At 46.3% G+C, this 72089-nt stretch overlaps 2 protein-coding genes across 2 annotated transcripts; both read right to left on the bottom strand.

Annotated features, from left to right (window-relative positions):
• Positions 1-8725: 8725 nt before the first annotated feature.
• Positions 8726-13197, bottom strand: CAMK2N1 (calcium/calmodulin dependent protein kinase II inhibitor 1). Its single transcript, XM_064281409.1, has 3 exons — positions 13084-13197; positions 11312-11527; positions 8726-9618 (listed from the first exon to the last, which is right to left on the bottom strand). The coding sequence occupies exons 2-3, from the start codon at positions 11475-11477 to the stop codon at positions 9548-9550; spliced, it is 237 nt and encodes a 78-aa protein (XP_064137479.1). The 5' UTR covers positions 11478-11527; positions 13084-13197; the 3' UTR covers positions 8726-9547.
• Positions 13198-29768: 16571 nt separating this feature from the next.
• Positions 29769-41764, bottom strand: MUL1 (mitochondrial E3 ubiquitin protein ligase 1). The gene is made up of 4 exons (XM_003413427.4): positions 41545-41764; positions 34543-34630; positions 33679-33799; positions 29769-30498 (listed from the first exon to the last, which is right to left on the bottom strand). Exons 1-4 carry the CDS (start codon positions 41662-41664, stop codon positions 29769-29771), a joined length of 1059 nt encoding a protein of 352 aa, XP_003413475.1. The 5' UTR covers positions 41665-41764.
• Positions 41765-72089: the final 30325 nt, after the last annotated feature.

The raw sequence follows: 72089 nt of genomic DNA on the forward strand, positions 1-72089 counted from the left end.
TGAACATGTCTGTCCTTCCTGCCCCCGCCCCCTGTCCCTGACCTCCACCCCCCTACTCCAGACTTGAGGGCTATGCCTGACTCCTCACTGTGTCCCCAGCACCCAGCACTGGGCCTGGCACAGAGTAGGTGCTCATGACTATATGTAGGGGCACATCACAGATGTGACTGGAGCCCAAGCAGCCTCTTGGGTGTCTGTGAAAGGCCCTTGGCAACATGGCATTGTGCTTAAGTGTGGTCAAGAGTTAAGAGTATGAGCCAAACACACTCAGTTTCTGGCTCTGGCTCCTTCCTGGCTGAGGACAGGTTACTCAAACTCTCTGAACCTCAGTTTCTTCATACATAAAATGGGGATGATATATAGTTTCCCTGATTCACAGGATTGCTGTGAGAATTAACTAAGAAAACACACAGAACACTTGGCACTGTGGTGTATGGTAAGGCTATTTATCTAATGGAAAAAATAAAAAATATTGATAATGATAACGTTTTGCCGTCATAACGTGTTTTGTTGTTGCAGAGGTCATTCCTTCCCATTATAATTACCTCGTTGGGTCTGATGATTCCTCCTGGAGGCACACAGATGAAGATACAGAGGTTCATAGTGGGCAGCAAGCCGGGCATCAGCCCTCCTGACTCCTAACTCAGTGCTCTCTGCCGTTACAGGATAAGTATTCTCAGAAGAAGGAGGCAGGGAAGGTGGGACGCTGCTTCCCCCAAGCTCCCCTGGGGCCTCACATTTGAACTTGGTGGAGAAACAGGACTGCAGGAAACCAGGATGTGAGGAAGCATGGGGGCGGGGAGGGCGGAGACGGCCGGGGAGGCGGCCCGGGAGGCCGCCAGACGAGTAAATAATTCACACAGATGAACTGGAGATAACTGTGGCTTCGTGGGGGATTGAGTTCAGGTCGGAGGAGGCGCAGGCGACGGTAGGGGACTTGTAGTGTCCCCTGGGAGGGGAGAATTCGTGTGGCTTCGCCTGCTAGGAACAGGAACACACGGCCCCAGGTGCAGTCTCCTAGCCACTCCCCGCGAGCGACGGGAGCTCCCCGGAACCACCCTACGGGGCAACCAGCCCCCGCCCAGCCGCCCCCGCCCGGCCGTCCCCATGGCAACCGGCAGGCCTGGTGCCGGGTTCACGGGCCAACCGGATCCTCGGCCTCCCCTCCCCCGCCGGAGGATGGGCGCCTGAGACTCGGAACCCTGTGCGCTCTCTGAGCTGTCAGACGCCGCAGAAAATCCTCTTACCCGACCCTTTGCCTTGAGACCACCGCTCCTGGAGCCCTCCTGCCTGGGGTTCAGTCCCCGCTCTACTACTTCCTAGCCGTGGGACCTTAGGCCGGTGACGTCACTCTGCCTTAGTTTCCTCATCTGTAAAATGGTGATAATAATAACAGTAACTACCTCGTAGGGTGGTTGTGAAAATTAAGAGAATTAAATACAAAGAGGGTAGAAGTTACTAACCTATAGTGAGCACTGCCTCTGACTTTCTATATTGGGAAACTGAGTCCCAGAGAGGCAAAATACTTGCCCAAGATGACTATCCCACATAGTACTGGCAGATCTGGAATTGCAATGCGGATGTCAATCCCTTCTAAAACGCTAACTGTGGATGCTGGTGGCACACTGCTGAGGTTCCCCAAAGGTTCCCTGTGCTTCCTGTGCGCCATCCCCTTTTCCCCCAACCTCCTGAAGCTTCCCACTCATTGGATGGTCACTATCCAGACAGTGAGGCCCCTGAAGGCCAGAAGAGGCCTGGCTTTAACCAGTTCCGCCTCCCAGTGCCAAGCACGAACCCTCTGGCACCTGGCAGATGAGTTGTTGGATGAATATGGATTGAATTAATTAACTAGTTAATTTCCTCTATCCAGACACCCTCCCCAAGCAAGCTCTGGAAGCCCTTAGCCACTCAGCTTTCTGCCTCACATGCCACCTCCTACCCCAACAGCTTCCTGTTGTCACTGCCTGCCCCCCAATCCCAACCCACTCCCATCGTCATTCTGTTAGGATTTCCCATGACACATTTCCCCGGGGCCTCTTCTGCCTTTCGGCCTGTCCTCCTTGCCTTCCTTCCCTCCTTCCTCACCCTTTGTCCTCAAAACAGCTGTTTCTGGGTCAAGGACTCTCCTCCAGGCCCATGGGTCTGTACTTCCCGCCAACATGAGGAGCAACCAAGTAAACCAGGCCCTCATCCCAGGACCCTGGGAAAATGAATGGGCACCCAGTGCTGATGAGGTGGGTGTGTAACGGACAAGACAGCTGTCATTCTGGGACTCTTGGTCCCGCTAGAGGTGTCTGGGGCTTGCAGACACAAGCTCTCTGTCCCCAGGGCCACCCAAGCTCCAACCCAGCTACCAGGTTTCCTCGGATACGGCCTGGTGGCTGTGGATTTATTTTTGCATACAGTTTGGGAGACTCTCTATTGCTGGAATTACAATAATCTTTTTTTTTTTTTCCCTCTCTCTCTCTTCTCCTTCCCTCCAATAGGCATATTTTATAAACCAGAGCAGCTGCCTGAAGGTTTCCAAAAGGAAATTCTGCATAGTTTCTAAGCAGGGTGACAGTTCTCCGGCACAGGAAGTTGCTTTTATTAAGTTTTTTTGTTTTGTTTTTTGGTAAGGCTTCATCTGTTGGTCATCAAGCAACACCTGGGGCACTATGGGCAATTTTGCTTCTCCCCTGTTTGCCAGGAACACATGATTGCACCTAAACCACAGTGGGTTTGCCCAACACGGGGCAAAGGTGAAGCTATTGAAAAGTGGGTCCCTTAATCACCGCCACCTATGCACAAGAATCCCAAATAATTTATGGAGCATAACTCTCTAGCCCTTAAGTGTGGGCTTAGCATAGGGACTTCCTTGCAAAGAGTACAGTATATTGTTGTTGTTGTTAGCCGCTGTCAAGTCGGCCCCCAACTCTCGGCAACCCCACGCGTAACAGAATGAAATGCTGCGCAGTCTTTCACCAAGGGGTAAAAATGAGTAAACTTATACTGGAGAAACTCAGCAAACGGTACCCAGCCAAATGATCAAGGTCACCATCAGCAGTGATAGACTTATCAGTCATGTGGATAGCATGTACTCTTGGTATGATGTGATCAGAATCACACTTTACCTCTGTGGTCTTCCTCCCAAAAGCGCATAACCCCAGGAGAACCATGAGAAAAAATATCAGACAGACCCTAATTGAGGGACAGTCTACAAAATACCTGACCCGTGCCTCATGGAAGGGAGTCCCTGTATAGCGCAAACGGTTATGCGTTTGGCTACTAACTGAAAGGTTGGCAGTTTGAATCCACCCAGAGTTACCTTGGAAGACAGGACTGGCAATCTGCCACCTACTTCTGAAAGGTCACAGCCATTGAAAACCCTATGAAGCACAGTTCTACTTCGAAACACATGGGGTTGCCATGAGTCCAGATCAACTCAGCAGCAACTGGTTTTACCCCATCCAAAACAAGGGAAGTCTGAGAAACTATCACAGCCAAGAAGAGCCTAAAGAGACATGACAACTAAATGTAATGCAGTATCGTGGATGGGATCCTGGAACAGAAAAAGTATGTTAGGTAAAAACTAATGAAAGCTTATTAGTTTATTTAATAGTGGTATACCAATGTTGGCTCCTTAGTTGTAAAAAATGTACCACAGTGATGTAAGAGGTTAGCAGTAGGGGAGGCTGGATGAGAGTATATGGCAACTCCCTGCAGCATCTTTGCTACTTTTCTGTAAATCTAAAACTATTCTAAAATACAGAGGGCTTTTTTTTTTTTTAATGTGAGTCACGTGTTTGAGTTTCACACAGTCCCCAAGTCCCAGCTTTCCTTTGTTCCTCTCTTTTTGCCATCACTGAAGATCTACTGACTTTTGGTGCATCCAAGCCCCAAGCTCCCAACCTCATTTCCATGGGGCTGGTCATCATTTTCAAATCCTGAGAAAATTCCCATTTTACTCACTGTTGTATATACAGTTAGCCTAACACAGTACCTGGCACACAGTAGGGCTAAATTGATAGTAGCCAAATGAATGAAACTCCAGGAAGACTTGTCAAAAGAGATGACCCCAGCAGAGAGCCAGGCTCTTCCCTTCCTGAGGTGAGAAGTTCAGTATCTCCTGGTGTGAATGGCAGATCCAGACTTTAGGCAATCTGGTTAGAAGTGGGTAGCAGACATTTCTTTATGCCACTTTTGGAGAGCAAGCATGTGGATTTACTTAGGACTATATTTATTGAAGGGCTTTGGGGAACTGATGGAGATAATGAGACACAGGCTGACTTTCTCACACCCGTACCTCCCCCCTCCAATGCCTCCTCCACGGTCTTAAGAGCCCTTTGGATCTCAGCTATAGACTACCCAAACAGCTGCAGAGAAGCTTTGTGGCAGCAAGAACTGTCCGCTAGGTCTTGAAAGCCCATTGCCTGGCATGTAGTAGGCACTTCATATATGTTTATATTGATGGCTACCATTTGTTATGTACCAGGCCCTCTGCTGGGGAGGATGAGAGGTTCCTGTGTAGTCCTTTGTGAGGCAGGTATTATCACCATGCCCAGTTTATGGAAGAAGAAACAGAGGCCCAAAGAGTTTGAGAAACTGGTTCCAAGTCACAACCACAGATAGAGGAGAGAGGTTTCAAATCCAAGTCCTAAGTCCCAAACCCAAGCCCTGAACTCTTACACCGCCATTCACATGCCTGCCCCCTCCCTCCAGAGCCTCCTCGCTGAGCCTTAAAGAAACTCTGCCTTTGAGTCAATTCCGACTCATAGCAACCCTATAGGACAGAGTAGAACTGCCCCATAGGGTTTCCAAGGAGCTGCTGGTGGATTCGAACTGCCGACCTTGTGGTTAGCAGCCGAGCTCTTATCCACTGCACCAGCGGGGCTCCTCACTGAGCCTTAGAGCCTGCCAATCCTGCTGTCTGCTCTTTGGAGAAGCCTCCCTTGCCCACTTCTGCATCTGTGGCCTCCAGACAGCAGTCATTTTCAAGTCTCTTTCTTTTAAAACTTAATTTGCCAATTTTGCCCTTGGAGGTGCTTTTTGATATTCCTTCAAGCTGTCAGCCTGGACAAGCCCCGGAAGCAGAATCCAGGGAGATGTATGCTGATTACAAGCACTCAATTAGTTCAGTTTGAATAATGCAGCCCTGGATGTTGCTGTCGACGCTCCATGCTTGCAGGCTTAGAGACACCCTCCCCCACCTTGGACTTTTAATACCCTTTTCCATATTTATTGCTACCTAACCGGATACTTCACACAGATCCTGCACTTGGTATAATTTGATATCTGCCCAGTCACCAAAGTGCCTTCTCGAAAAATGTTTACCCGATGTTAGAGTATATTTAAAAGATTTATATTCCTTTTTGCTGAATGGAGTTCTTGGGAAAGGCACGGTCCGTCTTCCCAAGCAAAGGACCCCACATTCTCTGACAGGGCAGCCTCCAGCAGGAACAGTTTAATGTATCACTTATTAACATGGAGCTGGAGCCTTGGCCGAGGGCCACCCCACTCCCCCTTCCAGCAGAGGGCAACTCCAGGCCTCAGCTGACCACATCCAAGCCCTGCCTCCTGTCCGACCCCTTGCTCAGTTGTCTGTTGAGCAGAATAGCTGAAGACAGGCAGAGCCTCAAAACAACAAAGGACCTTTAAGGCTGAAGGACAATGGCTGCAGCTGGGATTGAGCTGGGGCCTGGGTCAGATGATTCTGCATCTTCATCCAGGAGCAAGGGCTCCAGGTTCAAGTTCTACCTGGGCGACTTACTAGCTGAGTGACCTACAAAGTTACTTAACCTCTCTGGACCTTGTTTTCTCCTGTACAGTCAATGAAATAAAAGTGCCTATTAGAAACCCTGGTGGCACAGTGGTTAAGAGCTATGGCTGCTAACCAAAATGTCGGCAATTCAAATCCACCAGGTGTTCCTTGGAAACCGTATGGGGCAGTTCTACTCTGTCCTAAATGGTTGCTATGAGTCAGAATCGACTCAATGGCAGTGGGTTTGGTTTGGTTATTTTATAAAGACGTAGTCCCTGGATGGCATAAAAGGTTAAGTGCTTGGCTACTAACCAAAAGGTTGGTGATTCGAACCCACCCACGGGCACCTCAGAAGAAAGATCTGCCTCCAAAACGTCACAGCCGTGAAAACCCTATGGAGCGCATTTCTACTCTGAAACACATGAGGTCGCCATGAGTCAGAATCGACTTGACAGCAACTGATAAGAAAATCTTAAAGGGTCAGAATATTGTACAATGTAGTGCTGGAAGATGAGCCTCTAGGTTGGAAGGCACTACTCAACGGCCACAACAGTGGAAGCAAACATGCCAACAGTCATGAAGATGGTGCAGGACTGGACAGCATTTCGGTATGTTGTCGGTAGGGTCACCATGAGTTGGAGTCAACTCAATGGCAACTGACAACAGTCACATCTTCCGGGGCTGTTGTGAGGACTGGGTGAGTGAGCCTGGCATATGTTAAGAGCTAAATTAATATGGATGTTTTCTGGTCCTTTTAGCCCCCATGGGGCCCCGATTTTCTCACCTCCTAAAGAGAAGAGAGTTCATTCCTGTGGGTTTCCAGGGTTGCTGGGAGAATGATGTGAGTAAATCGAAGGGAAAGCACTTTGTAATTGTCTGGTGCTTTGATCTCTTAAGGACACTGGGTTTTGGGTTTTTGATCTCTTGCATGGTAATTACTCCTGGGTGCAGACAGGAGCTTTGCCTTCTGAAAGAATCTTTTCACCTGGCTCCCGCCCCTCTTGGCAGGCTGATGTCGAACAGGAGGTGGGCCCTGCCCCTGACTCTAAGCATCAGCCTTCCCTGGGCCTCCTTGAAAGGACAGGGGAGAGCTGGGCTCCATGTGCCTAAAGGCCTTCCGCTCCGAAGCACTGGGATTCCCTGGGATCTGCAAGGAGGATAGCCAGGTTAGGGAAGAGGGTCATGGGCCTAGGAAAAGCTAGCTGGCAACCCCAATCATTCCATCGGCACTGCCAGCTTTGCCCGCCATTCCTGATAATGACTGATAGGATAACAAGCTCTCTGTTGGGACCTCCTGTGTGGTTCCAGCTCTGGGGCATCCACTGCCAGGGAAGGGAGATGAGACATCACTGCCCTCCACAATGGGCCCCCCGGAGTCCCTTTCTCTCCCCCCTCCTGGGGCCTGTCTTACCTGATGTCTGAGTCACATTCCGGCTCCTGTCACTGTGAGCTGTGTTGTGACTCCCGGCTGACAGTTTTACAACAAACACATTAAAAGCTGCTGGCACTGGGGCTCCTGGGTGCGTAACAGCCCAGGAGAAAAACCTCTCCCAGTCTTTCTTCAGTCAACATCTTCCACTCAACACCCCTCCTCCCCGCTGCCTGTCCCACCACCACTAACTGCCCAAAGCCTAACACAGGGCTGAGATTTTTTCATTGTGTGGCTTTCCAAGGGATGATTAGAGGAAGGCTGATGAGTGGGAAAAACTGTGACCTCCCAGGATGTGGGCCCCAGAAGAACGAGCTCATCCCACAAATCTGGCTCTCCAAAATTCCAGGGACCTGGGAGCCCTGGAAGGTGAAGGTGCTAGGGAAGGTGCATGGTCTCAGCCCTGCCTTGAGGACAGGTGGCTCTGGGTGAATTGTTATATGGGCAAATGTCGTTAGTTGCCATCAAGTTGATTCCTAATGATGGCAACCCCATGTGTGCAGAATAGAACAGCTCCATAGTTTTCAAGGCTGCCACTTTTTGGAAGCAGATCTCCAGGGTTGTCTTTTGAGGCACCTCTGGTTGGGTTCAAACCATCAACCCTTTGGCTAGTAGTCAAGGGCTTAACCATTGTGCCACCCAGGGACTTCTTTATGAGCAAATAGTGGCCTGATACTGAGTCCCACTATGTATGGGTATTATGTTACCCTTCAACAGCCCTATGAGGTAGAAGCTGTGTTATTCCTACAGATTTAGAAACTGAGGCTTAAAGAAGGGATTTGAATCCAAGCCTGCCAGCCTCCGAACGCTACTCTTAGTAAGGCTGGCTACCTCCCAAGACATCATCCCTCCCTGTCTCTCCACCCCATCAGAGGATGGATGACAGAAGTCACAGAGAAGTGGGAAGATCCAGAGCAAATCCAAAGTGGCATGAAATGGCCCTTCAGGGATGGCCTTGACAATCCAGCCCATCTTTCCACCATCTGAGCCCAGCCCACAGCACCCTCCACACCGTCTTTTTGCCCCACAGACCAAAGCCACCCATTCCCTCTCTCCTGTCTGCAATCAGCAGACAAATAGCAAGTCCCTGGAACCAAAACAGAGGAAAGAGAGGAGTGAGACACAGGAACAGTTTTTATTGTACACTGGAGAAATAGCCCTGTGTGCTGGTTAAAGGTGCAACATACAGATATTGAATTAAGAAAAGATGGAAGAAGGGTCAGCAGGGAAGGGAAACCTCTTGAAGTCCAAAATTGCAAACAAACAAAAAAAACGGTAAAAGATTTCCTCACGCAAGAGGCATTTTTGCAAATACCATGCAAAACAGGCAGCTGGTGTGCCCTAAGAGAATCCCTATAAATAACAGAAAAGACACTCCAAGCATTCCTGTACACGGACTCAGAGCACAGGGAAAAGAAAAGAAACCAAAATGCCTTTTGGCATTTCCAGATATTTGGCACTCTTGTGATTACATTTTTTTTTTTTACAGTCCATTAAAGAGAATAAACTGACACAATATTAGAGGGAAAAAAACAGGCTGCTCACACAACAGACTGCAGGGGGATTAGAAAAAGCTCAAGCATTTTTTTTTCTGGGTTTTTTTTTTTTTGACATATAAAATGTGTCCATTTGCATTTACTTGGGCAAATAGCTTGCAGCAACAAAGAAACACAAGCTTTACAATTCATTTTAAAATAAAAAAGATCCTTCCGTGTGCCAGTCCTTAGCAAAGTTTCCTTCTTTTAAACACATTCCTGATATCCTCAAAAGACGACCAAAATTAAACAATATCTATAGAGATCATGTTCTGATTTCATTTTGTACATCCAAGAATAACATAAAAAATAGAACTGGACAGCATTTCACATCCAAGTGCACAAAATCATTTTTGCAAGATTAAATAATGTAAACGTTGGGGACAGCCAAATCAGCGAAGAAATCCAACACCTCCAAACCCCTGGTGTTGTGCCTTTATTATTTAAGTGGTTCAAGATCCAGGTCTATCATTGCGCAATATTCACTGTATATAAAAAGAAATGGATATTAATTTCAACAAATAGCTGCAACTGAGACTTCTTTTGTTAATTTCTTTATATGTGTGTGTATAGAGTGATTTCTTAATTTTAATTTATTTATTTTTTATTTTTATTCTTGCAGAGGAGCCCAGAACCTCGTCCTCGTCCTCCTCCTCCTCCTCACGCCTCATCTGTCTCCCGGCCTGACGCGAGATACAGGTTGTTGATTTCATCGTGGGTAGCAAGCTAGTAATAAATTTTCCAAGTGCTTTCTCTTTTCATGCTCTTTTTTTTTTTTTTTTTTTGCCAATAATCTTTATCGCCGTTCTTATTCTCTCCCTTAACTCATTGTCTTTGGGGGAGTTAGACACCAGGAGGTGCCTTGTCTGTCATATTTTTCAGCACGTCATCAATCCTATCATCTTCAATAACAACTGTAAAAAAGGGGGAAAAAGAGAGTTGAGAGAGCTTGGGCCTCGCCAGGGGTCTCCGCCCCCCCCACCCTGCTTCTAGTTATGCCCAGTTGAGGAGGGGGGCAAGGGAGGGGGGCTCCCCACGCGCTGAAACAGCCTCACCCTCCCCAGCCTCTGCCTGGGGTCTTTTTGCTGCTTTCCTCTGAACCTCGACGCCCCCAGGCTGCTCCTGCCAGCTCAATTCTAAGGAAGCACAGAGGGTGCAAACAGCCAGCCTCAGCTGCAGCCAGGGCGCGTGTGCTGGCCGAGCTTGTCCTCAACCCACCAAACCCACTGTCGTCGAGTCTATCCAACTCATAGTGACCCCGTAGGGCAGAATAGAACTGCCCCATAGAGTTTCCAAGCCTGTAAATCTTTACAGAAGCATCTTTCTCCCGCAGAGCGGCTGTTGAGTTCGAGCCGCCGATCTTACAGTTAGCAGCCGAGCGCTTTAACCCCTGCGCCACGAGGGTTCCTGTTTATCCCCACAGGGCGCATTTATTTGGTAAAAAGGCTACATGGCAGAGAGGGTGGAAGGAAGGGGGAGCCGAGGCCTCCGGGGCTGGGACCCCCAGGGGCCACCCCGAGCGCAGCACGGGTGGCCATAGCTGGCTGCAGAGGTGCGGGAGCCAGGAGGGAACGCCAGAGCCGGTTCCCACGACGCGCAGCCGGTCGAGGGTTCGGGCTTTGCCAAGTGGGCGCCCGGCTCTGCGCCCACGGCCCCGGCCTCGTGGCTCTCCTCACCGATTCGGAGGTCAGAGCCTCCCCTGGCCAGCTGCCGGACTCTCTTACCCTCTCTACCTGGCTTCGCCTTTCTTAGTCCCTCCATCTGACTCTCGGAGCGACGGTAGCCTGTCAGAGTCTCTGGGTCTCTCTGTCTAGGGGTGTTACTCGCCCTCATTGTCTCAGCTGCCTTTCTGGCCTCCTCTGTTTCTCCCTCTTAATCTCTGTTTCTCCCTCTCTGGCTCCTGCTGGAGCTTTGTCTTGGTCTCTCTGCCTACCTCTGTCTCCCGCACCCCACCCCCCACTTTCCTCCACCTCTGCGTCTTGGTCTCCCCGGAGCGGCTGTCGGAATCCCTCATTGTCCCCGCGCCTCTGCAGCTCCCCTCCGAGCCTCTCTGCGCCTCAGTCTCTCCGGGGCTTTTCCAGCTTGCGCGCGGAGCGCCCAGGCTTAGCCACCCCTCCCTCTGCCAAGTCACAATGAAGAGCCCGCCGCGACCCAAGCGCCCCTCGTCTTCTCCACAGGAGTGGGGTCCTCCCCCAGCATTTCCCCCACACTGTCCCTGAGGGAGCCCTGGGACCAAACCCCCGCCCCCCCATTGGTTGCAGAGCGAGTGCAGCTGGACTACTCTGCGCACAAGGGAGAGGGGATGCAGAAATCAAAAAAGCAAACTTTGGCGCGGGTGGTGACTTGGTTATACCCTTCAGACCCCGCTGCAGCTAGAAACCGCCACGCCCCCGCGGTGACCCCACCGGGGACCGTCGCGCCCACCAGGCTGGGGGAGGGGTTCCCGCGGCTCGCGAGAGCTGGACCCGCAGTGCGGGATCCCCCGATTCTGCAGGATGGGATTCCATCGGGTCGGAACCGGGTTCGGGGATAGGAGACTCCCGCCAGCCTCGGCCAGGCCGCGGCGCCCCTGAGAAAGAGGGTGTCGGGGAAGGGCTGCCAACTCACCCCGCTTGCTCCGGCCAATCTGACCCAGCTTGGGCGGCCGCTTGTTCTGCCCGGCGCTGAAGAAGTTGTTGGTGTCCTGCAGGCGGCACGAGAAGATCTGGCCCACGTCGCCGCCGTCGCCGTAGGGGCTCAGCTTCTCGTCGCCGTAGGGCAGCACCTCCGACATGGTTGCGTCCGGGGGCTCCGCTGCGGCGCCTCCTCCGCCCGCGTCCCCGCCTGCGGCGGACAGGGTCAGCGGCGCTGGGGCCGGGGGCGGCCGGCCGGGGACGGCCCGCGGGCTGCGGCGGCTGTGGCGCCGACGACCGGCCGGGGGTCACAGCTGGGAAGAGAGCGCGCCGCCGCCCGAGCGACCCGGCGAGCGCCCGCGGCTGCGCTGCGCTCCGGCTCGGCGCACGAGTGGCTGTTCTCGGCCGAGGGAGCAGGACTCACATCCTCGGCGTTCTGGGCGGGGGCCGGGCGGGGCTGCGAGCGGCAGGCGGGGGTCTCCGCGAGCCCGAGGGCGAACCGGAGAGCGGCGAGGGCAACGGGCTGCTCCTGCAGCGCGGGCTTGGGGAGCTACTGGGGAGCTGCGCGCTGCGGCGGCAAGGGGCGGAGGGGGGGAGGGGAGCGTGGAGAGGGCGGGCGATAGCGGGGGACCGGAGGGCGGGAGGAAGGGGACCGGAGAGGAGCCGGGGAGAAAAAAAGAGACAGCGAGAGGGAGGCAGCGGACGACAGAGAGAGACCGAGGAGAGGGAGCGCGAAGAGAGGAAGGAGGGAAAAAGAAAGGGGAGACTGGATCTGGAGCGGAGGGAAGATGGGAGCAGAAGGGAACGTACCGAGCGGGAGAGAAGGAGGGTCGGAGAGGGCAGGGAAAGAGGGAGAGGAGAAGGAGACAGGGACCCAGCAACGGCAGAAGCGCGCTGCGAGCGAGAATGCCGGCCGGGCGCGGAGGGGGCGGGAGGAGCGGGAGGAGGGACCGGCCCTGGGGAGCGATCCCTGGAAGCCGAGCGACGTCACGGCCGCGCCGGCCGCCGGGGCCCGGCAGCTTCCTGCCCCCGCCCCCGCCCCCGGTCCCGCCCGCGCCCAGGGCCCGTGCGCCCCGCCCCGGCCTCCGGGCCTCCCCGCCCCTCCCCCGGGTGTTTACCCGGCCCGGCGCCCGACCCGCCGCCGGCTCTCCCGAGGGAAGCTGGGCGGAGACTGGAGGGGAGACGGGGAGATCGGGGGCAGTAGGGGACCACGAACGGACGGCGCGCTCGCCGGGAGGGACAGATGCCCAGCAAGAGGTCGGACGGCATCAGAGCGACCCCGCAGGCCGTGCCTCCCCCGCCTGCCGCAAACCGGGGAGCCCCTCCCTCCACCACACTTGCGCCCCACTTCAGACCCTCAGGGCCCAACCGCTCGTTCTCTACCCCACCCCCAGTCCCTTCCCGAGGCCCCGCTCCCCGGGCGGCGCTAGACAGGTTCCCACGGGGCCTCAGGGAGAAGGGGGAGGGAAGGGGCAGTCCTGCCTCCCCGAGGAGAGGAGAGCGCCTCATTACGCCCGGCTCGCCCGGTATGCCCGGCTCCCAGCTCCCGCTGAGTCCGAAAGGGACGTCCCAGGCCTGCCTCCCTCTCCCCTAGGAAGCCTCCCTGCCAGCAACAGCCACGGCCCTGGGGAGATACTGGAACCTCTGAGCTGACGAGAGGGCCCCGGATCCCGAGAGAGAGACTGGGGCAGCCCCAGAGGCCGGGAAGGCACATCTGCCTGGGCAGATAACTCCAAGAGGGCAATGTGCATGTGGAGGGCTCCTTACCTCGTCCAGAGCTAACAGCTCTTCCCCTGGAGACGGCCTGCTCTCAGCTGAGCCGCCTAACCAGCCATCCTCCAAGATCGTGCATCCTGCTGGAGGCAAGGCTAAGAAACATCCAGGTCCCCCAGGTGAGCGTTCACCTGGCTCACTCTACTTCCCTGCAAGGGGTCCCATGAAAAGTGAATGAGCACTTACAGGTTCACTCTCCCCTTAGGTCCACAACTTTGGGTGGGTGAATAGAGGCTGGTGTTGAAGGGAGAAAGGGGTGGTTTTTTTTTTGTGGCATAACATCTGGTAGAGCCCCCTCCCCAAACGGTTTTTACCTGGCCTCCAGAGACTAGACTCTTGTGTAAGGGCCCGCAGGGAGGAAGAGGGCTGAGACACAGGAGACTTAGGCAATGTGGCAGATGGAATGTGCATGACCTTTGGGCTGGGTTTGAATGCCAGCTCTGTAATTTACTAGCTGTGTGACTTTGGGCAAATCACATTTCCTCTCTGAACTTCCATGATCTCAGCTGTAAAATGGGGTATATGGTGAGGTACCTTATGAGAACAAAGCAAATTCAGATTCCCAGTGCCTGGCTCAGAATGGATGTTCAATGAACATGTGAGGAATGACTTAATGACTGAGCAGGAACAGAAGCACTTCATTTATTCACACTTCTGAGCAGTCAGCTTGAAGAATCAAGAGATGACCTAGCCAGCCCCCTCATTTCTAGATGGGGAAACTGAAGGAGAGGTCAGGGGCTCATCCCAAATCCCACAGCTTGTCAATGGCAGAAGCAGCAGGTCTCCAGACTCCCTTTGCTCCACTCTGGCAAGCCGCCTGTCTCCATTCATTAAGGCTTTTACTAAGTGTCTGCTGTGAGGTTAGCGGAGGGCCGAGTGCTGTGAGAGAAAAACAAAAGCATAACAAGCAGGATGATAAAGTTACAGCAGTAAGAAGCTCTTATATTTGAGTCATGCTTTCTGGTTCCCCCCCCCCCCCGCCTCGCCCCCAAAGCATTTTCACATCCATTACTGACCTTGCTTCTCCAAATAAATACTTTTTCAGGTAGAAAGACGAGATGATGCATCCCTGTTTAACTGATGTAGCAGAAAGAGGATAAGTGACTTGTCCAAGGTCACAGGTGAGTGATGGAGCCAGGAGAAACCACTCTGCCCAGCTATGAGTCCAAGTCCCTGTAGGGGATTCCCTGCAGTGGTGACAGTAATGAAAGGCTGGGACCACCCCCTCATCTCCCACCTCCCTGCTTCCTGGCTGTTGAGAGTTACTAAGCAATTTACAAGTTGAGCAACTACCACAGTCCTGCTGTACAGAAATAAACAGAAAGGCACGGGGAGGGTTAAGGAATTCCCCTGAACACTCGGTAAATGAGAGTAAAAAGAGAAGCCAGGCTATACACCCCACCTATTTTCATGTTTACCTTGCCTTGTCCCAAATCAGGTTCAAGGTGGTGGCATCCTACGTTTCCAACTCAGTACCCACCTCCTTACTGAACCACTCACCGTCCCAAGCGTAGAGCTCTTTAACAGTTTGAAAAACATTTCCATGACCATTACCTCCTTAGAGCCTCCCATCAACCTTCGGACTGTCAGGACCATTTTGCAGAGAAGGTACCTGAAGGTTGAGATGCCTCCAAGGTCATACAGAAGTTCTCCAAGGGAAGTATGAATCAATATGGCATTCTCTCCACCCCTGCCTGTCCCAACTACTCCATTGCATAGGCCTCAATCAACCCAAGTTCTGCCACCCTTCAGTGGGGCATACTTACACCCTGAAGCCCCATGCCTCAATCCAAATGCATGCCCTAGGGCCCCATTCCTGCCTGCCTGCAGCAGAGGGGCTGGCTGTGTGGAAGATACCAGATTCAGGTGGAGGAACGGACTAAGGCAGAGGTGGAGGCTGCCCTCCAGCCGCCCAGAAAGGAAGCTTGGCAGTACACAGTTTAGTGTAGTAACTCAGGGTGAAGAGCTCCCTGAGGCAGCTGCCAGCCTCCAAAGTCTGAAAACCCAAGTTCAAATCCCTGCTGTCATTTCCTAGCTCTGCCATCATTTTGCCTCTCTGTGCCTCAGTTTCCTCACCTGTCAAATGGGGACAATAATCATTTCTACTGCCTGGTTTTCTGTGGGGAAGGCAATCCTCTATGCATCATGTGTCTGAGACATAGTAAGTCCTCAATAACTGTAGTTAATACTGTTAGCTATTGACTCTCTTTGTGGTCTTGAACGAGCCACTTCTCTCCTCTTGGCCATTGACTCTGCATCATAAAATGGGAAACTTGGAGAAAAGTGCATCGTTTTTTCAGCTACAGAACCAGTTCTCTCAAACCTAATGTAGATAAAAGTGGAGCAAAGGCAAAGGAGGGGGTCCCAGAGCCCTTACCTCTCAGTGCCTCCCTCAAACCTCACCTGAAAGTTCCCTCACAGAACTCCAGGACTCTGTAGGATGAAACACCACAGGACTGGATCACCTTTAGGGACTCTTCCAGCATAGACATTCTAGGAACAAAAGTATTTGAAAGTCCCTACTGTGTACTTGCCCCTGGGCAGTGCAAACAAAAGGTTGGAGGTTGGAGTCCACCCAGAGATGCCTCAGGAGAAAGGCCTGGCAATTGACTTCTGAAAAATCAGTCATTGAAAAGCCTAGGGAGCACAGTTCTACTCTGACATACGTGAGGTTGCCATGAGTCAGAATCAATTAGATGGCAACGTGTCCTGGTACCGGAAGTGTACAACGAGTCCTGCACTGGTGGTGGCAGGTTAGAAAACAGGAAAACCAGCATGGAGTAGATGCTCAGCACACATTAGCACCCCTTGTTCCCATCCCCTCCTTCCTACCCAGGTAGGGAAATGGAGGCACAGAACAGGCAGCAGCATCAGAGAGTGATGGCAAGAAGACTTGGAGAACAACGTGGCCGCTGGCTATCCCAGCCGCAGGTGTGGGGCATCAGCTGGCAGGCCAGGACCAGGCCCCCGTAGAGATGGAGCACTGGGCATGCCAAGCCTCAACAGGGCTGGCTCAGACCCTAGATGGTCAGCGGGAAAGGCCAGGAGGGGGGGTGGCCATGAATTCATTGCCATGGCAGTGGCCAGACAGTCACCTCCAGGGAGGCTAAGTGGCCTCCCAGCAGGAAATAAGCCAAGGTGGGATAAAATCCCACCTTCCCTGTACCCCTCTCAACCCAGCCAATTCCCCACCCTCCTTAAAAGGCAGGGTCTCTGCCCTACCTCCCCACAACATGCACACACACACACACACACACACACACACACGGAGAAAAAAGCGTGTGAACTGGGTGGAGACAGCTTAGACCTCGAATCAAGGAACATTCTATTCATTCACCTTTCATTCATTCAGCAAACGTTTGTTGAGGATTTTTGTGGCAGGCACAGTCCTTTCCCCCAATACAACTCAAGGAGAGCTTCTTTCTTTCTTTAATCACTAAGACCCTTTCTTCAAATAAAATCTTACAAGGAATCTCAGTAGATAAAAAAATAGATAAAAGGCAAGCTGCTGGGGTTGAAGAGAAGTTGGAGGGTTTATGATCCCGCTCTCTAGGCCCCATCGCCGAGTTGGACGCCCAAGCACCTCTAAAAACTGTCTGGAGCTCTGGAGCACACAGTTTGAAAGCCATTCCTAAAAGAGACTTTGAGTTCATCTAGCCCAAGCCCCTTACTTTACAGATGGGGAAACTGAGGCCCAGACAGGGAATGGACCAGCTAGTCAATAAGAGTCAGGAGGGGAACTCAGTCTCCTAACTGCTGTCTCACATGCCTACTACTGCTGTTACGTTTCACACTCAGAATCCTACAGGGTGGAAGGTTCCAGCAATGCACAATTAGTCATAAAATAAATGGTCTTTTATCAACAATGAAGTTTGATATGTTTCTTTAAAGATCATATGGTAATTCTTCTGAGTTTTTCTTACACCGACAACCCATAAAGTGAGAGTCACACCAGCTCTTCAGGAAAACTTAAGAAACAGTGAGGACAGTTTGGGGGCGGGGAGCACTTAGGAGCCAAATCTCACCAGGACATGAAAGGGGATCAAGCTTCCCATCCACCGGGTGTCCCAAAGCACAGGTGCTGCCCACACATTGCCTGGCTTTCTGCCCAGCTCAGCCCCAGACACCCCGACTGTGCCTCCTGCCTGTGCTTACCCCAACCCCAATCACTCCACATCAATAGTATGTGAGGGTGGAGGGAAGGGGTCTGGGGAACTCAGGGTTTGGTAACTCTGAGGGTGAAGCTCTATCTGCAACCCACAGCCCAGGCTGAGCAGGTGAGGAGCTGCTGGGAAACCTGGGTGGCCCCGGAGAGCTCTCGTTGCCTCTCAGTCCTCAGCAGGGCAGGCAGACAGACCACGACCTGGGAGGCAGACAAGGATGGAGGTGGTGTGTGAGCCCCAGGGACAAATAATGAGACTGAGACTCAGAAGGTTGGGGGCCACAGTCCAATTACGAAGCCAGGCTCTGAAAACTTCACATGACCCATCAGTCTTTCCTGTCCAGGGCTCCCAAGAGGCCTGACACCCCCCCTTACTTCACCAGAACAAACAACTGAGCCAATGAAGCTGCTAAAGGGGACTCAAGGGACACTGACTCCTCCCCGGTTCAGAAACGGCAGCCACTGCCCTCAAATCGGAACTCACACCCACTGCTTACTATGCCCAGGGTCATGCCAACTGCTGTCTACGTATTTGCACTCACAGTGAGCCTAGAAGGCAGCTACTGCTGTCATCTCTATCTTACAGGTGAGGACTCAGGCCAGAGAAGTTGAGTGACAAGCCCAAAGCTGCACAGCCAGTGAGAGAGGCTGCAGGTCTGATGCCAGAGGCCAAGCTCTCAACTGCTGGGCAACAGTGCCTCCCTGAGGACGCCTGGGAACTAGGAAACCCAGGACAAGCCTCTTTCGATCCTGGCACCTCAGCGTACCTACGGAAATTGAGGGCAGGGGAAGATGAAAAAAAAAGAGCCAGTTGCTGCCGAGTCAACTCCAGCTCATAGCGACCCTATAGCGAAAATCCAAATCTCTTGTCCACCAAAGTCCCTTTTGGGGATCTGATGAAAGAGATGGATTCTCTTTCCCAGACACTGAACATTGTATTCACAATTTCCGGGAGATCCCTGAGCCCAGTGCCGCACAGACGAACACGGGGCTAGATCCCGTGCGTGATGTTACTCCCCGCCAACGTCCTGTGACGGAAGGCCAGTTCGCCAGTTGCTGTGTGGTCGGATCCAACTCATGGCAACCCCATGTGTGTCAGGGTAGAATTGTGCTCCATAGGGTTTTCAATGGCTGATTTTTCAGAAGTAGATTGCCAGGTCTTTCTTCCAAGGCTCCTCTGGGCAGACATGAACCTCCAACCTTTTGGTTAGCAGCCGAGGAGTTAACTGTTTGTATCACTCAGGGCCTCCTTGTGACAAGAGAAGGTATCTGTGCATCCGAAGCCCAGATGCGGTAGAATCAATTGAGGACACCCTCACCTTGACTACCAGGGCTCAGTCCTGTGAGGCTCAATCCTGAGTATGGGGATGTAGCCACTAACCGCTGCATCCAGGTCCCACCGAGAGACCTGTGCACAGCTCTGGGCCGTTCTGTTCCCAAGCACTGTTATTTATGCGCTTTCCCATCCCACAGGTGTGATGGCATTTGATCTCCATCCACGAGAACCCTGTGAGGATGGCAAGGCAGAGAAGGGATCTCTCCCATTGTATGGTGGGGAAAAGTGAGTCCCAGATGAGGAAGGTGACTTGCCCAATTGGAGACAGGGCCAGGACTGAGAACCCAGGTCTCCCAACAACCAGCATGGTGCCCTGTTAATGAGACCCAATGAAGAATGAATTAAATGAAGGGGGAAATCAGAAGACGTGAGCTCAAACCCAGCTCCACTGCCTCCTACCCGTGTGACCTTGAGGCTCACTTCACTCTCTGAGCCAGAATTCTCCGCATCTATAAAATGGAGGCCACCACACGTTTGCCAGTTCATTGTACTGTGGTAGCTTGCACACTGCTATGATGCTGGAAGTTATTCCACCAGTATTTCAAATACAAGCAGGGTCATCCATAGCAGACAGCTTTCAAGGGAGCTTCTAGACTAAGACAGACTAGGAAGAAAGGCCTGGCGATCGACTTCTGAAAATTAGCCGATGAAACCTTATGGATCACAACAGAACATTGTTCGACTTGCTTGCTTTGGGCACATCATCAGAAGGGATCAATTGCTAGAGGAGGACATCATGCTTGGTGAAGTAGTGGGCGCTCGGTGAGATGGATTGGCACAATAGCCACAGTGATGGACTTGAACTTGCTGGCGATGGTAAGGATGATGCAGGATTGGGCAACGTTTCTTTCTGTCGTACATAAGGTCGCCATGAGTCAGAGTCAACTCGAAGGCAGCTGCCTGTCTATCTATTGCACCCAGGTTTCTTGCTTTGTCTCTCCAAACAGTCATTACCTTCTCACTTGAAAGATATGAGCACCTTCTTCAAAAGAGAAAAAAGGAAGCAAGCCTGTAGAGCTGGAACCTGTGTGACGCAGGACGGAGCAATGCTTCATTCTGTTGTGCAGAAGGCCACCACGAGTCAGAGTCGACTTGATGGCAGCTAACAACATAAGATGGAGGTAACAAGACCAGCCACAAAGGGGTGTTGTCAAAGTCAGACGAGGTGCCGGCTGGGTCATTAAGGTAAGAGATGGGGCAGTTCCATGCAGAGTCCCACCACCAAAGCCCCCCAGAGCCTGCAGGGGGGACAGAAGGGTCTTTTCTTCCTAGAGAGTGAGTTTCCTGTGTAATAGGGAGGATGGAAGGCGAGAGAGCAGCCACTTCGTGGTCACAGAGACCCTCCCCGCCCTGCTGCTACCAGACCCTGGGCTGAGCAGGGGGTCAGGAAAGAGGGGGATCTGACCTGGGAGGGTAGGTGCTGACCTGAGAAAGACCTGAGAAGTGTCAGACCCACAGAAATAGACAGAATTCATTTTTGTTGTTGTTGTGTGCCATTGAGTCAATTCTGACTCATAGCGACCCTATAGGACAGAGTAGAACTGTTCCATAGGGTTTCCGAGGCTGTAATCTTTATGGAAGCTGAATGCCACATCTTTCTCCCATGGAGTGGCTGGTTGATTCGAACTGCCAACCTTTCAGTTAGCAGCTGAGTGCTTAACCACTGTGCCACCAGGGTCCTTCCAAGAGGCTACAAAAACCTCAGCAAGAAAGACAGACCCACATACAGAAAAAGAGACTCTTATCCACTCAGAGGCAAGAGGCCAAGCGGGCAGGCAAGAGACAGGGATGCAAAGGTGGGGGACAGACACAGAGAGAGGACAGGGACAGAGAAGCCTGACACACAAGAGAATGAGCAGAAGGCAACAGCAAGACAGAAGAGGTGAGAGCAAGGAGAGAGGGAGACGCAGAACGGCCCCACCAAGGAAAATCTTCTGCAGGGAAATCACAGTCTATGCCATACTATTTTGCTAAGCACCCTTTACCAGTGTGAAGTCACTTTGGGTATTTTAAGAACATGCAATACATGGCACATAACTTGCTTTTGTTTAAAGACATCATGATTAGTATATTTAGAGAAGGATATCATGCTTGGTAAAGGAGAGGGTCAGTGAAAAAGAGGAAGACCATCAACGAGATGGACTGACACAGTGGCTGCAACAATGGTCTCAAACATAGCAACAATTGTGAGGACGGCACAGGACCGGGCAGTGTTTTGCTTTGTTGTACACAGGGTCACTATGAGTCGGAACCGACTCAACGGCACCTGATAATAATACATTTAGAGATGTGAATGCCTGGGAAATTATAGGGGGAGAAATGTGGGATGTTTTTCCCCCTGAATTTTCTGGGTTTCTCTAAACTTTCGCAACTGCAGCCAGCTTCCTGGTTGTCTGCCCTTACCAGACAGTACCCAGCTGGTCCTGCGGTCAGCAGCCCAGCGTCCTCCTCAGCCACTGCTCTCAGGCTTGAAGATTTGTTCCCACCCCTCAGGGAAGAGAAAACTGCACAGGTCTTTGGAAGCAGAACTTCGATTTCTCCCTCCTGCCTCAACCATACCATAGGGACACAGCGCCACCTGGAGGTCATAGTAGAAATTCCAGCATTAGGAAGGATACCCATCATAAAGGCAGTGGTGTGAGTCCTGGGGAGTCTCTCAGTGGTACAAATGGTTAATACACTCAGCTGCTAAGGTTGGAGGTTCAAGTCCACCCAGAGTGCCTCAGAAGAAAGGCCTGGAGATCTACTTCTGAACCGGGTAAGGGTAAGAAGAAATGAAGGCTCTAAACCAACTTATTGTGGGGCATGCATGAAGCCCCACACAGAAGACTCTGAGGCAGTCGTGGCCTGAAGCTATGGTAAGTTGTACAATAATATTAGTATGACCTCATGTGTATCTCCCAGGCCTAGGGAACATTCAGGTTACAAATGCAAGGTGACTGGCACATAAAAGGCACATAGTTGGTGCTTAATAAACGTGAAGTTCAGCTGTGGTCCTATAAAGTCATGTCCCAACCCCAGAGCCCTGGTGGCGTAGTGGTTAAGTGCTACGGCTGCTAACCAAAAGGTCAGCAGTTCGAATCTGCCAGCTGCTCCTTGGAAACCCTATGGAGCAGTTCTACCCACCCTGTCCTATATGGTCGCTGAGTTGGAATTGACTCAACAGCCACAGGCTTGTTTTTTGGTTGAACGTGATGCAAGTGAGGCATTGGTGGTTCAGTGGTAGAATTCTCGCCTTCCATGCAGGAGACCCCGGTTCAATTCCCAGCCAGCAGACCTCATGCACAGCCACCACCTGTCACTGAAGGCTTGTGTGTTGCTGTGATGCTGAACAGGTTTCAGTGGCCCTTCCAGACTAGATAGACTCGGAAGAAAGGCTGATGTACTTCAGTCACTGAAAGGCCTGTGGATCACAATGGTCTGATCCACAATTGACAGACCAGGCACAGGACCAGGCAGTGCTTCATTCCATTGTGCATGGCGTCACCATGAGTTGGGGGCTGACTTGATGACAACTAACAACGATGTGATGTAGCTGGCTCTAGCAGGGACTGAGGATAAAGGGCAAGGAATGAAGGGCCTGTGTTATTTCACCAGACAGGCCCTCACACAGGCCTGGTCAGCCCCTCTGGCCAATACCAGTGTCACTGGCTCGGCCTCACATGCCCCAGTGTCAGGGAAGGGAAATGTCAGGTCCCCGGCTGGCATCTGGAAAACAATAAGGCAGCTGCAGGGGAAGTGACTAATGAGCACTTCAGGGAGCAATCCGGGACATCATGCATGGAGACTTATTCAAAATTGATAAGCTAACGCTACCTAATTAGAGAGAAATGTGCTCATCTCCGCGGCTTTCTGAGAATGTAACGCCGAGGCTGTGACGGGCAGCTAGCCTGAAGAGGGGCCGCATATCTCTCAGGCCAGCAGCCCTGGAAGAGGGCCTCAAAACTGCCACACACACACACACACACACACACACACACAGTCCCTTGCCCACTCTCCATCTTGTAGATGTGCAAAATGCCAGAGCTGAATGGAGCCTTGGAGATCTAATCCAACTGGCTCCTTTTATAGACAGAACTGAATAAGGCCCAGAGAGGTTAAATCGCTTGATCAACATCACACAGCAAGACAGCCAGGACCAGAGAGAAAGCCAGCCTTTGGGCTCCCAGTCTAGACCATTTACCACCATGCAATGACATTTCCTGACCTTCCTTGTGGAGTCCTCAAAGCTCTGGCCAGGCTGCTGGACTTGGTGTTCCTCCTACACAATTCATCTGTCTTGGCTCCCAGGCCCTAAGAGAGCCCCTCCATTCACTCCTCATAACCAAGTCATGGCCTTCATCTTCAAAAACCAACTTCCACAGGCAGCCTTCCAGGATTGCTTCCCCCACACCTATTTCATCCACTGATTACTCATTCCACGTGCATTCAGTGATTAAGAGCTTGGGCTCTGGAGTCAGACTGCCTGGGCTTAAAGCCTGTCTCATACGCTAGCTGATGACTGTGGGCAATATACTCGACATATCTGGGCTTCAGTTTCTTTTTTTCTTAAAGGAAGAATAATACTAGCACACACTTCATACGATGATGCAAGGAGATCATGTAAAACATTTGGCAGGGTACCTAGCAAAAATCACAAGCCCTAACGTTAGCCCTAATTAGTGTCTGTGTGTGTATATATATATATATATATATATATACACCCATTGTTGCTGAGTCGATTCTGACTCACAATGACCTCATAGGACAGAGTAGAACTGCCCTCACAGGGTTTTCAAGGCTGCAGATCTTTAAGGAAATAGACTGCCGCATCTGTCTCCCATGGGGCAGCAGATGGGTTTGAACCAACCTTTTGGTTCACAGCCAAGCGCTTAACTACTGCACCACCAGGGGGTCCTTAGTATGTGATATATAAAACCAAACCCATTGCGGTCGAGTTGATTCCAACTCATAGCAACCCTAAAGGACAGAGTAGAACTGCCCCATACGGTTTCCAAAGAAAGCCTGATGGATTAGAACTGCCGACCTTCAAAACTACGCTAGGGTTTCCATCTATATATATATATATCTCACCTAAAAAATGTGCTGAAGAAGGAAAACAAATAAGATGCAGTCCCTGCCCAAGATACAAACAATATGATTAAGAGCAGGAATAGAGCTATACATAATGTATTATGTTATCTCAGAGGAGAGGCACCTAACCCGGCGTAGGTGGGGAAGGTCAGGGGAGTTCTTCTGGAGGAGATACCTAAAGCTGACTTTTAAAGGGTGAGTAGGCATTAGGTGGTGCAATGGTTAAGTGTTTGGCTACTAACTGAAAGGTCAGTGGTTCAAACCCACCAGCTGCTCCTTGGGAGAAAGATCTGTTGATCTGCTCCTGTAAAGATTACAGCCTAGGGAACTCTAAGGAGCAGTTGTACTCTGTCAAATGCGGTTGTTGTGAGTAAAATGAACTAGACAGCAGCTAACAACAACAGGCATTAGCAAGGTGAAGAGAGATAAACCAGCATTCCAGGGGGAGGAGTCAGCATGAGTAAAGGCTAGGTAGGAGACAGGGAAGAGCATGGTGTTTAAAGAACCTCAACGGCTCGGTGTTACTGGGACAAGTGAGATAGAGGGCTGTGCCATGGGGCTTGGCAAGGGGCCAAGAGCTGGGTTGTGCAGGGCTTCCTGTGCTGACAGGAAGCCTGTGGAAGGGCTTGAAGCAGAGGAGGGACATGATCAGGATGGTGTTTATAAAGATCCTTCTAGGCGCTGTGGGATGTGTTCTCTGTGCTTGGATTCCCTTCAGTAATGACACTGACCTTAGTCACTTTGAATGGTTAAGGAGTTTGCTTTACCCAGGCCAATCTCAAAGGCCTCTTCCAGCTACAATATTCTGTGAACCACAAATATCTCTAACAACTGAGTCTCCATGTCTGTCAAGTGGGGTTTAAACCCAAAAAAAACAAGCCCATTGCCACTGAGTTGACTCCGACTCATAGCAACCCTATAGGACAGAGTAGAACTGTCCCATAGGGATTCCAAAGAGCGGCTCTTAACCACTCTTAACCACTGGGCCACCAGGGCTCCGTGGGGTTTACTCCTTTTCAATTTTTGTTATTGTTGTTACTGAGTGCCATTGAGCTGGTTCCAACTCATACCTACCCTACGAACAACAGAACGAAACACTGCCCAGTCTTGTGCCATCCTCACAACCGTTGCTATATTTGAGCCCATTGTTACAACAGCTGTCAGTCCATCTCATTGATAGTCTTCCTCTTTTTCGGTGACCCTCTACATTACCAAGCATGATATCCTTCTCTAGGGACTGGTCCCTCTGAGTAGCATGTCTAAAGTATGTGAGACGAAGTTTTGCCATCCTCGCTTCTAAAGAGCATTCTGGCTGCACTTCTTCCAAGACAGATTTGTTTGTTCTTCTGGCAGTTCATGGTATATTCCATATTCTTCAGCAAAACCATAATTCAAAAGCATCAGTTCTCCAGTCTTCCTTATTCATTGCCCAGCTTTCGCATGCATATGAGGTGACTGAAAACACCATGGCTTAGGTCAAGCACATCTTAGTTCTCAAGGTGACATCTTTGCTTTTCAACCCTTTAAAAAAGTCTTTTGCAGCAGATTTGCCCAACGCAATGTCATTTGATTTCCTGACTGCTGCTTCCATGGGTGTTGATTGTGGATCCAAGTAAAATAAAATCCTTGACAACTTCAGTCTTTTCTCCATTTACCATGTTGCTTATTGGTCCAGTTGTGAGGATTTTTGTTTTCTTTACGTTAAGGTGCAATCCATATTGAAGGCTGTAGTCTTTGATCTTCATCAGTAGGTGCTTCAAGCCCTCGCCTTCAGCAAGCAAGGTTGTGCCATGTGCATATTGCAGCTTGTTAATGAGTCTTTCTCCAATGCTGATGCCACATTCTTCTTCATATAGCTCAACTTCTCAGATTATTTGCTCAGCATACAGACTGGGTAAGCATGGCGAAAGGATACATCCCTGACACACATCTTTTCTGATTTTAAACCACGCAGTATCCCTTTGTTCTAACTGAACAATTGGCTCTTGGTCTACGTACAGGTTCCACATGAGCACAATTAAGTGTTCTGGAATTCCCATTCTTCACAATCTTATCCATAATTTGTTATGATCCACACAGTCTCATGCCTTTACATAGTCATTAAAACACAGTAAACATTTTTCTAGTATCCTCTGCTTTCAGCCAAGATCCATCTGACATCAAGAATGATATCCGTCATTCCACGTCCTCTTCTGAATTTGGCTTGAATTACTGGCAGTTCCTGGTCAATGTACTGCTGCTACCATTTTTTAATTATCTTCAGCATAATTTTACTTGCATGCAATTAAGACACATTAAAGCATAACCCTGAGTCCTTGGAGGACAGAGACCACCTTACCATTTTTGCATCTCCAGGCACAAAATACACCCTCAGCAAATGTTAAGTGAGTACGTGCCCATCTAGGATACTGAACTTGCCTGGCTCTTCCTTTGGGCATTCCAGAGGCCCTCTGGGATCATCAACATCAAAGCCATTACTCAGCTGGAGTTTTCACACCCAGGCCCAGAGTTGTAAAGTGCATCACAATTGGCCTCAAGATTGTTGTGGTTGATTGATTTTTAATTTTTTCATGTGGTACTCTGAATGAATGTTCCAGAGACCTCTCTTCCAGCCCCTGCTCAAGTAGGATGAGCTGAGGCACCACAATGCCTTGACCTGCCATCTGCATAAAACCACAAGTGTGGCTGGTGCTGATTGGCTTGGAAGATGCTGTGTCTACGACACTACCTGTTGTCTCTTGGACAACCCTCCTTTTATAGCCACTCTAGGTTAATGTCATAAAAGGCCTAGGGTGCAGGCTTTGAAGTCAGACCTTGGCAGCCTTGGGCAAATCACATAACCTGTAAAAGGGGGAAGTAGGACTTGCCATTTGCCCATTTGCCATGAGTAACAGAAACAGTACCTGTAAGAGCTCATGGTCATGTGTGGCCATTGGCAAAGTGTAACCCCACTGAGCCTCACTTTTCTCACTTGTCAAACAGGGGTAACAATATCTATTTTGTAGGACCACAAGCATTAATGCATATAAAGGGCATAGCACGACACCCAAAGAACCAGTAGTGGGTACTCAAGGTGACCCCTGCCTAGTGCTGCCTTTGAGGGCTAAAGCGAAAGAGCACAAGGGTTGGGCTTAGCAAAGAATCCTAATTCACAACAAGGCCACAGGCAGTTCAGAACGAGACCCCAGCTCCCCTTCTCTCTGTCACCCTCCACCCGCAGCCTCGGTCCCACCAGCTTAGGCCCCATTCAACCCTCCTAGAGATGAGGCTCCTCAAACAAACAGCAGGAGCTGCCACAGATGATGGCTGCAATACAAGCAGGAGAGCGTCTCGGCCCCAGATGGGTGAGGACCAAGTGCGGGCCTCAAATCCAGAGTCTGGTTTGTGAGTGTCCCTTTTCCAGCCAGGTGTCAGCTTCCTGAGGCAGGGACTGTGTATCACTCCTGTGCCCCAGGTGGGTAACTTGGCTCCGCTCACAGGGCTGAGGGGTGGAAGAATTAAAATTTGCCCAGGATTTCTATTGGGCTGGGATAGGGCAGGCTGCCCTTCCACTTCTTTTTCAATCTCTTGGATCAGACTTATTAAATCTATTCCAAGGGCTGAACTCTGATAAATTACCATGTAAACCCACCTCAGGCACTTCATTCATTCTCCATCCAAACCCCAGACCCTCTTACAAAGTAACTGCCAAAGGGACAAGGAAAAGAGGCAGATGCTTTGGAGATGATCAGAGCAGTAATTCCCGTAAGTCATCCTCTCACCCTGACCGCCCCCAGGCACCTATATACCAGGGCCCTAATACCTCATTAGGTCCTTGGGTAGCAGTTTGCACTCCGCTGCTAATCAAAAGATTAGTGGTTCAAATCCACCCAGTGTACCATGAAAGAAAAGTCTGATGATCTACTTCTGAAAGAGTACAGCCACTGAAAACCCTATGGAGTACACTTCTACTTTGAAACACATGGGGTCACCATGAGTCAGAAGCAACTCAGCAACAGGTTTGGTTTTTCAACACCTCACTGGACACAACTCACCCCTCAGTGGGGAGGTTCTCACCCTAAGTGTTCCTGTTCTTCCGAAGTGTGGCCACCAGTCCTCCTCCACTGACCTGAGAACCGAGCTTTCTTTGGGATATGCTCTTCCCACAGTGGGAACTGATCAGCTCCACTATTGGTGGGCAGAGAATAAGGAGCTTTGGGAACAGCTTGGAGTTTAAGTTCTGACCTCAACACTTACTAGCTAGGTGACCTCAGCCCAATGAACATATCCTCTGTGGGCCTACTTCCTCATCTGTAAGACGGACACACCATGACCAATCCCGCAGGCTCAATGTGAGAACTAACTCAAAGTTTGAAACAGCATGTGGTATGCAGTAGTTACTAACTTAGCTTCCTCCTTGTTGTCCCCAACACCTCACCCCAACCCATTCTCTCAACAGGTGAAATCTCACTGCCCTCGGGTTCAGCATGTCAGGACAGACTTCTTGAAAGATGACTAGCAGAAAGGCCAGGTGTGGCCTCTGGGCTGGCTCTCGAGGACAGCCCCCTCTTAGGCTGGCCAGAGATGTCTCGCCATGGTGACAAGCACCCCAGCCTCAGCCTGCACACCATCTGAGGAAGACCAAAATGACCTTATGGCCAAAGAGAGAAAGCACGGAGGCCTCAGAGCCCCCCGTTTTAATTCTGTCAGGTAAGGGACTCAATCCACCTGGGGAGCATCAGCCTAGCCGTTTAACTGTTACCAATAAAGCAACAGGCTAACACTTGGTTTGGGAGAGTTTAATTTGTGCTGTCCACACTGGACACTGCATAGTACTGGTGCTGCCCCCTGAGAGCACCCCCTCCTCCCCCACACAAAGGAGGACCAGAGGGGTGAATATTCAAAGATGGGGAAGGGAAGTGAAAAAGAACTGTGCACGTGGCCTCTGACTACCTGGAGGTGGTGAGGGAGGCTTCCCCACCACGCTGGCACTAGCAAGCTCAAGAAGGGCAGATGGGGGGTGCGGTAATGCAGGAAGGGCGATGTGATCACACCCATGGGATGTTAACTCTTCAGCTGGGCGGGGGTTAGGGGAGGGCTTTGAGAAGGCTCTGTGATCAGGATGCTGGCTGGATACTTCCCTTGGTAACAGACAGCCTTGGAAAGACGCTGCAAAAGCAGGTGAGGGCAGCCGCGTCCGGACTGCTTCCTGGAGGTGGTGAAGCCTTTCCAGCCCATCCTCAGGCGGAGACAACCAGCAGCCAGCCCTTGGCACCCAGATGCCAGAAGAGTTCCAAGTCAGGGCCAGAGGTGTGTGCTCTGGTGACCCTGCCTTGAGGTCAGTCCCTTAGGTCAGCAGAGACGGGGGAGGGCTGCAGCCAAGCTGGGATGTGCTCACTGACTATCATTCCAACTGCCCCCTCAAGTGACCGCTCCTCACCCTGCTGACTAGTGTGACACGCATCAGGTAGAAGGCCAATGTGCTGGATTTCTCTCTCTTGTCCTCCACACACACGTGCACACATTAAGGAGAAGGCAGGTGAGGGGAAGGGATACAACTCACACGGCTCGCCTGACAACTGTGAATAAAGACTTTTTCCCGCGTTATAAGCAAAAGGAAGAGAAACTAAGACAGTGTCTTCAGAGACAGCTCTCAAGGCACACACTGCCTCAGATCCCGTTTTCCTCCCATTCTGGCCGAGTCATTCAAGCCTGGGCCCAGGTCAAGTCCTATCACGAGTCCACAGGAATCAACAGTTCACCACAAAGGACCAGACACGGCAACACAGGGTCTGAAGATCACTGACTTTAGCACTTAAGAGATGAGGTGTTTCCAACTACAGACACACTTATCTGGTTCCTTGGAAGCGCCACCATGCCACCACATCTTCCCAGGGTGGGTCTCCAATTCTCATGCTCCCTGTGGAAAGGCTCCCCTCAAGCTGGGTAGGGGGGCCACATCCTGGGCTGGATGTGTGGGATCAGGCAGGTTCCTTCTCTGCTCTCCTCCACCCCTCAGTCACACCTGGAGATTGATGGTCACCCTCCAACACTGCTTTCTTAAAGGTATGGAGATAAGAATCCCTGGAAGGGAGGGTTACTTCCAGGTCTGCTGCAGCTTCAGGACAGTCAGCTATTGTATAAGGGGACCACGCGGGTGATCTCCTGTCTGCAGATGGGGCAGCTCTTGGGCTCTGGCAAGGCGCGGTAACACTCGGTGCAGGAACAGACATGGCCACACTCCAAGAAGACACAGGACTTGAAGTTGCTCAGACACACCACACAGGCACTCTTCAGATTCTCCCTGTCCTCGGGTGTGGCTCGGCTCAGCAGCTGGGCCTCGCGCTCTCGGAATTCCTCCTGCATCTGCTTGAGGCGCAGTCGCTCCTGCCGCTGCAGGTACTGCTTTCGGAGGATGAAGAAGAGGGTGGCACAGGCGGCAAAGCCAAAGAGCAGTGTCAGGATCTTCCACAGTCGGACACTTGACTCCTGCCTCTGCAGCAGGCTGTCAAAGTCCTGGCTGCTCAGGTAGTACTGCATGCCCTGCTTGGGGGGCTGGAGGCGGACAGAGTTGTTGTCCAGGACCAGTTCACCCACCCCTGTGAGGGTGGCCCCAACCTTCAGCATCTCCTCTGTCTCCTGGATGCCTTTAGGCCGCTCACCGCTGATGTAGTGGCCGATGACATCAGTGAAGGACTGGATCGAGGGGTGGAACTTCTCATACACGGTCTCCAGGCCCAGATCCACCGAGTCCAGGGGCTTCAGCACTCGGACAGCCACATCCACACCGTCTTCATGGGGCACCAGGTCAAATGGCACCGTATTGGTTCTCTGGTGGATGATCTTTGAATAGTCATTCCTAAGAGTAGAAGAGAACTCAGATAAAACAAGACATCATATACACCCAGGCAGAGTTGAGATCACCCAAATGCCAGGAGGACAGAATAAAGTCTGGAGTAACTTTAAAAAAAACACACACACACAAAAGAAATCACTATTATCCAGCTGCCTCTCAATTTTATGAGGCAACTGAAGATTTTTTACCAGCTTCTGTAGTCTGAAATTGATCAAACATGCAATCAAGATGCATTCGGAATTACTGGTGATTGGAATGCAAAAGCTGGAAATGAAGAAGTATTGGTAGCTGGAAAACATGGCCTTGGTGATAGAAAAGACATTGGAGATCGAATGATAGAATTTTGCAAGACCAACGACTTCTTCATTGCAAATACCGTTTTTCAACAACATAATGGTGACTATACACTTGGACCTCACCAGATGGAATACATAGGAATCAATCAACTACATCTGTGGAAAGAGGCAATGGAAAAGCTCAGTATCATCAGTCAGAACAAGGCCAGGGGCCGACTGCAGAACAGACCATCAATTGCTCCTATGCAAATTCAAGTTGAAACTGAAGAAAATGAAAACAAGTCCACGAGAGCCAAAATACGCCCTTGAGTATATCCCACTTGAATTTGGAGACCATCTCAAGAATAGATGCATTGAACACTAATGACTGAAAACCAGGTGACTTGTGCAAGGACATCAAGGACATTACGCATGAACAAAGCAAAAGGCTGTTAAAAAGACAGGAAAGAAAGAATAGGCCAAAATGGATGTCAGAAGAGACTCTGAAACCTGCTCTCGGGCGCAAAATAGCTGAAGTGTATGGAAGAAATGATGAAATAAAAGAGCTGAACAGAGGCTTTCGAAAGGGCAGCTCGAGAAGACAGGATATTACAATGAAATGTAGGAAGACCTGGAGTTAGAAAGCCAAAAGAGAAGAACACGCTTGGCATTTCTCAAGCTGAAAGAACTGAAGAAAAAATCCAAGCCTCGAGATGCAACACGGAAGGATTCTACAGGCGATACCGAACAACTCAGGAAGCATTGTAAGAAGATGGACGGAACACAGTCACCTTACCAAAAAGAACTGGTTGATGTTCAACCATTTCAGGAAGTAGCATATAATCAAGAACTGATGGTACTGAAGAAAGAAGTCCAAGCTGCACCGAAGGCACTGGTGAAACACAAGGCTCCAGGAATGGACGGAATACCAATTGATACATTTCAAACTACGGATGCAGTGCTTGAAGTGCTCACTCATCTACGCCAAGAAATTTGGAAGACAGCTACCTGGCCAACCGACTGGAAGAGATCCATATTTGTACCCATTTCAAAGAAAGGTGATCCAAGGGAATGTAGAAATTAGTGAACAATATCATTAATATCACATGTAAGTAAAATTTTCCTGAATATCATTCGAAAGCAATTGCACCAGCACATTGACAGGAAAACACCCAGTACCATCGAGTCGATTCCGACACTGACAGTGACATTGACAGGGAACACTGACAGGGAACTGCCAGAAGTTCAAGCCGGATTCAGAAGAGGACGTGAAACAAGGGGTATCACTGCTGATGTCAGATGGATCGTGGCTAAAAGCAGGGAATACTAGAAACATGTTTACCTGTTTATTACTGACTATCCAAAGGCATCCAACTGTGTAGATCATAACAAATTATGCATAACACTACACAGAATGGGAATTCCAGAATGCTTAACTGTGCTCATGTGGAACCTGTACATAGACCAAGAAGCAGTCATTCATACAGAGCAAGGTTATACTACATGGTTTAAAATCAAGAAACGTGTGCATCGGGGCTGCATTCTTTCACTGTTCTTATTCAATCTGTATGCTGTGCAAATAATCCAGGAAGCTGGACTGTATGAAGAAGAACGGGGCAACAGGATTGGTAGAAGACTCATTAACAACCTGCGATATGCAGATGACACAACCTTACTTGCTGAAAGTGAAGAGGACTTGAAGCACTTACTAAAGATCAAAGACCACAGCCTTCCGTATGGATTACACCTCAACATAAAGAAAACAAAGATCCTCACAACTGGACCAATGAGCAACATCATGATAAATGGAGAAAAGATTGACGTTGTCAAGGAATTCATTTAACTTTGATCCACAATCAACGCCCATGAAAGCAGCAATCAGGAATTAAAGGACATATTGCACTGGGCAAACCTGCTGCAAAAGACTTCTTTAAATTGTTCCAAAGCAAAGACGTCACCTTCAGGACTAAGGTGCCCCTGACCCAAACCATATTTTCCATCACTTCATATGCATGCAAAAGCTGGACGACAAATAAGAAGACCAAAGAGCTGATGCCTTTGAATGACGGTGTTGGTGAAGAATACTGACTATGCCATGGACTGCCAGAAGAAGGAACAAATCTGTCTTGGAAGAAGTATAGCGACAGTATTCCTTGGAAGCGGGGATGGCGAGACTTCATCTCATGTGCTAAGGACATATCAGCGGGAGAGACCAGTCCCTGGAGAAGGACATCATGCTTGGTAAAGCAGAGGGTCAGTGGAAGAGAGGAAGGCGCTCGATGAGATGGACTGACACAACGGCTGCAACAATGGGCTCAAGCACAACTGTGAGGATGGCACAGGACCGGGCAACGCTTCTTTCTGTTGTACACAGGGTTGCTATGAGTCGGAACCGACTCAACATGACCTAACAACAACAATTTTTAGGTCCTCAAGTGGTATCAGTGGGACGACAAATACCGTCATAAATGGCCTGTACCATTTATTTCCTTTTGCCACTATACAATCAATATCCAAAACAAAACCACTAGGATCAGTTAGAAAAATGGTACTTCCTGTAACGGCACAAAATTATTTTTAATAAATTCATAAATCAATGGTTCTCAAACTTTATTGTGCATAAGAATCAACAGAGATATTGTGAAAAACACAGGTTCTGGGTGCCCCGTCCTAGAAATTCGGATTCTGTAGGTCTGGAATGGAGCCCAGGAACATGCATTTTCAGAAGATGCCTAGGTGTTTCCGATGTAGGAGGTCCACGGACCACACATGAAGAATATCATCAGCATAGAGGGACTGGTCTACAACTTGCTTCAGGTGAGGCTGAAAACACAGAAACCAGATCCAGGACGCCAGCATTTGAACGGCCAGCTGTGAGTTTTTCGGTCAGTGGAGAAAGAATACTTACCAAAGGTGAGTTGTTCGATTCCACACCATCTTGTGCTCCTGAAGTGTGAGACGCTGAATTACCCCCTTGCAATTTTCCACAAACTGGCTGTTGAGCGTTTCTTTAACAGATCGCACAGCTCCTAAGTAGAAACAAATTGTGTTATTTCTGAAGAATGTCTCTGCCCTCCCCTTTAAAGTAATTAAAATTGTGATTTTAGCTTGAGTTAGTTTATTAACAATGATGAAATTTTTATCATCATAAGTTACATTGGAAACCCTGGTGGCACAGTGGTTAAGCACTACAGCTGCTAACCAAGAGGTCGGCAGTTCAAATCCGCCAGGCACTCCTTGGAAACTCTATCAGGCAGTTCTACCCTGTCCTATAGGGTCGCTATGAGTCGGAATCAACTCGATGGCAGTGGGTTTTTGTTTTTTTTTTTAAGTTACATTTTGCGGGGTACTCTGCTGAGCATACGGATTGACACAGTGGCTGCAGTAATGGGCTCGACCATAACGATTGTGAGCATGGTGCAGGACCAGGCAGTGTGACGTACTGTTGTACACAGGGTCTCTGTGAGTTGGAACCGACTTGACGGCACCTAATAATAACAACAACTGCTAAGCACTTTACAGATTGCATCATTTAAGTCTTACAACTCCATAAAGTAGGTATTATTTTAGAGATGGGGAAACAGTGGTTCAGGAAGGTTTGGTAGTTTCCCCAAGACCACACAGCAAATAACCCAGGTCTCTCTGACCCCAAATCCCATGTTCTGGACCACTGCCACATTGCCACAAAAGACCCTTAGTGTCAGTCAAGTAGATCTTTATCAAACTTTTGGAAGAAGGGATGGGTTTTTATTTTACCAATAAATAAACATACCTTCAATAACAGCATAAGGCACACATTTTCCTGGAGCTTCCAAAAGAATACTCTTTAGATCTTCACCCAAGTGGATTTTTTTAGCTCCCTAAATGCAAATAGCATATTAAATTAACTGTTGAGTACTGACATGCTCAATCAAACTTAAAGGGCAAAAAAGACAAATCAAAACTACAATGAGATACCATTTCACCCCAACATTACTGACATGAATAAAAAAAAACAGAAAATAACAGATGTTGGCAAGGCTGCAGGGAAACCGGAACTCTTACACACTGCTGGTGGGAATGCAAAATGGTACAACCATTTTGGAAAATGATATGGCGCTTCCTTCCAAAGCTAGAAATAGAAATACCGTATGATCCAGCAATTCCACTCCTAGGAATAGATCCTAGAGAAATAAGAGCCTTCACACGAATAGACGTATGTACACCCATGTTCACTGTAGCATTATTCACAATAGCAAAAAGGTGGAAAAAACCTAAGTGCCCTTCAGTAGTTACAGGGACAAACTATGGCACATACACACAGTGGAATACTACGAAATAACAAAGAACAATGACAAATCCACAAAACATCTCACAACATCAATGAATCTGTAGAGCATTCTGCTCAGTGAAATACGTCAGTCGCAAAAAAGGATAAATAATGTAAGAGGCCACCATTATAAAAACACACGAAAATGTTTCCACACAGAAAGAAACAATCTTTGATGGTTACAAAGGATAGGAGGGGTGGAGAGGGAAAATACTAACTAAATAGTAGGTAAGTGGTAATAACTCTGGCGAGGGGTAAGACAGTACACAATACTGGAAAAGTCAGTACAACTTGACCAGGGCAAAGTCACAGAAGCTTCACAGACACATACAAATGCCCTGAGGGACCAAGCTACTGGGCTGAGGGCTGGGGATCATGGTCTTGGGGAACATCTAGCTCAAATGGCATAACAGTCTATAAAGAAAATGTTCTATATCTGATGGTGGTGAGTAGACTCTGGGGTCTTAAAAGCCTGTGAGTGGTCATCTAAGATATATCTAGTGGTCCCATCCGGACCGGAGCAAAGGAGAATGAAGAAGATCAAAGACACGAGGGAAAGATGAGTCCAAAGGACTAATGGACCACAACTACCACAACCTCCACCAGACTGAGCCCAGAATAGCTAGATGGCACCCAGTTACCACCACAAACTGTTCTGGCAGGGTTTGCAATAGAGTGGGAGAAAAATGTAGAACAAAATTCAAATTCACACACACACAAAAAAAGGCCAGCCTTGCTGGTCTGTCAGAGACTGGAGAGTATGCCCCCAGACACCCTTTTAACTCACTGCTGAAGTCACACTCCTGAGGTTCACCCTTCAGCCAAATCTTAGGTCTATAAAAACCAAAACCAAACCCGTTGCGTCAATTCTGACTCATAGCAACCCTATAGAACAGAGCAGAACTGCCCCATAGAGTTTCCAAGGAGCATCTGGTGGATTCGAACCAGCAGCCTTTTGGTTAGCAGCCGCAGCAGTTAACCACTATGCCACCAAGGTTCCCAGACCAGTCTATAGGGCCAACCAATAACACACGTGAGGAACATGCTTTGTAGTCCAATTGTGCATGAGATTAAAGGGCACACCAGCCCAGGAGCAAAGATGAGAAGGCAGGAAGGGACCAGAAAACTGGACGAACGGAAACCGGGAACCCAGGGTGGGGAATGGGAGAGTGTGGACACATCGCAGGGTTGGCAACCAATGTCACAAAACAATTTGTCTATTAATTGTTTAATGAGAAACTAATTTGCTTTGTAAACTTTCACCTAAAGCACAATTAAAAAAATAAAGCTAGAAGAGAAAGGGAGAGACAAAAAAGAAAAAAGACTGCTAAATTTTTCACGTTGAGAAAATGAAGAAATCAGGCAGGAAGGAGACTATGGAAACTCAGATTCCAAAGCTGTGTCCTCCAAGTGGTAAAGCCTCAGCAGGCACAGGGCGGAGGCTCGGCTCGGCTCTCTGGCATCACTGGAGAACCAGGCTGCCACATCCACTCTTTCTCCAGCTAAGCAAACACACACTCCTCTTAATGTTAACCTTTTTTTTAATGAAAATATGAAAGGTACTAATCAATTTGCTATCTTCATACTGCAGATGGAACATAATTTCACCTCTTGTTGATAAAAGAGAGCCATAGAGCCAAAGGATTTGTGTATACAGCACCTAATTTAGTGCCTAATACATGGCAAGGGCTTGGGAACCAGTGGGTATTATTATCACCACCACCTTTGTGAATTAATGCTCTGCATTATTAATGAAGGAATGTCTTTGCTTTGTTAGGGCAAGTCTCTGTTAACTGGAGCCAGACAATTTCTTCTTTTACTTTTTCACTTGTCCTTCTTCCCACTCATAATAAAGTAAACAAGGTCACTTCTGTTGCTGTTGTCCTCTAACAAGCCGTCGTTCCCTCACCCCCAGCAATTCATAGCTTCCAACCTGTTGTGCTTGGGAAGCCAAAAAAAAAAAAAAAAGAACCCAAACCCGCTGCCACTGGGTCGATTCCAACTCATAGGGACCCTACAGGACAGAGCAGAACTGCCCCATAGGGTTTCCAAGGAGAGGCTGCTGGATTCCAACTGCTGACCTTTTGTTAGCAGCCAAGCTCTTAACTACTGCGCCACCAGGGTTCTGCTTGGGAAACCAGACGACCAAAATAAATAATAAACTTGACGCACATTTCCTGAGCATCTCCGTACTAGGCACTGTGCTGGGTGCTGGGATTCCCTGTATTCCCGTCAGCAAATCTGAAGAACGCCAGATAAGTAACCTCTAAGAAGTGATGACGTGCTGGACACATTGAGGTCACTCTAAGTTAAGAAGCCCTAGTAGCGTAACGGTAAAGCGTTTGGCTGCTAACCACAAGGTTGCTGGTTCGAACCCACCCAGCAGCTCCACAGGAGAAAGACCTGCCAACCCGCTTCCATTAACATTACAACCAAGAAAACCCTATGGGGCTGCTCTACTCTGTCACACGGGTCGCTATGAGTCAAAAGATAACAAGTTTAAGTTACTGCTAGCCAGTAAATGACAGGAGCAAGGTCAATAAAAACTTATTAACCGCCCATACTGAAAAGATAATAAAATAACAACTAACACTTACAAATCATTTACTTGTTTATTATCTGTTTCCCTCCACTGGACTAGGAGGGCTAGGACCTTGTTTTGCCTTGGTCGCTGCTGTACTCCTCGTGCCAAGAACATGGCCTGACACGTAGAAGGCACTCAATAAATGTTTGATGAATAAATTAATGAATAAATAAACATTTAGATATACTAGGTACCTGACACTATGCTACTCACTTTAAATGCATTTATTGCCCCTAACATTCCTATAAGGTAGGCATTATGATTAGCTCCAATTTCAGATAAGGGAACTGAGGCTCAGAGAGATGAAGTGATTGGCCAAAGTCCCACAGCTGGTAAAGTATCCGCCACAGGATGGCTGATCAGAATTTTTTTAAAGGAAGGAGAGTGGTACGGTCAGAAAGACCTTAGTTTTAATAGAGCTTCACAATCAAGCTTTGTGACTTTGGGTTACTTAACGTACCCGAGTCTCAGCTTCCAGAGCTGTAAAGGAGGAGGAGAACACAAGCTCACGGATTTTTACACAGATGAAATGAGCCTTGAGGGATGACGGGATCCAGCCCAAAGGCTGGCACAAAAATGCATTCCCAATCACTATGAGCGATGCACGAGGATAAGACAAGTACCCTACTCTGGAAGTTTTGTAATTTGATTGAGAAAATAAAATCTAAAATATTACAGTCCCAACTCTTTTTCCAGGAAGGGGCTATTTCATCCTCATTTGGTTACTAACTGGAAAGGTTTTTAAGGTCGCCCAAACATGGGCTCTGGAGAGTCCACCTCTTCAGAAAATTCCACATCTAGCCAACTTGAGGCCAAATTGATTTCAAAGAGTCAGAAAGTGAAATATCAGCCACACTCATAGCCAATCACATGGTTATTTAATTAAGCAAATGAGCAGACAGCAGGAATCTCACTAGGATGCCACTGACACCGCAAATCCAATTGCCTGGGAACTTGGCTCATTCCTGAGAGATTCCAAAACTCCCCTCACAGGGACTGAATTGCTGGACTGAGGGCTGTGGGGACCATGGTCTCAGGGAACATCTAGCTCAATTGGCATAACAGAATTTACAAAGAAAATGTTCTACATTCTACTTTGGTGAGTAGCATCTGTGGTATTAAAAGCCTGTGAACAGCCATGTAGGACATTCCACTGGTCTCATCCCTTCGGGAGCAAGGAAGAATGAGGAAAACTAAAGACACAAGGGAAAGATTAGTCCATGAACTACATCTACCACAGCCTCCACCAGACTGAGATGGTGCCTGGCTACCACCACTGACTGCTCTGACAGGGATCACAATAGAGGGTCCCGGACAAAGCTGGAGAAAAATGTAGAACAAAATTCTAACTCAAAAATAAAGACCAGACTTGCTGGCCTGACAGTTATTGTTGTTGTTAGGTGCGTCAAGTTGGTTCTGGCTCATAGCGACCCTATGCACAACAGAACGCAACACTGCCTGGTCCCACGCCATCCTTACGATCGTTGTTATGCTTGAACTCATTGTTGCAGCCACTTTGTCAATCCACCTTGTTGAGGGTCTTCCTCTTTTACGCTGACCCTGTACTCTGCCAAGCATGATGTCCTTCTCCAGGGACTGTCCTGACAACATGTCCAAAGTATGTTAGACACAGTCTCGCCATCCTTGCTTCTGAGGAGCATTCTGGCTGTACTTCTTCCAAGACAGATTTGTTCACTCTTTTGGCAGTCCACGGTATGTTCAATATTCTTCACCAATACCACAATCCAAAGGCGTCAATTTTTCAGTCTTCCTTATCCACTGTCCAGCTTTCACATGCATATGACGCAACTGAAAATACCATGGCTTGGGTCAGGCGCACCTTAGTCTTCAAGGTGACATCTTTGCTCTTCCACACTTTAAAGAGGTCCTTTGCAGCAGATTTACCCAATGCAATGCGTCTTTTGATTTCCTGACTGCTGCTTCCATGGCTGTTGATTGTGGATCCAAGTAAAATGAAATCCTTGACAACTTCAATCTTTTCTCCATTTATCATGATGTTGCTCATTGGTCCAGTTGTGAGGATTTCTGTTTTCTTTATGTTGAGGTGCAATCCATCCTGAAGGCTGTGGTCTTTGATCTTTATTAGTAAGTGCTTCAAGTTCTTTTCACTTTCAGCAAGCAAGGTTGTGTCATCTGCATAACGCAGGCTGTTAATGAGTGTTCCGCCAATCCTGATGCCCCATTCTTCTTCATACAGTCCAGCTTCTCAGATTATTTGTTCAGCATACAGACTGAATAGGTATGGTGAAAGAATACAACCCTGACGTACACTTTTTCTGCCTTTAAACCAATCAGTATCCCCTTGTTCTGTTCCAACAATTGCCTCCTGATCTATGTAAAGGTTCCTCATGAGCACAATTAAGCCTGACAGAGACTGGAGAAACCCTGAGAATATGGCCCCCAGACACCCTTTTGGCTAAGTAGTGAGGTCACTCCTGAGGTTCACCCTTCAGCTAAAGGTTGAACAGGCTCATGGAACAAAACAAAACTGAAAGGGCACACCAGCCCTGGGGTTGGGACTGGAAAGTAGGAGGGAACAGGAAAGCTGGTAATAGAGAACGCAGGGTTGAGAACGGAGAGTGCTGACATGTTGTGGGGTTGCTAACCAACGTCACACAACAATGTATGTACTGTTTGATGAGGAACCGGTTTGTTCTCTAAACCTTCACCTCGAGTTCAATAAAAAAATAAATAAATAACTTCCCTCATAGCAGCAATTTCATATATTTGTTTCTAAGCCCCTACTGAAAAGAATGTGATATTGTGATCGATCAAGTTTAGGGCTTCATCTTTCATATAAATGACAATTAGGGTCTTAACTGCTGTACTGTGACATTTCAGCCAAAACGAATCCACAAACATTTACTGAGCATCTACCACTTGCCAAGCACCAAATTAGAACCTAGAGGGAAAGAAGAAAGACAAATAAGATCCCGCCCCTGACCTAAACAGGTCCATCTCTCATGGGCCAGTCAGACAGTCACAATAAACCAATGTGGTCAAGCAAAAAAAAAAAAAAAACAAAAAAACCCTACACTTGGAATCAAAACACCTAAGCTTCACTTCCAGGCTGACTAGTTGTCAGACCTTTCCTCTAAGTCTCAATTTGCAATCTGGAGGTAATCGTCATTTCATCTAACCCGAGAAGTTATTAAGAAGAAAAAATTAAAACCAAGATGGAAATGTGTTTTGTAAACTATAAAATGCAGTCCAAAAACAGAATTATTTTAAAAACAGCTATCACATAAAAAGGAAGGTTTCGAAGTAGCAAGGAGCTGAGTGGTTAAATAACTGGGCATGGTCCAAGGTCCAGAATGTACTCTCCTGCTAGGAATGTGCATGGCCCACTCCCTCATCTCTTCCGGGATCCTGGGCTAATGTTACCTTAATTAAAACAGCAAACCTCCTTTCTCTAGTACTCCCTTTCCCCTTTTTCCTGCATTACTCTATAGCATTTATCACCATCTGTCATACCAAATGATTTACTTGCTTTTGTCTGTCTGCCTGTACTAAAATGGAATCTCCAGGAGAGCAGGGACTTTCGTCTGTTCTACTCATCGCTATATTCTCAGAGCCTGGCGCATATTAGGTGTTCAGTAAATATTTGTCGAACAAATTAATGAAGTCAAGATTCATTATGAGTAATGAGAGGAACTTAAGAGAAAATGGGCATGAACCTGTTATCATGAGACCTGGATTCTGATCCTAGCTCCTCCATTTGCTGAGCGGGTGACACTCTCTAAAAGCCTGTTTCCTCTTTTGTAGTTTCTGGCTGTGGAGCGGCCCTAGGAGAGTCGTGGGCTCATCTTTACCGGGCGCAGAGATGACCCGGCTGAGGCCAGTCGTGCCTCATCACTGACCTTCAGTTCATGGGAGACCTGGGCCTTCTGCCGGTATACGGAGTACAGGATAGCAGTGACGACGGAACTGGTGCCCAGGAGGATGAACTGGGACAGCGAAGGCCGCCCTCCACTCTCCATGGCTGCGCCGAGGTCTGGATGCAGTCCGAGAGGCAGAGTCTGGGCCCGCCACCTCCGCCGGCCACTTTCCTCCACTCGGGACCTCACCCCCCCACCCCCAGGGCACTTCCCGAAAACCCATAACCCGTCGCGCGGCGATGACGCGTACATCAGAACCTGAAGCGGAGGCGGGGCAAAGAGGGCCGGAAGACGGGGTTGCCAAGGTGACCGCCGCTCTGCTGCGACCCCCACCCCCCACCCCACCCCACCCCGAGAGGTGGAGTTTCCAGACTTAGGTCTTAGAGGGATGGTTTTGGAGAGCTGATAGGTCGCCTGGCAGTTCGTGACCTTTTTCTCTCCGACCCGGGGCTCACCAGCCACAGCCCGATTTGCCCGCGTCGCCCTGGCCTCCGTCCCTCTGATTTCCTGGAGTTACTGGGTTGTTTGATGCCTCAATACTTACGTGTGCTTGGTATTACACATTTAAGCTTCAGGGCAAACCTTAAGACTTGAATTTTATTCTGTCCACTTTACAGATGAGACAACTGAGGTCAGAGAGGCTAGGTAACTTATTCAAAGCCATAGTGCTAGCGAATGTTAGGGATTTACCCCACACCAAAGTCCTTAACTCTGGTGAAGAGAAATTTATATCACCACAGTAGCCCCTTAATCTGCCACCACCACATATAACCACGTATTGTTCGCTAAGTAATAATTACAGCTACTTTTATAGAATGCCCCTTATATGTCAGGTAGTACGCCAAAAAGTTTTATAGGCATCATCCCATTTAATTGTCTCAATACTATGAGGCAGATTACAGAACCTGAGACGCAGGTTAAATAATTTGCCCAGAGTTACACAGCTGAAAGTGATAGAGACAGGCTTCAAACCCAGGTGCGTTAATACATATTTTGTCCTGACCATTTCTCTGACCTCTCTAGTGCATCTCATTCCTAAAATAATCAGAGGTACCCCCAAATTGTATCCAAAACATCAGGCCTGCAAAGCATATGTTCACTGAGCTGTCATACAGGTTATGCTTGAAATTCTTGACAGTATAGGATGTATCCGTTGACCAAATATGCTAAAAAGTGTCTAAAAACTGCAGATTGCCCCACAAAAGTAAAATCTCTTTACTAAAGCAGCTGGATATCCATGACATTTTTCTACCCCATTCCTTAAATGTGCTTGGAGTCAAGAATTACGTTCTATGACCATGGGGTTATAATCCCTAGATTGTCAACACCCCAGTGTATCAGTGATGTTTAAAACACACACACACACACAAATTTAAAATGAAGTCTACCTTTAATTTTTTTTATTGGAACTTGTTATAAAGTTTGATAACACAAAGGTGTGGGGAAGCAGACTCCCATACATTGCTTGTGGGTATAAAACTGGACATTCTTTATGGAGAACAACTGGGCCATGTTAATCAAGATTAAAAGTACCCACACCCGTCCACCTAGCAAGTCCACTTCTAGGAATTCTTCCTACATAAATACTCACATATGAAAATAACAGATGTACAATGTTATTCATTTTAATATCATTTTTAATAAAAACAACCTAAATGTTATCAATAATCACTTGGTTAAAAAGTTGGTTAAATTAAAAATATGTATGGGCGTATATAGCAAGGTGTATATAAATTTTTTCTATGAGAGACTGACTTGATTTGTAAACTTTCACTTAAAGCACAATAAAAAAAATTTTAAATATATATGTATGTGTGCATCTTAAAGTGAAAAAAAGCAAACTGCAAAACAGTTTGAATGTGGTGGTATTTATTTTCAAAAGGAGGGGGGCCAATATATGTGTTTGGTTGCATATCTCTGGAAAGATTCCCCCCAAAAATGATAATATTGGTTCTTTCCATGGAAGGGAACTGGGTGGCTAGAGAACAGGGAGGGTGACTTCTCACTCTTCTGTACTTTTTGAGTGTGAATGTATGGTATATTTCAATAAAACTTTAATAAGTTTTAATAAAACTTGAATTAAAAAAAAAAAAAAACTCCAACTACACCACAACCAACAATTGTCTTCTGGGTCCCAGGCTCTGGGCTGAGCTCTAATAATAATAACCATTGCCATCGAGTCAATTCCGACTCACTCTAGGAGGTACCATATATAGGCTCTGCCCTCTGATTGTTTGGTCCCGTGGGGAGGCAGAAATGGGCCGGGTTACCTATTAACCCATTGCCATCGAGGCGATTCCGATCCATAGCAACCCTATAGTTCAGAGTAGAACTGCCCCATAGGATTTCCAAGGAGAGGCTGGTGGATTCAAACTGCCAACCTTTTGGTTAGCAGCCATAGCTCTTAAGCACTGCCCGACCAGGGCTCCAAGTTACCTATTCCAGGCTAAATGTAATTAGGGCAACCAAAGTGCCATTGACGGGCGGTAGAGGGAGCTATTTATTCTCATCAAAACAAAGAAAGCCAAACCTGTTGCCGCTGAGTCAATTCCGACCCACAGTCGGACCCTATAGTACAAAGTAGAACTGCCCCATAGGGTTTCCAAGGAGCGCCTGGTGGATTTGAACTGCTGACCTTTTGGTTAGCAGCTATAGCTCTTAACCACTACACCACCAGCGTGTCCAAATTTGCGGAAGACGAGAGAATTCGAGCGCTGTAAACAGAATGGGGTGTCCCTGGGTGGTGCAAACAGTTAATGTGCTAGCTGCTAACTGAAAGGCTATAGGCTTCAGTCCACCCAGAGATGCCTCAGAAGAAAGGCCTGGCAATCTACTTCGAAAAGTCAGCCATTGAAAACCGTATGGAGCACAGTTCTACTCTGATACATGTGGCATCTCCATGAGTCGGAATTGACTAGCCAGTAACTGGAAACAGAATGGAGGGTGGAATGGAGGGCCAGGATAGGATAGGAAAGACTTCATGCAGAAGGAACAAGATGAGCAAAAGATGCACAGCTACCCAGAGTTGGCCAGGATAGCCAGAGACCAGGATGTGTGAGACAGAGCAGGGAGCAATTGAAAAGGAGGGTTGGGGCCAGATCCTACGCCAATTCAAAACTTTAAACTTCATCATTTTGGGGATGGGAGCTAATAAACCTTTTTGAGGACCAGCAGGGCATGATCTAACCCATTTTTTCATCATCAAAATTCTTATGTCCTTAGATCAGAGTGAGAGATAGAACAAAAGGGGAGTCATAAAACTGAAAACTCTGAGGTATCTCCACAGCAAATAGGTTAGGGGTTCTTGTTCACAGCATCTGACTATTTTGGGCCCTCAGCTTTCTTTGGTTCAGCCCTGTTACGGGTTCCTTGGGAGCTTGTTAAAAGACCATTACTCTGAAATGAGACAGTTTGGTTTTAACTAGCCCTACCTTTTTTTTTTTTTTTTTTCTTGCCAAAGGCTGAAATCCTTCATTAGGCATGCTGAGCAGGGTCCTATCGGAACACTTTGGAATTTAAGTCCTGTGGACCTGGTTAGGAGCCATGAAAGATGGGCAATTTCAGCTGCAGCCAGATGTCCCTCGGGAACCATTCCCAGCTCAAAATGGCTGTCCTCATTGAGTCACCAGCTAAAGATGAGCCTCTGACTTGGAGAAAGGGGGGTAAATTCCTAAGGCACCAGGAGATTCTAGAGGGTGAAGGGCAAACCTGGGAGAGACAGGACCACTGAGGACAATGCCACCACTGGAAACATTGAGCTCCGGATTTCCCCTCAGAGGGGGACAATCTCCCTGCGATCCCCTGGGTAAATGCCCGCTTCAGCTGTCCAGCCAGTGTGACAACAGTGTCACAAGTCAATATGAGAGCAGGCGTCTTAGCTCCTGCACTAACATTACGGGAAACAGGAAATAGAAAAGATGTTAATGATGACGGGAGATTGTCACTCAGTTGCCTTGCAGAACTTTCTCTTGGGAGAACCCCGAACATAAAAATAATGACTAAAATTATTTAATGTATTCAGCATATTTTTAATGAGCATTTATTCCATGCAACATACTATCCGGGGTGCACAGTGGGGACACAGGGATAACGGTGTCCCTGTGACTCACAGAGAGTATAGGGGAGCTTGTTTCTTTTTTTAAAAGAATTTAAACCCCATCTATTTATGAAAAGAATCTGAGATGACCTTATAAAATGTAACACATTGTAAAACAAAATATCAAAAATAAGGAGGAAACAACAACCAGCTAAATGGAGCAAGAAACTACCCTGTGCTAGTCACCTACGAGTACCGGTGCCGGTTGCCATTGGGCCGATTCCAACTCAGGGTGACTCCACGGGTATCAGAGTAAACTGTGCTCCATAGGGTTTTCCATGGCTGATTTTCCAGAAGTAGATCACCGGGCCGTTTTTTCTGAAGCAGCTCTGGGTGAACTTAAGCTTCCACCCTTTCAGTTAGCAGCCAAGCATGTTAACGATTTGCACCAACCAGGAACTCCAATCATTGCATTTGGCACCAATTTTGAGCTCCTCAATAGCTATAGCAAAAAGGAAGTGCATTGGAGTACAGTTTAGTAGAGAACAGGGGGCAAGGACCCGAAAGATTACTATTCAAGGCAGTTTGTGAAAGGGTCTGAAGAGCAAGGAGGGATCAAAGTTGCCTACAGGTCAGCGAGCTGGTCAACTGTCCAGCCCTGAGGATGCTGCCAGAAGCTCATAGAAGGGTGTGGGCTTTGAGGATTTCCCTTCCCAAATAAGTGACGCCCATTGGGGTCACTTTCTCAGTCTCCATTGGACGAGTGGGACCTACTTACAATTGACAGGAAAAAGGTTCCAGTGGCAAAGATGGAAAGCAAAATGATCCGTGAGGATGGAGCTGTGGGTCTAAGCCTCACCAGCACCACAAACATCAGGAAAAGGACCGGCCTCTGATGGGGACTGACGAGGCATTCTCACACTTTGAAACTCTTTGACACGGTTGCCCAGGGATTTATAAACTGAGAACACAAAAATAGGCAACACACAACTACGTATGTGAGTTATGGCCAGGCCACTGTGCTTTTCTTTTATAGTCAGCTTTATTGACATACTACTAAGAATTATTGTCAGATTTATCCATGTTGTTACATGTATCAATAGTTCATTTGTTCCTTTTTTATTGATGAATAGTATGCCATTGTATGAACTGTTAAAAATAATAAGATTATGACAATTAAAGAGATCAACTATTTATTAAGAGAGAGAGGGAAACGCGTTTTCAAATGAGCAGTCAGTTCCAGAGAAACTACTTCGTCTATCTCGAACTGATTTTTTTTTCACTTATATGCCATTTACAATCTTGTGATATAAGAAAGAATGTACAGTTGGTTCTTTGAAGATTATACAGTAGTGCAGAAGAACAACTCATGCGAAATACACAAAATCCTAGAGACACAGGTCTTGGCGAAAAGAAACTTCTAGGTTAAACGCCTACCATCTGTTACCTCAAAGTCAGCAAAGTCCTTGGGAAAACAAAAGAGATTAATGAGGTTGGTTTGCAGGGGGATATTTAATGATAAGATGCCCAGAAGTCCTTGGAGCACTGTCCAGGCTTCTGGGAAGTTGTTTAATTTTAACACACTATACCACAACTGGAGCCCTGGTGGCGCAGTGGTTCAGAGCTTGGTTGCTAACCGAAGATTGGCAGTTTGAATCAACCAGCCGCTCCTTGGAAACCGTATGGGGCAGTTCTATTCTGAACTATAGGGTCGCTGAGTCGGAATCGACTAGAGGGCAATGAGTTTGGGTGGGTACTACAATTTGTTTATCTATTCACCTGTTGGATGTTTGGGTTTTTTTTTTTCCAGTTCTTAACTATTACAAATAAAGCTGCTGTGAACATTCACTTACAAGTCTTTGTATGGACATACGTTTTCATTCCTCTTGAATAAATTCCCAGGACTGGAATGGCTGGGTTACATGTACGTTTGGTCAATGTATATTTAAAGAAGCTGCTGAACAGTTTCCCAAAATGGTTGTACCATTTTGTGTTTCCAAAAGAAATGTATGAGGGCTCCAGTTCCTCCGCATCCTCACCTACACTTGGTATGGTCAGCTTTTGGTTTTTAAATATTCTAATGGGAGGTGGGGGCCAAGATGGCGGACTAGGTAGACGCTACCTCGGATCCCTCTTGCAACAAAGACTCGGAAAAACAAGTGAATCGATCAAGTACATAACAATCTACGAACCCTGAACAACAAACACAGATTTAGAGACGGAAAACGAACAAATACAGGGAAGCGGCGATTGTTTTTGGAGCCTGGAGCCAGCGTCCCAGTCAGGTAACCTTTGACGCCTGATTTAGGGCAATGCCCAGGGGAGCTGACAGAGCAAACAAGGGGCCCAGCCCTACCCCCCGAACTCACCCCAGGAGGAGGCCCAGCCGGTTCTCGCGGGCGGCATGGCGACGCAGCCGGTGGGAGAAGTCCCCGGGAGGCAGTGACTTGTCTTGGAGCTGGGAGAGCAGCGTCCCAGCCGGGGAGCCATCCCGCCGGGATTTTGACTGGGCGCTGGCACGGCACAAGCACGGAGAGCTGCTCCACTCCCCTGAACTAACCCCGGGAGGGGGCCCAGCCAGTCCGCGGGGGCGGCGCGGCGACTCGGCTGGCGGGACGAGAAGTCCCCGGGAGGCAGCGACTGATTTTGGAGCCTGGAGTAAAGCATTCCAGCAGGGGAACCTTGACGCTGGCAGCGGGTGGCTTCAGAGGGCCAGACCCCCGGGGGCAATCTCCACACAGCCAGCACACATAGGTGACACGCCCTGCAGGAATCTCAGATATAATAGTCATTCCAAGCAAGACAAGCAACTCTGGCTATATTCTGAGGTGCTACTCTCCTATCTCTCTGATCCCTCCCCCACCCTTACCAGGCGGCTTCATTAACATTGGAGTTGCCTGAGCCAGAGGGAGAACGGCTCTGGCTCCGGCTCCGTGGCGGCTTTGCTTTCCCCCCTTTTTTTTTCTTTTGGTCTTTTCCTAACCCACTCTTTCGGCCTGAGAGAAGGAACAACAACAACAACAAAAAACCCAGGGACCAAAAGTCCACCCCTAATAGGACTAAAAACACAGAACCAGCTACAGCCAAGCATATATGATCCAAATCTCAGACTTTCATCCTTACAGGGAACAAGGTGGCAGTTATAATTCAAAGGCAATTCTGATAGGGATCTGACTGCATTTGTTTTTAGCGGATTTTCTGGAAAAACTAGTTTCCCAGTGATGGCTCGGAGACAGCAGTCCATATCAAACCACATAAAGAAGCAGACCATGACAGCTTCTACAACCCCCCAAACAAAAGAATCAAAATCTTTCCCAAATGAAGATACAATCCTGGAATTATCAGATACAGAATATAAAAAACTAACTTAAAGAATGCTTCAAGACATCACAAACGAAATAAGGCAAACTGCAGAAAAATCCAAGGAACACACTGATAAAACTGTTGAAGAACTCAAAAAGATTATTCAAGAACATAGTGGAAAAATTAATAAGTTGCAAGAATCCATAGAGAGACAGCATGTAGAAATCCAAAAGATTAACAATAAAATTACAGAATTAGACAACGCAATAGGAAGTCAGAGGAGCAGACTCGAGCAATTAGAATGCAGACTGGGACATCTGGAGGACCAGGGAATTAACACCAACATAGCTGAAAAAAAATCAGATAAAAGAATTTAAAAAAATGAAGAAACCCTAAGAATCATGTGGGACTCTATCAAGAAGGATAACTTGCGTGTGATTGGAGTCCCAGAACAGGGAGGGAGGACAGAAAACACAGAGAAAATAGTTGAAGAACTCCTGATAGAAAACTTCCCTGACATCATGAAAGACGAAAGGATATCTATCCAAGATGCTCATCGAACCCCATTTAAGACTGATCCAAGAAGAAAAACACCAAGACATATTATCATCAAACTTGCCAAAACCAAAGATAAACAGAAAATTTTAAAAGCAGCCAGGGAGAAAAGAAAGGTCTCCTTCAAGGGAGAATCAATAAGTTCAGACTACTCAGCAGAAACCATGCAGGCAAGAAGGGAATGGGACGACATATACAGAGCACTGAAGGAGAAAAACTGCCAGCCAAGGATCATATATTCAGCAAAACTCTCTCTGAAATATGAAGGCGAAATTAAGATATTTACAGATAAACACAAGTTTAGAGAATTTGCAAAAACCAAACCAAAGCTACAAGAAATACTAAAGGATATTGTTTGGGCAGAAAACCAATACTATCAGATACCAGCACAACACAAGGTCACAAAACAGAACATCCTGATATCAACTCAAAGAGGGAAATCACAAAAACAAATTAAGATTAATTAAAAAAAAAATACTCATAACAGGGAATCACGGAAGTCAATATGTAAAAGATCACAATAATCAAAAAGAGGGACTAAATACAGGAGGCATAGAACTGTCATATGGAGAGTGATACAAGGCGATATAGAACAATACAAGTTAGGCTTTTACTTAGAAAAATAGGGGTAAATATTAAGGTAACCACAAAGAGGTATAACAACTCCATAACTCAAGATAAAAGCCAAGAAAAACGTAACGACTCAACAAACATAAAGTCAAACACTACGAAAATGAGGATCTCACAATTCAATAAGAAAAACGTCTCAGCACAAAAAAGTATGTGGAAAAATGAAATTGTCAACAACACACATAAAAAGGCATCAAAATGACAACACTAAACACTTATTTATCTATAATTACGCTGAATGTAAATGGACTAAATGCACCAATTAAGAGACAGAGAGTCTCGGACTGGATAAAGAAACACGATCCATCTATATGCTGCCTACAAGAGACACACCTTAGACTTAGAGACACAAACAAACTAAAACTCAAAGGATGGAAAAAAATATATCAAGCAAACAATAAGCAAAAAAGAAGGGGAGTAGCAATATTAATTTCTGACAAAATAGACTTTAGACTTAAATCCACCGCAAAGGATAAAGAAGGACACTACATAATGATAAAAGGGGCAATTGATCAGGAAGACATAACCATATTAAATATTTATGCACCCAATGACAGGGCTGCAAGATACATAAATCAAATTTTAACAGAATTGAAAAGTGAGATAGACACCTCCACAATTATAGTAGGAGACTTCAACACACCACTTTCGGAGAAGGACAGGACATCCAGTAAGAAGCTCCATAGAGACACGGAAGACCTAATTACAACACTCAACCAACTTGACCTCATTGACTTATACAGAACTCTCCACCCAACTGCTGCAAAGTATACTTTTTTTTCTAGCACACATGGAACATTCTCTAGAATAGACCACATTTTAGGTCATAAAACAAACCTTTGCAGAGTCCAAAACATTGAAATATTACAAAGCATCTTCTCAGACCACAAGGCAATAAAACTAGAAATCAATAACAGAAAAACTAGGGAGAAGAAATCAAATACTTGGAAAATGAACAATACCCTCCTGAAAAAAGACTGGGTTATAGAAGACATCAAGGAGGGAATAAGGAAATTCATAGAATGCAACGAGAATGAAAATACTGCCTATCAAAACCTCTGGGACACAGCAAAAGCAGTCCTCACAGGCCAATTTATATCGATAAATGCACACATACAAAAAGAAGAAAGAGCCAATTTCAGAGAACTGTCCCTACAACTTGAACAAATAGAAAGTGAGCAACAAAAGAATCCATCAGGCACCAGAAGAAAACAAATAATAAAAATTAGAGCTGAACTAAATGAATTAGAGAACAGAAAAACAATTGAAAGAATTAACAAAGCCAAAAGCTGGTTCTTTGAAAAAATTCACAAAATTGGTAAACCATTGGCTAGACTGACTAAAGAAATACAGGAAAGGAAACAAATAACCCGAATAAGAAACGAGAAGGACCACATCACAACAGAACCAACTGAAATTAAAAGAATCATATCAGATTATTACGAAAAATTGTACTCTAACAAATTTGCAAACCTAGAAGAAATGGATGAATTCCTGGAAAAACACTACCTACCTAAACTAACACATTCAGAAGTAGAACAACTAAATAGACCCATAACAAAAAAAGAGATTGAAACGGTAATCAAAAAACTCCCAACAAAAAAAAGCCCTGGCCCGGACGGCTTCACTGCAGAGTTCTACCAAACTTTCAGAGAAGAGTTAACCCCACTACTACTGAAGGTATTTCAAAGCATAGAAAATGACAGAATACTACCCAACTCATTCTATGAAGCCACCATCTCCCTGATACCAAAACCAGGTAAAGACATTACAAAAAAAGAAAATTTCAGACCTGTATCCCTCATGAACATAGATGCAAAAATCCTCAACAAAATTCTAGCCAATAGAATTCAACAACATATCAAAAAAATGATGCACCACGATCAAGTGGGATTTATACCAGGTATGCAAGGCTGGTTTAATATCAGAAAAACCATTAATGTAATCCATCACATAAATAAAAGACAAAAACCACATGATCTTACCAATTGATGCAGAAAAGGCATTTGACAAAGTCCAACACCCATTTATGATAAAAACTCTCACCAAAATAGGAATTGAAGGAAAATTCCTCAACATAATAAAGGGCATCTATGCAAAGCCAACAGCCAATATCACTCTAAATGGAGAGAGCCTGAAAGCATTTCCCTTGAGAACGGGAACCAGACAAGGATGCCCTTTATCACCGCTCTTATTCAACATTGTGCTAGAAGTCCTAGCCAGGGCAATTAGGCTAGACAAAGAAATAAAAGGCATCCGGATTGGCAAGGAGGAAGTAAAATTATCCCTATTTGCAGATGACATGATCTTATACACAGAAAACCCTAAGGAATCCTCCAGAAAACTACTGAAACTAACAGAAGGGTTTGGCAGAGTCTCAGGTTATAAAATAAACATACAAAAATCACTTGGATTCCTCTACATCAACAAAAAGAACACCGAAGAGGAAATAACCAAATCAATACCATTCACAGTAGCCCCCAAGAAGATAAAATACTTAGGAATAAATCTTACCAAAGATGTAAAAGACCTACACAAAGAAAACTACAAGGCTCTACTATAAGAAATTAAAAAGGACATACTTTAAGTGGAAAAACATACCTTGCTCATGGATAGGAAGACTTAACATAGTAAAAATGTCTATTCTACCAAAAGCCATCTATACATATAATGCACTTCCGATCCAAATTCCAATGTCATTTTTTAAGGTGATAGAGAAACAAATCACCAATTTCATATGGAAGGGAGAGAAGCCTCAAATAAGCAAAGCATTACTGAAAAAGAAGAAGAAAGTGGGAGGCCTCACTCTACCTGATTTCAGAAGCTATTATACAGCCACGGTAGTCAAAACAGCCTGGTACTGGTACAACAACAGGCACATAGACCAGTGGAACAGAATTGAGAACCCAGATATAAATCCATCCACGTATGAGCGGCTGATATTTGACAAAGGCCCAGTGTCCGTTAATTGGGGAAAAGATAGTCTTTTTAACAAATGGTGCTGGCATAACTGGATATCCATTTGCAAAAAAATGAAACAGAACCCATACCTCACACCATGCACAAAAACTAACTCCAAGTGGATCAAAGACCTAAACATAAAGACTAAAACGATAAAGATCATGGAAGAAAAAATAGGGACAACTCTAGGAGCCCTAATACAAGGCATAAACAGAATACAAAACTGACGAAGAGAAACCCGATAACTGGGAGCTCCTAAAAATCAAACACCTATGCTCATCTAAAGACTTCACCAAAAGAGTAAAAAGACCACCTACAGACTGGGAAAGAATTTTCAGCTATGACATCTCCGACCAGCGCCTGATCTCTAAAATCTACATGATTCTGTCAAAACTCAACCACAAAAAGACAAACAACCCAATCAAGAAGTGGGCAAAGGATATGAACACACACTTCACTAAAGAAGATATTCAGGCAGCTAACAGATACATGAGAAAATGCTCTCGATCATTAGCCATTAGAGAAATGCAAATTAAAACTACAATGAGATTCCATCTCACTCCAACAAGGCTGGCATTAATCCAAAAAACACAAAACAATAAATGTTGGAGAGGCTGCGGAGAGATTGGAACTCTTATACGCTGCTGGTGGGAATGTAAAATGGTACAACCACTTTGGAAATCTATCTGGCGTTATCTTAAACAGTTAGAAATAGAACTACCATACAATCCAGAAATCCCACTCCTGGGAATATACCCTAGAGAAACAACAGCCTTCACACAAACAGATATATGCACACCCATGTTTATTGCAGCTCTGTTTACAATAGCAAAAAGCTGGAAGCAACCAAGGTGTCCATCAACAGATGAATGGTTAAATAAATTGTGGTATATTCACACAATGGAATACTATGCATCGATAAAGATCAGTGAGGAATCTGTGAAACATTTCATAACATGGAGGAACCTGGAAGGCATTATGCTGAGTGAAATTAGTCAGAGGCAAAAGGACAAATATTGTATAAGACCACTATTATAAGATCTTGAGAAATAGTAAAAACTGAGAAGAACGCATACTTTTGTGGTTACGAGCGGGGGATGGAGGGAGGGAGAGGGTTTTTTATTGATTAATTAGTAGATAAGAACTGCTTTAGGTGAAGGGAAAGACAACACTCAATACATGGAAGGTCAGCTCAATTGGACTGGACCAAAAGCAAAGAAGTTTCTGGGATAAAATGAATGCTTCAAAGGTCAGCGGAGCAAGGGCAGGGGTTTGGGGACCATGGTTTAAGGGGACTTCTAAGTCAATTGGCAAAATAATTCTATTATGAAAACATTCTGCATCCCACTTTGAAATGTGGCGTCTGGGGTCTTAAATGCTAACAAGCGGCCACCTACGATGCATCAATTGGTCTCAACTCACCTGGATCAAAGGAGAATGAAGAACACCAAGGTCACACGACAACTAAGAGCCCGAGAGACAGAAAGGGCCACATGAACCAGAGACTTACATCATCCTGAGACCAGAAGAACTAGTTGGTGCCTGGCCACAATCGATGACTGCCCTGACAGGGAGCACAACAGAGAACCCCTGAGGGAGCAGGAGATCAGTGGGATGCAGACCCCAAATTCTCATAAAAAGATCATACTTAATGGTCTGACCGAGACTAGAGGAATCCCGGCGGCCATGGTCCCTAGACCTTCTGTTGGCACAGGACAGGAACCATCCCCGAAGACAACTCATCAGACATGAAAGGGACCGGACAGTGGGTGGGAGAGAGATGCTGATGAAGAGTGAGCTAATTATATCAGGTGGACACTTCAGATTGTGTTGGCATCTCCTGTCTGGAGGGGGGATGGGAGGATAGAGAGAGTTGGAAGCTGGCAAAATTGTCACGAAAGGAGAGACTGGAAGGGCTGACTCATTAGGGGTAGAGCAAGTGGGAGTACGGAGTAAGATGTATGTAAACTTATATGTGACAGACTGACTTGATTTGTAAACGTTCACTTGAAGCTCAATAAAAGTTAATAAAAAAATAAATAAATAAGGAAAAAAAATAAATCTTGGCAGAAACAAACAAAAAATATTCTAATGAGTGTGTAATAGTATCCCTTTATGGTTTTAATTTGCATTTGTCTGATGGCTAGTGATGTTGAGCATCTTTTCATGAGCATATTTGCTATCCGTATATCTTCAGGTATGTGTCCAAATCTTTTACCCGTTTTTGAAATTGGGTTGTTTTGTTTTCTGGTTATTGAGAGTTCTTTGTCCACTCTGGATACAAGCCCTTTATCAGATATATGATTTGCAAACATTTCTTCAAGTCTGTAGCTTAAATTTTCATTCTCTTAACTGTCTTTTGAAGAGCGGAAGTTCTTAATATTGATGAAGTCCAATTTATCAATTTTTTTCTCTTAAGGATCATGCTTTCGGTGTTGCAGCTAAGAAATTGTTGCCTATAACAAAGGTTACTAAGAAAATGTTCTGCATCCCACTTTGGTGAGTGGTGTCTGGGGTCTTAAAAGCTAGCAAGCCGCCATCTAAGATGCATCAATTGGCCCCAACTCATCTGGAGCAGAGGAGAATGAAGAACACCAGAGACACAAGGAGAATATTAGCCCAAGAGACAGAAATGGCCACATAAACCAGAGACTACACCAGCCTGAGATTGCAAGAACTAGATGGCGCCCAGGTACCACCAATGACTGCCCTGACAGGGAACACAACACAGAGTCCCTGATGGAGCAGGAAAAAAGTGGGGTGCAGACCTCAAATTCTAGTAAAAAGACCAGACTGAGACTGGAGAGACCCCAGAGGATATGGCCCCAAGACTCTCTCTTGGCCCACTACTAAAACCATTCCCGAAGCCAACTCTTCAGACAAAGATTAGACTGAACTATAAGACATAAAATGATGCTGGTGAGGAGTGTGCTTCTTAGCTGAAGTAGACACATGAGACTATGTGGGCAGCTCCTGTCTGGAGGAAGGATGAGTAGGCAGAGGGGGACAGGAGCTGGTTGAATGGACATGGGAAGTACTGGGTGGAGAAGAGGAGTGTGCTGTCACATTGTGGGGAAAACAACCAGGGTCACATAACATGTATGTATAAGTTTTTGTATGAGAAACTGACTTGAATTGTAAACTTTCACTTAAAGCACAATAATAAATAAATAGAAATCTTTGCCTAACCTAAGATCATAAAGATTTTCTATGTTTTCTTCCCCGAGTTTTACAGTTTCAGCTCTTACATGTATTCCTATGATCCACTTGGAGTGAATTTTTGCAAACAGCATGCCAGGCACTATGCTTTACATGTACTATCTCATTCTGTCCTCACATTGTCCGTATAAAATAGTTTCAGACCATTTTACAGGTGAGAAAACTGAGGCCTAGCAAGGTGAAGTTCCAGGATTTATCCCACTCCTTCTCTCTCCAGACCTGTATGCTTTAACATAGAAGCTATAGTGACTTTTATTTAGTTGATGGTGTTAGCCCAAAAAACAACTTGGTGGCTGATTGAGTTAATTTCCTACCCTGAATGACACAGGTTACTCCCATTCAAAGATTTAGTCAACAACAGCACATTTGGGGATATGGTCTGGAAACCAAGATTCCTAGGTTCAAACACAGACCCAGGTTTGTTTCACTGCTGGGAAAAATGCAAATTATTTGTGAAAATAATGTATAAAGATCCTTCAATCTCTACATTCTGCGGTCTTCGGGATTTTCCCAGAACTGTCTAGTGCAGCCATTGTTGCAGTAGATGCTTTTAGCCACAAGGAGGCGCCAGAAGCACAGGACACAGAAACCTAGTAAAGGAGGAAGGAGGGTCTGTGGCCTGAGGAAGAAAGATGAGGAAGGAAGGAAGATCTCCCGATGTAAGGAGGGTACTGAGGCTAACGGTGGCCCCACAATAGGCTGTGTCCAGGGGCCTCAGTCTAGCTATTTGCCACCAGACCCTGTCACCTCTTACTACCTTGACGTCCAGCCTCACCTGGAAAGTGTAGGAACCCCATCGTTATTACAGCATGGTTGGTGGGGAGGCACCAGCAGCCTGTGTGTTGGCAGAAGGTGAGTTAGCACAGGCTTTGGAGTCAGACAAATGAGTCCTAGAAGGGCTGGCTGTACCATTTACTACGCCAGTGATCTCTGGGAAGTCCCATCACCTCCCAAAGTCTCAGTTTCTCATCTATAAAATGGGGAGATAGAAATAGATGATTCCCCCAGGTGTCTTCCAGATAGGATTCTATTCAAGCCACCTGGAAACTGGAGAAAGAAACACGTTCTCCTCTCCAGGTACTGGGTAAACCGTTTCACCGGCGGAGCCTTGGTTTCCTTAACTGGAAAAAGGGCCTGATATCCTGGCTTTCTGCACAGGACTGCTGGAGGTATGGATGACCTAACATGTGGAAGATTTCTGTAGACGTGTTAGGAATTCTCCTTTTAATCGTTATTTGTGTTCGTGGCTTACAAAGCATAGGCAAGGCAGTTAATGAATTTGAACAATTCTTGTTTTTTAAGCAGTTGTGTTGCTCATCGTCATTGGGTAGATTAATATTGTAGAACTGGGAAAAAATATTTCCAGTAGTTAGAAAATAAACAAAAGTTAATTATAAAATAATGTGGCTGAATAGCAAATGATTAACACAGAAAAAACAAATAGACGTTAAGAGGAAGGAAACAACACCATAGACCTCTGTGTTTAGGGAAATAGAAATCCGGTAACATTTACTGAACACCTGTATGCCAGGCACAGAGGTAAACATTTCAGGTAGTCATAAATCTTTGACTAGAAGAGCCTTTGGAGGTCATTCCTCCTTTTTTTTTTTTTTTAAATATTTTACGTATTGTATTTTAGGTGAAAGTTTACACAGCAAATTGGATTCCCATTTAACAGTTTTTATTCCAATTGTTCTGTGACATGGGTTACATTTTTCACAGTGTGTTAGCATTCTCAGTGTTTCCATTCTGTTTGTTCTGTTCCCATTCATCTAGCTTCCCTTCCCCTCCTTGCTTTCTCATCTTTGCTTTTGGGTAAATGTTGACCATTTGGTCTCAATCCATTATCGTTTTCTTGTTGTTGGTTACTGGTGAGTTGATTCCGAGTCATGGCAACCCCATGTGTGCAGAGTAGAACTGCTCCATAGGGTTTTCAAGGCTGTAACTAACCTTTCAGAAGCAGATCTCCAGGCCTGTCTTCCGAGGCACCTCTTAGTGGGTTTGAACCGCCAGCCTTGCAGCTAGTAGTCAAGTCCTTAACAACTTGTGTTACCCAGGGACCCCTCATTCTTCCGTGCCTGTAATTATATATTCATGTGTATATTTGTTTAAGGCCCCTCTCCCCTGCTAAACTCTAAGCTGAATGAGCCCAGGAACTGTCTGCCTTGTTAACTGCCGTATCACTGATGTTAAGTACAATACCTGGTATATAGCGACCAGTTGTGATCAAGTAAACTCCAACTCGTGGCAACCCTGTGTGTAGCAGAGTAGGACTGTGCTCCACAGGATTTTCAATGGCTGATTTTTTTGGAAATAGATTTCCAGGCCTTTCTTCCAATGTGCCTCTGGGTCAACTCAAACCTCCAATCTTTCACTTAGCAGCCGAACACTTCAACTGTTTGCACCACCCAGGGACTGTTGGTATATAAATAGTTGTTGTTAATTGCCATTGAGTCAATTCAGACTCGTGGCAATCCCATGTGTTACAGAGTAGAACTGCTCCATAGGGTTTTCTTGACAATAATCTTTTTTTTTTTTTAAATTGTGCTTTAAGTGAAAGTTTACAAATCAAGTCAGTCTCTCATATGAAAACTTACACTAACATTGTTATATGACCCTAGTTTCTCTCCCTACAATGTGACAGCACACCCCTTCTCTCCACCCTGTATTTCCCGTGTCCATTCAACCAGCTCCTGTCCCCCTCTGCCTTCTCATCTTGCCTCCGGACAGGAGCTGCCCACATAGTCTCATGTGACCACTTGAGCTAAGAAGCACACACCTCACCATTATCATTTTATGTCTTATAGTCCAGTCTAATCTTTGTCTGAAGAGTTGGCTTCAGGAATGGTTTTAGTTATGGGCTAACAGAGAGTCTTGGGGCCATATCCTCTGCGATCCCTCCAGTCTCAGTCAGACCACTAAGTCTGGTCTTTTTACTAGAATTTGAGGTCTGCATCCCACTTTTCTCCTGCACCATCGGGGATTCTCTGTTGTGTTCCCTGTCAGGGCAGTCATTGGTGGTAGCCGGGCACCATCCAGTTCTTCCAGTCTCATGCTGATGGAGTCTCTGGTTTATGCGGCCCTTTCTTTCTCTTGGGCTCATATTTTCCTTGTGACTTTCATGTTCTTCATTCTTCTTTGCTCCAGGTGGGTTGAGACCAATTGATGCATCTTAGATGGCCCCCTTGCTAGCTTTTAAGACCCCAGACACCACCCACCAAAGTGGGACGCAGAATGTTTTCTTAATACACTTTGTTATGCCAGTTGACCTAGATGTCCCCTGAAACCATGATCCCCAGATCCCTGCCCCTGCTACTCTGTCCCTCCAAGTGTTTGGTTGTATCCTTAGCTTTTGGATTAGTCCAGTTGTGCTGACTTCCCCTGTATTGTGTGTTGTGCTCCCATTTACCTAAAATAATTCTTGTCTACTAGTGAATACCCTTCTTCCTCCCTCCCCACCCTCGTAACCATCAAAGAATGATTTCTTCTGTTTAAACCTTTTCTTGAGTTCTTATAATAGTGGTCTCATACAATATTTGTCCTTTCGTGACTAATTTCACTCAGCATAATGCTTTCCAGATTCTTCCATGTTATGACGTGTTTCACGGATTCATGGTTGTTCTTTATCATTGCATAGTATTCCCTTGTATAAATATACCACAATTTGTTTATCCATTCATCCGTTGATGGGCACCTTGGTTGTTTCCATCTTTTTGCTATTGTAAACAGTATTGCAATGAACATGGGTGTGCATATATCTATTCCTGGGAAGGCTCTTATTTCTTTAGAGTATATTCCGAGGAGTGGGATTGCAGGATCGTATGGTATTTCTAGTTCTAGTTTTTTAAGAAAGTGGCAAATCAATTTCCAAAGTGGCTGTACCATTTAACATTCCCACCAGCAGTGTATAAGTGTTCCAGTCTCTCTGCAACCTCTCCAACATTTATTATCTTGTGTTTTTTGGATTAATGCCAGCCTAGCGGGAGGTGAGATGGAATCTCATTGTAGTTTTGATTTGCATTTCTCTAATGGTTAATGATCATGAGTATTTCCTCATGTATCTGTTAGCCACCTGAATCTCTTCTCTGGTGAAGTGCTTATTCATATCCTTTGCCCTTTTTTTAATTGGGTTGTCTTTTTGTTGTTGAGGTTTTGTAGTATCTTGTAGATTTTAGAGATTAGACACTGATAGGATTTGTCATAGCCAAAAATTTTTTCCCAGTCTGTAGGCTGTCTTTTTACTCTTTTGATGAAGTCTTTGGATGAGCATAAGTGTTTAATTTTTAGGAGCTCCTACTTATCTAGTTTCTCTTCTGGTGTTTGTCCATTGTTAGTAATGTTTTGTATACTGTTTATGCCATGTATAAGGGCTCCTAGCATTGTCCTTATTTTTTTCTTCCATGATCTTTATCATTTTAGATTTTAGATTTAGGTCTTTGATCCATTTGGAGTTAGTTTTTGTGCATGGTGTGAGGTGTGCATCTTGTTTCATTTTTTTGCAGATGGGTATCCAGTTATGCCAGCACCATTTGTTAAACAGTCTGTCTTTTCCCCCATTTAACTGACTTTGGGCCTTCGTCAAATATCAGCTGCTCATAGGTGGATGAATTTAAGTCTGGATTCTCAATTCTGTCCCATTGGTCTATGTATCTGTTGTTGTACCAGTACCAGGCTGTTTTGACTACTGTGGCAGTATAATAAGTTCTAAAATCAGGTAGTGCGAGGCCTCCCACTTTGTTCTTCTTTTTCAGTAATGCTTTTACTTATTCAGGGCCTCTTCCCTTTCAATATGAAGTTGGTGATTTGTTTCTCCATCTCATTAAAAAAATGCCATTGGAATTTGGATCGGGATTGCATTGTATCTGTAAAGAACTCTGGGTAGAATAGACATTTTCACAATGTCGAGTCTTCCTATCCATGAACAAGGTATATTTTTCCATTTATGTAAGTCTGTTTTGGTTTTTTGCAGTAGTGTCTTGTAGTTTTCTTTGTATAGGTCTTTTACGTCTCTGGTTAGATTTATTCCTAAGTATTTTATCTTCTTCTATCTCCAGCTCTGAGATTGAAAACCAAAAGGAAGAACATGCTCGGCATTTCTCAAGCAGAAAGCCCTGAAGAAAAAATTGAAGCCTCGAGTTGCAATAGTGAAGGATTCTATGGGAAAGTATTAAATGATGCAGGAAGCATCAAAAGAAGATAGAAGGAATACACAGAGTCATACCAAAAGGAATTGGTCGACGTTAAACCATTTCAAGAGGTAGCATATGGTCAGGAACCGATGGTACTGAAAGAAGAAGTCCAAGCTGCACTGAAGGCATTGGAGAAAAACAAGGCTCCAGGAATTGACAGAATATCAATTGAAATGTTTCAGCAGACGGATGCAGCACTGGAAGTGCTCACTCATCTATGCCAAGAAATTTGGAAGACAGCTACCTGGCCAACTGACTGGAAGAGACCCATATTCATGCCTATTCACAAGAAAGGTGATCCAATTGAATGAGGAAATTTCAAACAATGTCATTAATATCACACGCAAGCAAAATTTTGCTGAAGATCATTCAAAAGCGATTGCAGCAGTATATCAACAGGGAACTGCCAGAAATTCAGGCTGGATTCAGAAGAGGACGCGGAACCAGAGATATCATTGCTGATGTCAGATGGATCCTGGCTGAAAGCAGAGAACACCAGAAGGATATTTACCTGTGTTTTATTGACTATCCAAAGGCATTCAACTGTGTGGATCATAACAAATTATGGATAATATTGCAAAGAATGGGAACTCCAGGGCACCTAATTGTGCTCATGAGGACCCTGTACATAGATCAAGAGGCACTTGTTTGAACAGAACAAGGGGATACTGTGTGGTTTCAAGTCAGGAAAAGCGTGAGTCAGAGTTGAATCCTTTCGCCATACCTATTAAATCTATATGGTGAGCAAATAATCCAAGAAGCTGGACTATATGAAGAAGAACGGGCATCAGGATTGGAGGAATACTCATTAACAACCCACCCTTTGCAGATGACACAACCTTGCTTGCTGAAACTGAGGAGGACTTGAAGCACTTACTGATGAAGATCAAAGACCACAGCCTTCAGTATGGATTACACCTCAGCATAAAACAAAAATCCTCACAACTAGACCAATAAGCAACATCATGATAAACAGTGAAAAGATTGAAGTTGTCAAGGATTTCATTTTACTTGGATCCACAATCAACACCCATGCAAGCAGCAGTCAAGAAATCAAAAGACACACTGCATTGGGCAATCTGCTGCAAAGCACCTCTTTAAAGCGTTGAAAAGCAAAGATGTCACCTTGAAGACTAAGGTGTGCCTGACCCAAGCCATGGTATTTTCAATCGCATCATATGCATGTGAAAGCTGGACAATGAATAAGGAAGACTGAAGAAGAATTGACACCTTTGAATTGTGGCATTGGCGAAGAATATTGAATATACCATGGACTGCCAAAAGAATGAACAGGTCTGTACTGGAAGAAGTACAACCAGAATGCTCCTTAGAAGCAAGGATGGCGAGACTGCGTCTTACGTACTGTGGACATGCTGTCAGGAGGGATCAGTCCCTGGAGAAGGACATCATGCTCGGTAAAATACAGGGTCAGCAGAAAAGAGGAAGACCCTCAATGAGATGGACTGACCCAGTGGCTATATCAGTGGGCTCATGCATAACAATGATTGTGAGGATGGCGGAGGACTGGGCAGTGTTTCATTCTGTGGTACATAGGGTCGCTATGAGTCAGAACTGACTCAATGGCAACTAACGACAACAACATTTTATCCTCTTGGGGGCTATTGTAAATGGTATCGATTTGGTAGTTTCCTCTCCAACTTTCTCTTTCTTGATGTAGAGGAATCCAACTGATTTTTTTATATTTATCTTCTATCCTAATACTCTGCTGAAATATTCTATTAGTTTCAGTAGTTTTCTTGTGGATTCTTTTCTGTGTATAAGATCATATCATCTGCAAATAGAGATACTTTTACTCCTTCCTTACCAATTTGGATGCCATTTATTTCTTTTTCTAGCCTAATTGCTCTGGCTAGGACCTGTAGCACAATGTTGAATAAGAGTAGTGATAAAGGGTATCCTTGTCTGGTTTCTGTTCTCAAGGGGAATGCTTTCAGACTCTCTCCATTTAGGGTGATGTTGGCTGTTAGGTTTGTATAAATGCCCTTTATTATGTTGAGGAATTTCCCTTCTATCCCTATTTTGCTGAGAGTCTTAATCTTGAATCGGTGTTGAGCTTTGCCAAATGCCTTTTCTGCATCAACTGATAAGATCATGTGGTTCTTGTCTTTTGGTTTATTTATGTGGTGGACTACATTAATTGTTTTCCTAATGTTGAACCATCCCTGCATACCTGGTATGAATCCCACTTGGTCATGGTGAACTATTTTTTAGATATGTTGTTGAATTCTATTGGCTAGAATTTTGTTGAGGATTTTTACATCTAAGTTCATGAGGGATATAGGTCTGTAGTTTTCTTTTTTTGTGGTGTCTTTACCTGATTTTGGTATAGGGGTTATGCTGGCTTCATAGAATGAGTTTGGGAGTATTCCATCTTTATCTATGCTCTGAAACACCATTAGTAGCAGTGGTATTAACTCTTCTCTGAAAGTTTGGCAGAATCCTCCAGTGAAGCCATCAGGGCCAGGGCTTTTTTTTCTTGGAAGTTTTTTAATTACCTTTTCAATCTCTTCTTTTGTTATAAGTTTATTTAGTTGTTCTACCTCTGTTTGTGTTAGTTTAGGTAGGTAGCATGTTTGTAGAAATTTGTCCATTTCCTCTAGGTTTTCAAATTGGTTAGAGTACAATTTTTATGGTCAGAAAAGATGCTTTGTAATATTTTGATGTTTTGGGTTCTGTTAAGGCTTGCTTTTTGACCTAATATGTGGTCTATTCTGGAGAATGTTCCATGTGGGTTGGAAAAGAAAGTATATTTGGCTCCCATTGGGTGGAGTGTTCTTTATATGTCTGTGAGGTCAAATTGTTTGATTGTGGCATTTAGATTTTCCGCATCTTTATTGAGCATCTTTCTGGATGTTCTTTGGCTGTAATCTTTACAGAAGCAGATCGGCAGGTCTTTCTTCCACAGTGCTGCTGGGTAAGTTTGAACCACCAACCTTTAGGTTAGTAGTTCAGTGCAAACCTAATGAACACATGAGCTAACTTCCACTAGGAGAAGCCCTGCTACAATGACTAAGAGTGGGTCATCCAGCCTTTGCTTGAACACTTCTCTTGGTGGCAAACTCAGTACCTCATAAGGCAGTCTGTTGTCAGCCATCTTGTATCTCTGGCACATCACCTCCTTGGCCCTGTGTGATGGTTAAGATTGTGTGTCAACTTGGCTGGGCCATGATTCTCAGTGTTTATATGTGATCGCTCTCATGATGGAATCTGCTGAGAGTAGCCAGTCATTTGAAAGGGAGTTTCCTTGCAGGTGTGGCCTGCATCTGAATATAAGCAGACATCCTAACTTTTTGCTTGCTCTGTATCCTGGGGCTGCCTCCTATTCACCTGACTTCTGGTTCTGGGGAGTTGAGCTATCAGTTTATCTGCTAATCTTGGGATTCATTAATCTTCACAGCCTGAGGGCACAGCCCTGCTCTCCAACCTGCCAATCTTGGGTTCACCAGCCCCTGCAGCTATGTGAATCAAGAGAAGCCTTGCAGTTTTGCCTGCCAGTCCCAGGATTCGTCGATCTTTACAGCCTGTGACCAAGAGCCCTGCTTTCTGACTCGCCAATCTTGGGTTGACCATCTCCTGCAGCTACGTGAATCGGGGAAGCCTCTATCGTAACCCACAGACTTGGATGTTCCAGCCTCTACAATTGCGTGAACCATTTCTTTGATATAAATCTCTCTATATACATATATTTGTAAGTTTTACTGGTTTTGCTTCTCTAGAGAACCCAGCCTAAGACACCCTAGTTCTGCCATCCAGAGCCTTTGTTTATTCTGAGGGAAAGACTGAATATAGAGCCCTTCTGCACACTCAGTAACATCCTTTGGTTCCTCCAGCCCTGAGCCCACATAACTCCAATGGAAAGAAAGAGAAAGACATCGTGGTGGCTGGAAAGGTGCAAATGAAGAGCTTTCCCTCAAGATGGAAGAAAGTTGTCTATGTTCAAAGCAGATGGGATGGAACCAAAAGAGAAAACAGACTGTAGACACTGGAGAGGAAGGGATAAATGTAGGCACCACTGTGGGGCCATGTGCAGAAGAGATTGGCCTTAGCCAATCATAGTGATACCATTCCCCTTTCCAGGGACTGGCTTAGGGATGGGCACATGACCCAGTTCTTGCCAAAGAGATGGGAGGGAAGATCTGCTGAGGGACTTCAGGGAAAGGTCTTCTCTTAAGAAGCACTGACTGGAAGAGATGGTCTCTTTTCTGCCTCTGGCTGATGTGTCTGGATGTGGTATGCTGTTAAAGCCATCTTGCTGCTACCTGAGGGGCAAAACCAATACATGGAGAAGGGCAAAGCTTACAGAATCATAGAGAAGTGGAGCCAGGGCTTTAATCAACCTGTGCCTGAAGGTGCTCTGTCCCTGACCTTCTTGTTGGTGAGAAAATAAACCTTCTTATTGTGTAATCTAAGTGAATTTGCCATTGATAAGTAGCACCAAGAGCATTCTAACAGCATACAGATTAAAAAAAAAAAAAACAACTTTCTTATGAATGGTGAGTACAGTAGCCCAACTCTAACTCACTTAAGCAAACAAATACAATTTGTTAGTTTAAATAACTGAAAAGTTCAGGCTTGGCTGGATCCAGGGGCTCAAATAATGTCATCAGGAGTCATCTTTCTCTGCCTACTCTGTTGGCTCCATTCTCCGGCAGACACTCCCCCCAAAACACCAAACCCATTGCCCTAGAGTCGATTCTGACTCATAACAATCCTATAGGACAGAGTAGAACTGCCCCATAGGGCTTCCAAGGAGTACCTGGTGGATTCAAACTGCTGAGCTTTTGGTTAGCAGCCAAACTCTTAACCGCTGCACCACCAGAGCTCCCCAGGAGGTCATAAAATGACCAATGCAAGCCCCAGGCCTAGGTCCTCACAGCTTTGCAACCATAGGGAAGAGGGATTTTCTTTGGGCTTCAAGAAGGACTTATAGACTGCCTTGGGTCACATACCCATCCCTGAGTTAATCACTGAGGCCAGGGGAGGAAAAACACTGACTAGCCAAGAAAATAAAAATCCGCACAACTGGACCAATTAGCAACATCATGATAAATGGAGAAAATATTGAAATTGTCACAGATTGTATTTTACTTGGATCAACAATCAATGCCCATGGAAGCAGCAATGGAGAAATCAAATTACGTATTGCACTGGGCAAATCTGCTGCAAAAGACCTCTTTAAAATCTTAAAAAGCAAAGGTGTCACTTTGATGACTAAGGTGCTCCTGACCCAAGTCGTGGTGTTTCCAATGGTCTCATATGCATGCAAAAGTTTAATGATGAAAAAGGAAAACCAAAGAAGAATTGACCCATTTGAATTTTGGTGTTGGCGAAGAATACTGAGTATACTATGGACTGCAGAAGAACAAAAAAAAATCTGTCTTGGAGGAAGTACAGCCAGAATGCTCCTTAGACGCAAGGATGGTGAGACTTCGTCTCACTTCCTTTGGACACATTATCAGCAGGGACCTGGAGAAAGACATCATGCTTGGTAAAGTACGTTGTTATGTTGTTGTTAGTTGCTGTCAAGTTGGTTCCGACTCATAGTGACCCTATGTACAACAGAATGCAGCAGTGCACAGTCCTGCACCATCCTCACAATCGTTGTTATGCGTAAACCCATTGTTGCAGCCACTGGGTCAATCCATCTTTTTGGGGGTCTTCCTCTTTTCTGCTGACCCTCTACTTTACCAAGCATGATGTCTTTTTCTAGGGACTGATCCCTTCTGTCCAAAGTATATGAGATGTAGTATTGCCATCCTTGCTTCTAAGGAACATTCTGGTTGTACTTCTTCCAAGACAGATTTGTTCATTCTTTTTGCAGTTGATGATACATTCAATATATAAAGTACAGGATCAGCAAAAAAGAGGAAAACCCTCAATGAAATGAGTTGACACAGTAGCTGTAACAATGGGCTGAAACAGTAACAATTGTGAGGATGGCATAGGACCAGGCAAGGTTTCTTCTGTTACACATAAGGTCACTATGAGTCAGAGCTGACTGGAGGGCAACTAACAATGACCACAGCCAAGAATGAGTGATGCACCCACTATTAGATGTGTATGGATTGAGGGATGATCAGATATAAGGGTGCTGTTCAGTTCAATTCAGCAAATATTTATCGAGTACCCTCTATGCAACGATCACTTATAGGCACTGTTACCCCAAGGAGAAGGAATGAATTTTCAGTTTCCATTCCACCAACCATAAGACAAGTCAGTGTAACAGGAGTCCTGAAGAAGTTACAGATGACATCTGACTGTTATAACCATCACAAATCATGTTCCCTAGTTAACAACTTATGTTATAGCCAGGTCAGTTGTTGGCAGTTGTAACATGAGCTACAGTTTACTTTCTTAGTCTAGAAACCCACTGACTTTGATCCCGTTCTCTGTTTTCTTTGGAACTGCTCATTAACATTTAGATGTAGTTTTGTCCTATTTGATCAACCAGTATGGTGTTGTTAACTCATAATTACAAAATAAAAGTAGAGCTTATATTAGCAAAAAGTTCTTTCAGTCAAGTCACTGAAACTCAACTCAGGGCCAGGACTAAGATGAAGCCAGCAAGGTGCCCAGGGAGTCCAGTTTAAGAAGGTGTTTGCTCACAGGTTCATACAATACTTCCTTAAATTTGGGACCCTAGGTCCCACTTGCCTCACTCTAGTCCCAGCTCTGACCCAAATCAAACTAGCTTAAGTCAAAAAGGAAAATGTATAGGCTCAATGTTTAAACTATGGAAGGCGGTAAAGCTGGCCTCTAAGGCACATGGACCCTGGGCTCAAATACACCAGTATTTATTCATTCATGTTCCACTTTCTCTCTCCCTCTCTCTTCCCCCGCCCTGCTTTCCTCTGCCTATTTGCCTCAGTCCCATCTGCTACCGTTAGTCTTTCTCCTTGCAATGAGATCATAGTTGCAAGTTACGCCAGGTGAAGCTCTTCATCTTCCAAGCAGAAAACCAAAAGCCGAATTCATTGCTGTCGAGTCAATTCTGACTCACAACGAGCTTATAGGACAGAGTAGAATTTCCCCATAGGCTTTCCAAGGCTGTAAATCTTTATGGAAGCAGACTGCCACGTCTTTGTCCCATGGAGCGTCTGGTGGGTTCAAATTGCCCACCTTTCGGTTAGCAGCTGAGCACTTAACCACTATACCTCCAGGGCTCCTTTCCAAACAGAAGCAAGGGAGAAAAAACTGGGAGAGTTTCCCAATAATTTCACCCAGGAAAAATCTCAGGGAAGGCCTCACATTGGCTGTCTTGTGTCATATGTTCATCTCTGGGCCAATCACAGTAGTCAAGGGGTGTAGTAATATGGTTGCCCAGTGTAGGACAAGTATTCACCACTATGGTCCAGGCTGGAGGCTGAGACCAGAAAAGGGAAGGGCCCGATGGGCAGATAAAGACACCTCTGATTATTTTAAGTCTGAAACACTCTAGCCCTTAATTTTTTTCTATTGCAACAATTATTTTTAAATAATAGAGTTTAATAACCTGAGATTTCTTAGAAATGCAACTACTGAGTTACAGAAAAACAGATTCCACCTCAGGTCAGGAAGAGATGGTAGCAATAAAGGGCTTTTAATTCATTATCTTAATAAATTTGTATTGAATGCCTAATACATGCCAAGAGCTGTGGAGTTTGGACTCTTTTCTGCAAGCAACAAGGAGTTTTTGAGCAGAGGTATGGCAGAGCAAGAAAAACCACTTTGACAAGCTGCCAAACCGTATGGCCTCATCCCTCAGCGCTGGAAGACAGATAGCCATGCCCACCTGCTGAAGAGGACTTGGGTCTGCAGCCCAGGACTGGAAGCCAGTGGCCAGCACTTGCTGAGCACATGCCCATGCCCCGCCCACTATGGCATCACTTGGGACATGGTACCCAGGCTGTCAGGGCTTCAGCAGAGTCATCACTCTCACCCCCAGATCAAATCAGTCACAACCTCTGTCTCTCCATTCTGGCCTCCTCTCTGCCCTTCCTTCCAGGCCTCAGCACCAGTCTCTTTCTCCTGGTATAGACAATTGGAACAGTTCCTTAATGCATCTCCCTTCTACCAGGCACCCCCTCCTCCAGTCTGTCCTCCCGACTCCCATCAAACTTAGTTGCCTTAAAATTAACCTGATCACGTCACCCTGCTACCTCAGAACCTTCCACCATCTGCAGGAAGAAGTCCAACCTCCTTAGCACAGCACCATCTGCCTCCAGCCCGCCTCTGCCACCTCATCTGCTTACTCCCTCCACCCAGTGTTCCTACCAGCCTCCAACATGTGACTTCCCTCTATCTGGAATACTATTCCTGTCTTTCTTATCCTATGGGCCCTACCCAAAAGTCACCCCACGGCTAAATCTCCAGGTGGTGAGATGCTTCCTTCTCCTTAGTCCACACATCTGGTCTACCCCTTATCCTGTTTCTGTACTTTGATCTTTGTATCTAGTCTTTAAACTCCTCAAATGCAAAGAACTGTTTTCTGTTTATATTGAAGCCCTGGCAAGTAGCCAAGAGTAAAGTAGATATTCAATAAATGTCTGACGAATGAATTAATGAGGTAGCCCAAACTCCGTGGAGTGTGTACATCTCTTGTCTGACGACTGACTGGGCTCCCTGCCTCTACCCTTGCCCTGCAAAACAGCAGCTCCTCAATCATGCCTGGCACACAGTAGGCAGGAGCTCAATAAATGTTTGTTGAGTGGACGAATTGAAGGATAACCAACACTAGAAGCAGGTATCATTATGGTCTTACAGACAAAGACGTTAAGGTTCAGAGCCACACGGCTAAAAAGTGAGGGAGGCTGGATGTGAACACCGGCCCTCTGACTCCAGGTCTCACGCTCTTAAACACTAACTACAACTGCCACCAAACGCCAAGAAGCCCCTCGAAATCCTCTGATAGGAATCATAGCCTGTCTCTAGTTTTTTTTTAGTGAGGAAGTCTGCACTTCTTCAGGGAGGAAATGTGATCAGGAGCCCAAGGCCAAGGTGATTCTCTCAGGTCTCAGGTTTAGTTACTAAGTGAATATTGGGGACAAAAAGGGGGAAATCCTGTGTTGATTCTAAATAAATAAATAAACCCGCTGCCATTGAGTCAATTCTGACTCACAGTGACCCTATAGACAGAGTAGAACTGCCCCATAGGGTCTCCAAGGAGTGGCTTGTGGATTCAAACTGCCAACCTTTTCGATGGCAGCCAAGCTCTTAACCACTGTGCCACCAGGGCTCCAAGTTGATTCTAGGCACCACTAATTGTAAGATACTGTCGTTAGTTGCTGTCAAGTCAACTACAACCCATGGCAACCTTACGTATTGTATCATAGCATGACACACTGCCTGGTCCTGTGCCATCTTCACAGTAGCTGCTGTGTTCGAGTTCGTTGTTGGCAGCTACTGTGTCAATCCATCTCACTGAGGGTTCCCTCGTTTTCAATGACCCTCTACTTTACCAAATATGATGTCCTTTTCTAGTGATTGGTCTTTCCTGATGGTATTTCCAGATACCATCAATTTAATTGTGGGTGGGGGAAGAAACACTTCATTAAATATATACATTGCTCACAGACACATCCTGATTTCAGAAACGTTGTTGTTGTTGTTAGTTGTTTGGTGCCGTCAAGTGGATTCTGAGTCATGGTGCTCCATGTGTACTCCACAGGATTTTCAAGGCTGTGGCCTTTCGGAAGCAGATCACCAGGCCTTACTACTGAGGTGCCTCTGGGTGGGTTTGAACCACCAATCTTTCAGCAAGTAGTCCAGTGCTTAACCATTGCACATCCGGGGACTCCTTCAGAAACAAGAAAATGGGGAAAATATGCATCTCAACTGAAGAAACAGAGTTGTCACAGATGCCTTTGAGAAACTGGTTACAGACTCTTTTTTAAATCTTCCTCGAATGAATATAGTTTGGCCAATATTTCCTTAACAGAACTGAAAACAAGGCTGGGTTTTCTGATCTCCACTCCCCACCCACATCTCCTCCAGACTGAATCACGCTGTTCCTTGCCGAGCCTTGTACAGACGCCTCTTTCTTTCAAGCTGCTTGTAATTTACGTGTTTACTTATCTCTGTAAGACTCTGGGCTGGAGTGTGGAGGCCCCCTTCTGAATCGCATCCTGTTTGCCTCCGAGGCCCCAACACAGAGCCTAGAACATAGTAGGCGCTTAGTGACTGTTTACTGAGAGAATGCGTGAATGAATCATTGGGTGAGCGAATGGATGAACAGGGGCATGGATAGTGATAACCACATCTGTCAGATCCTTAGCCCACAGGTGTGTGTCTGTCTGTCTGTCTGTCTGTCCCCATCTGTGTCCCTGATAGAACCCAAGCAAGTCTCCAAGAACTTGGGCAGCTTCAGAGAAGGGGGTATAACCAAACGCCACTCGGGTTCCTGTCCTGTCTTATTAGCCGATTGAAATAAGATGGACACTGATTGCAATGGAAAAAGGAAGTGGCAAGTTTATTGTCTGCGCATACAAGGAGCGCGTGGAGTCTAGCGACCATAAGGCCACGTGCTTCCTGACTAAGGGGGCTGGGGAGCTTTTTGTTTCCAATAGCGTCAGGGGTTTGGGTTTGGTACCCCGAACTTTCTGCCTTTAGCCCTCCCATGCCCATATTTGGGGGTC

This window comes from Loxodonta africana, chromosome 3, assembly GCF_030014295.1.
Source record: "Loxodonta africana isolate mLoxAfr1 chromosome 3, mLoxAfr1.hap2, whole genome shotgun sequence".
NCBI classification, from domain to species: Eukaryota; Metazoa; Chordata; class Mammalia; order Proboscidea; family Elephantidae; genus Loxodonta; species Loxodonta africana.

Coding starts and splice junctions, on each gene's coding strand:
- CAMK2N1 (XM_064281409.1), bottom strand. CDS start 11,477: ATGTCGGAGGTGCTGCCCTACGGCGACGAGAAGCTGAGCCCCTACGGC. Junction 9,619..11,311: donor GATTGGCCGGAGCAAGCGGG/GTGAGTTGGCAG, acceptor CCTTTTTTACAG/TTGTTATTGAAGATGATAGG.
- MUL1 (XM_003413427.4), bottom strand. CDS start 41,664: ATGGAGAGTGGAGGGCGGCCTTCGCTGTCCCAGTTCATCCTCCTGGGC. Junction 34,631..41,544: donor AGGTCTCCCATGAACTGAAG/GTCAGTGATGAG, acceptor ATTTGCATTTAG/GGAGCTAAAAAAATCCACTT. Junction 30,499..33,678: donor AATCGAACAACTCACCTTTG/GTAAGTATTCTT, acceptor TTCTACTCTTAG/GAATGACTATTCAAAGATCA.